General features: G+C 40.7%; 1 protein-coding gene across 3 annotated transcripts; it reads right to left on the reverse strand.

The window, feature by feature from the left end:
* Nucleotides 1-995: 995 nt before the first annotated feature.
* Nucleotides 996-40,647, reverse strand: LOC148360776 (trinucleotide repeat-containing gene 6C protein-like). Of its 3 annotated transcripts, XM_088341687.1 has the most exons (23): nucleotides 40,490-40,647; nucleotides 39,984-40,107; nucleotides 30,902-31,002; nucleotides 30,576-30,597; nucleotides 18,147-18,512; nucleotides 10,680-13,106; nucleotides 9,848-10,051; nucleotides 9,397-9,563; nucleotides 9,209-9,286; nucleotides 9,043-9,100; nucleotides 8,825-8,967; nucleotides 8,550-8,696; nucleotides 7,769-7,906; nucleotides 7,453-7,572; nucleotides 7,252-7,335; nucleotides 6,719-6,998; nucleotides 5,718-5,882; nucleotides 5,450-5,641; nucleotides 5,223-5,372; nucleotides 4,638-4,853; nucleotides 4,336-4,409; nucleotides 3,031-3,170; nucleotides 996-2,943 (listed from the first exon to the last, which is right to left on the reverse strand). In XM_088341687.1, exons 3-23 carry the CDS (start codon nucleotides 30,962-30,964, stop codon nucleotides 2,589-2,591), a joined length of 5,589 nt encoding a protein of 1,862 aa, XP_088197813.1. In that variant the 5' UTR covers nucleotides 30,965-31,002; nucleotides 39,984-40,107; nucleotides 40,490-40,647; the 3' UTR covers nucleotides 996-2,588. The 3 variants fall into 3 exon arrangements, with proteins under 3 accessions (XP_088197813.1, XP_088197811.1, XP_088197814.1); XM_088341685.1 differs by having other exon boundaries at nucleotides 39,984-40,647; XM_088341688.1 differs by lacking the exon at nucleotides 8,550-8,696 and having other exon boundaries at nucleotides 39,984-40,647.
* Nucleotides 40,648-72,089: the final 31,442 nt, after the last annotated feature.

The following is a 72,089-nucleotide window of genomic DNA, read 5'->3' on the forward strand; positions in this document are numbered from 1 at the left end:
AACCAGGGTATGGGGTTCACCAACGAATGTTGTAGAATGGAGAAAACAAGTTATTTTAACAAAATACTATACAATCTCTTTAACATATGTATACATATTAAACTGCAATGTTATTCCCGTCGATGAGAAGTAGAGAGACCGTTTAACCGATCAGAAAGAAAAAAATAGTATTATACTGAGATAAGCGCTAGTGCCTTTTCATATGTCTTCTGTACCATTAGTGGTCACTCTTTAGTAAGAGTCCAATTCCTGTTGCATACAGTGTTTTGCGATTTTTGTCAGTGACATTTATCAACTAATTAATCATTGCATTAATATCTACCGGTAGCTCCTACTGTAGTCTTCATTTAATGCGCCTTACAGTCCAGTGCGACATAAGTATGAAACATATGACAAAAGACTTTTTAGGTGTGCGCCTTATAATCCTGTGCACGTTTAAGCGCGGAAAGTACGGTAAATGGGACGTAAAGAGCCATCAATGGTAGTGTAGGAGTTAAGAAGAAACACAAGTGCTCTGTTCGGCAAACTGAAGTTGGCAAAGTACATTGGCACGTGTGCACGCAAGAACAAGGGTGCTACTGTGTCTTACCCCCCACCCTGAGATCAAGTCTGGACACTTTGATATAGTCATCTCATTCCACTTAAGTGACAGTGTCGATTAAAAGATTGCGGCCGTAGTGAAGTTCACAGTAGGGGTGGGGGCAGTGCTGGAGTGAAGGGGTCGGGGGCCCGCAAAGAGCCCCAGCTTCTCGTTTTTTTGCATAGAAACAGATACAAGGGGCTCTCCGTGGAGGAAAGTCGTGGGGGTGGGTTTGTTTAGTAGGGATGAGGGGAAAGGGTTAGCGTAGCAGCTAGGCAATGGGCACCCAGTGGGCAGGCAGAGCAGCTTGGACCCAAAATACAATTAAAAAAAAACAATTAAATAAATACCCCCAGACCTGGAAGTACTACAGAATACTGTCCAAAAAACAAACAAAAAAGCAATCGACAATCAATAGTATTGATCCTTGTTTTGCATTCATTACACAGGATGAGCACACAGAGGCACCTCTGAGCAAAAAGTCTTTCTGCATATGAACAGTGAGAGGCTCCGACGTGCATTTTATGAAAGTAGACAAGACAAACTATCCAGAAATACGAGCAGTCCGTCTTCCAGCTAAAGTGATCTTTGCGTTTCAACGACTGAGAAGGAAAAGGTGCGGCGTCGGTCCGGTTCCCGCCAGACAGAGCCCGGGGAGGAAGTGCTGCTGCGGGACGCCGCGGGGACGAGATTGGGGTGGGGGGGATTGCGGGCGGTAGGGTCAGAACCACAGCAGAGAGGCACTCAGTGGACGTCCTACCGTTGCACAAATCCCCTCCTCCCATCTCCGTACCCCAGGGATGCATCCACACTTGGTCTCCAGAGCGAGCAAGGCTGGGACATTTTGGAGTAACAGTGATATTCATTTGAGAATCGTTCCCGTTGGCCGGTGGCGTTTTCTCTCCACATTTTTTTCTATTTTTTTTTCTTTATTGAGTCGAAGCAAAGCGCTCCTCTTAAGTGCTATGATAAGAAGCCTTCCCGAGTTGGTCCACGAGGAACGCTCGTAGGTCTACTGCATGGGGAGGACCTGTATGCCTCCCCTTCCTTTTTTTTCCCCCGTTTTTGTTTCATTTGGTATTGTGCCAGACGCTAAGGGGCGTCCAATCTGTTCCAGTCTTTTGTTGGCTGCGGGTGCGGCACGCAGACAGGAAATGTGCATCGAAGTCCGAGCTGCTGCCGCTTCTTTTTGCACTGATTTTCCAACGGCGCTCCAGAGGGAATCCAAAACACACAGAATAAAAAGTTTTCAAGTTCCAAAAACTGAACAGCTCTGATAGGACGGACAGAGTTCTACGGTGTATATTGCACAATGTAAACCGTCACTTTCAAAAAATGGAATAAAGCCGCGTCTTTTGTTCTTTTAGTCCACCGCGGTCACACTTCCAGGAACGTCGTAAAGCACCAGTGGGCGACCGCCAGGATAACGTCAGTGATTGGGCGCCACCGCCCTTGCCGGAGCTTATATATTAGGGGGACGGACATCAGAACAAAGCGAAGATTTTGAAGAGCCGGTCCTCCAGAAGTCGGCGCTGGCTCAAGAGGTCAGAAACTGTGCAAGATTCCGTCTGCTTCTTCAGTTCATCAAAAACAACAAAAGAAAGGCGGGTTGGAAAGGACCTGGTGAGCACTTAAGGCTAATATTAGTGCTGAGAAACAGATAACAAGTAAAGGTCATCCAACCACATCATTGGCCAAGGGCATGCTGGGAATGGTCGCTCGAGTCTTTTTTTTTGTCTGGGATGATTCTTCTTGGAGGGAAAAGGTAGATGGCAGCTTTGATTGCTTCTCCTAAAAAAAATACTTAAAAAGGTTTCTTTGTGTTGGGTTTGAGTTTTTTTTTACATTGCAAAATCAAAGTACTTCAAAGTAACATCAAAAGAACTGAAGGCCTGGTAATCCTTCAGTTTCCCAATTCACAGTTGCAGAAAGTTTTCAAATTGGTCTGATTATCGCCACATGATTTGCTTGGGTTGGCAGAACATCCGTGGAGTGGTGGTGCCGCAGCCTACATGGACTCCCCACTCAGCAGGTCCCCGGGTAGCAGGGTATTAATAGGGGTGGGGCTCCCGATCACACGTGCATCCTCCCCGCTCGGGGGTCCCCACAGGCTGGAGTATTGGGGAACCCCTCCCCACAGCAGGTCGCCACTGCTGGCCTTGCCGCCGCCTCCTCCACCGCCACCGGTGCTCCACTGGCTGTGATTCGCCGTTGCTGCGCCCATTCGATTCTGATTTGTTCCCGGGTTGGCCTGCCAGCTGGTGGTGTTGTTTGAAGCCAGTGATTGGCCTTGTGCAAAGAATCGGTTCACCTCCTCCTCCCCGGCAAACTCCGCCAGGATGGTGGTGTTACCGAGCACACACCTGGCACAAAACACAACATCGGTCAGTTGACAAACAAGCATCCAAGGTTCTGTGTGTGAGATTACGAAAACTGCTTGCGGCATTTACATGTGCAGAGACTTCTGGGCTTTGGCGGCCTCGTCCTTGGAGCTGTAGCGCACCACGGCGTTCCCTTGGGTCAAGTTGAGGTGGAATGTGATTAAGGGGCCGTGCTGCATGCACAAGGTTCGTAGGGTCGAACCGTCAATCTGTTGAGTCAGCAGAACATGGAGAGAGCATGACGGTTAACAAAGACATGCATTGTGAGTTCAATGAGCTGACATACTGTATATTCTTTGGTAAAAGGTTGACAAAAAGACATCAGTGTGTAATATTTCCTCGCCTGATTCCCAAAAAAACACCTAGTCAAAATACAAACAACCCATATGACTGTTTACGTTTCACTTCACCTCCGTTTTAAATACATGGTTGCACGGCAACCTTTTCTGCACCACGGACCGCTTCATTTTCTGACAATATTTTCACGGCCCAGCCCAAAGCATTATTGAACATAATTGTACTTATTCTAAAATAAAAATGATAATAACAATATAAAATAACAATTATAAGATTTATAATAATAACAACATTCACAATTATAATGAGCGTAAATCCAGTGGTTATGTGGAACATTTGATGTCCTCGTAACATCACACCAAAATTATGAGAGGCCCTTTAAAAAGTATTTCTATATCTAAAGCAAAATAACTTTTAACATGAAAACTGTAGCTTACCCCTTTTTAGAATTATACTTTTTTATTACCATTGATAAAAACGAAGTGAACATTGTTTGCAACAAGATTAGACATAGAACTCCATGGATAAACAAAAAATCAAGGACTTAAAAGAGAAAAACAAGATAAACGAATGTCAGGATAAATAACTAGTGCTTGGAGACTGGCCCAAGTTTTAATAATAGTGCAATTAAAAATAGTGTATCATGACAGTAGTGAAAAGTAGTGAAACAACTTACCAACATGATCAAGTTTAACCTGGTTACACACGTTTAATATACCTTTACTGCATGGAGCAGCTGTTTAGCTTATTTGTAAGAAATCAAGTAAGGAAACAATTTGTTTCCAACTTGTTGGATTTTTCCAGCAGACTTATTCATTTCTTTATTAGTTTCTCATTTATTTTGGTCACACGATTATCCAATATTGCCTTTCACTGACCGTGGAATGTTAAAAATGACTATGAAACTGTATTTGCATGAAGGCATCACTACTTTTATATGGTTTACTGACCTATCAAAACAAACATGTAAATCCGAGGAACTTCGCTTGCTCACATGAAAACCAGTTATCCAAAATATTTATTTTCTTTCTAGAACCCAAATAACTCGATTAAAAAACAAAAAACACAGTCCCTTACTTGAGGTGTTAGATTTCTCAACACCAGCCAGCTACTGGTTCTGTTGGAGCTGTCAGTACTCCAAGTGGTACCCTCTGTGAAGATAACAATACAGATTTACAACTCACATTTCATAAAAATTAAATGGAAATGGATGCTCTTTATTGTTCTACATTAAAAAAAAATAAGGAAAAAACAGCCAATCCATGATTCCCACTTAAGAATAAAAAAATAGCTAGTGAAGACTTTATTTTGAGAGAATGGCAATTTGATCCTACAATAAAGTTGTTTTTTTTTTTTAAAAGAAAAATATTTTTACTCACCAGAGGAATAAGAGCCACTCCAACCTTGGGCCAAACCCAGTGAGTTGCCTCCCCAGGTAGAGGCAGATTTGTTGTTGGTAAGACCTGGTGGGGGTCGGGACGGGGCTGCGGAACCTCGGGGCCCCTGAGGGACTTTCCACAGCTCGTGGGTCAAGGAGGCTTGGTTCTGGGTTATGGTGCCCGTGGACCATGTGGACTTCACATCAGACAGTTTGCCTTGAACAAAGAAAGTAATGACCCAAACATGTGAGTGATTGGGTAAAATAGCTTTTTTAATAATGTTCTTTGTGGTGTAACAAGGTACCACTTCTTGGATTGTTAATTCCTTAAAATAACACACACACACACACATGCAGAAACTGCTAAGTGACAAGTGAGGTCCGGTATTCTATTTTCTGGTGCACATTTCGGAGTTACAGAGGAAGTGAGAACAATTTTGTTGTTGAGGCTACAACCAAATGTAAACCTACACTAGTCTATGTCCAGGATTGCTTTTATTTGATTTACCCAAAAAGGGTGACTTTCGGCTTATTAGTCTGATTAATCTGATTGATTAGAGACTAGAAGCATAAGTTCAGTCTGTACCTCCGTTCCTGTCTCGGAGAAGGTATCTATTGACGTCATGGATGTTTGTGTTGATAGTGGGACCACTAGGGACGCTACCAGGGGTCATATTGGGGTCATTCTCAGGATCAATGTTCTGAAGGCCCTTCCATGGAACACCTGGACAAAATTCTGAGGATGGCAAATAAGGAGAATGATCAGAAAAATTATTGCAAATAGCAGTGCTATTTATTTGGTTCACTCCTCACCTGGAGGCCAGTTGATATTGGTCCCATTGGTGATCTTTTCATTGGGGTTTTTGCCTTGGCCCCAGCTGTCTGGGGGTACCAAAGAGCTAGCGGAAGTATCTGAACTCGACATCAAATTGTATGGGCTGTAGGAATCCTCTAGCTGTGAGGGCTTCCCGGGGGGCCCCAAGGTAGAGGCAGCAGATATGGCACCTGGCACAAAGAAAAATACACATTATGACTTCATGCAAATTTTTTTGTCGATCCAAAATAGGAATTCTCGACTCACCGTGTTTGCTGTGGTTGTTTTCCAGGTTGGAGTTGTTGCCACCGAGGCTATCCATGGAGTTGGAATGCGTCCACTGGGACAGGCGTGACTGTGGCTGTGGGGGCTCTTTCAGGGAAAGACCGCCAACCTCGATGCAGTTTACATTCATGTTTGGATTCAGTCCAGCTACATAATGGTAACAAAAGATGAAAAAACACATGAACATGAGTTGGCTATTTCTTTCTGTGTGAAATGAGATCAAAACTTTACCATTTAGGGAGATAATGTTTGAATCATAAGAAACATTCGTTTAAAATTCAATGCATTAATTATATTTATCAATCAAATCTATACTACCCAAAATAGGCCTGCACCAACAAACTATGCTAATGTTTATACTAGAGCAAGTAATCATGACTTACTGACTGATGAAACATCCTAAAAATGATGAATATGATTCAAAAATGTTTTTTTTTGGCTGTGCACAGACTCTTAACAAAGTCTTGAAAATAGGAAAAAGCCAACATTTTCTTTTTAATCCACTTGGCTCGTCCATGTGCAAGGGTGTCATTTTTCAATATTAGTGATCAACAAAAGATGTTGAAAGTTATATTTTCCTTTTTGTGACTTACTGAACAAATAGGATCTTAATGGTTTTTTTTTATGCCTGACATCAGTAAAATCAATCAATTGCATGTGCCACTTCCAGTAATAAAGTACTTTGCCTAAAGTTACTGCTGTGCGTGTTACCGACTTCAACCATGCTTTGCCTCTGAAAACTGGCGCTGGGATTATTGGCAGGCGTCAGTATGGTTGAACTTTATTAGATTTCAGTGAAATTGATCTATAAAAACTATTATCTATTATAAAAAGTCTCCTAAACAATTCCTGATAAAAGTTATCCTGTAAGTAAATAAACTAAGCAACTGTTTACAAATGTTTCAGATTAAATGTGCAGTCACCATGGTAACTCGGGATGTTAGCAGATCTACATCTTAGTGGCTTCCTGCTCAACAACTTACAAAGAGGGTAGGTGCTGTAGGCGTTGAGTGAAGACAGTGGCTCTTTGGTGTGCAGTGTGTCGGCAAGGCCCTGAGCATGATGTGGGCCTGTGAAAGGGTCCAGGGTTGATTTTGTGGCTCCGGGGCCTCCGGTGGGGCCACCGGGGGCATGCAGACCAGCTTGGGAGGACGAGGAGGCGGAATGAGAGGGAAGCTGCTGCTGCTTCATCAACAGCGCCTGGTAGAGCTGACGCTGGTGCTGCTGGATCTGCTGCTGCATGTTGGTGATTGTGCGTGCGACCTAAGTGTGCACAGACACAGAGCCGTAAAAAGGATGACAAAAATTGGACCAAAAATACTAAAGTGGCAAGAAAAAGAAACATTACCCATACAAATGACACTTGTGCAACTATTGACGTAACAATGATACATTATCCACTCATGTAATACTGAATCGATTTGGCAGTTGGGTCATGCAGTATGCTCCAGAGGTGGGTCACATTGATCATCATTGTAGTTTGTGTGTGGGTGAAGCGGTACGCTTGTTGACTCACTTGCTGCTCTTGTTGGCGAATGGGACCGGAAACGTTACGTTGCGCCTGCATCATCTGCTGCTGGATTTGTAAACGCTGGTATGCCTGAACAAAAGAAAAGGAAAAGAGCATTGGAGATCATCTGCATATATCCAAACATGTTATGTAATATTTTTGATTGTTCCAAAAATCTCAATTTATCCAACACAGGGAGCGACTCACCATTTGCAGTTGCTGAAGTTGGTACAACAGGGTCATTTGTTGAGGGTTTATTGGTGAAGTTAAAAGTGCAGGGTTCAGACCAATGTTTTTTGCTGCAAACTGCAAGAGCTGTGCTTGGACCTGCATGGCGGAGAGACAGAATGAAAAATTATTTTGTGGGATGAAGTGTTTCATGCCTATACAATATCAATTTGGAGCAGGAAAAAAACAGACTTGTACTACAGGCTGCTGCTGCCATTTATAGGATGGAGGTTGTTATGAAAGGATATCTAGTTAAAAATGTGACTTTGTTCAAAATATATGTTACATTTTGTACCTGAGGGGAGAGAAACTGAGGCACTTGAGCACGTAGACTAGGCATGGAGGAGCTCAAAGGTGGCACTGGTGGCTGAGGAGGCTGCTGCATGGCCCGGCTTTGTGCTGCTCCACTGCTGCCAAACATTCCACTGGATATCTAGAGAGCAAAAACACTTTACATTTGAAAGGGTTCTAAAATATGTTTGATAATCTTTTTTTTTCAAAATGAAAAGGACATAAATATTTGTATAATTATCCACCAGTTAACTAAATTGATATTCATTTGCAACTTAAGTAACTGATACAATATTTGAAGTAGGAAATATTTGACTAAATAAATATTCATGAAAATGGGACAGGACAGGGGAAGGCCATGCAAACCTTTAAAAACCCAAAAAATGTTCCGGCCAATATTCTAATTGCAGCAGAAAAATAGCTGAATGAACACACTTAAATTGGACTGTTTACAAAGGAGCAATCAAGTGTATTTGCACATTACACTTTATTTAAGGGTAGAGAAACATATAGCAAAAGGAGCTACAATCGGAATGTTTTAGGAGGTAGGTTACTTCCTAAAAGTCAATGAATTTGAGAGCTCTTAAAAGAAAGCTCAAGTACCTTGACATTCCCAGTCAAATAATACGCCTATTTGGAGTGGTAGTGCATTTGTATGGAACGGACACTTGAGTCAAGGTCATTTAAACACAAGTGAACATTCGAGTAGGGAGTATAAAAATAATAGAGCTATGTTTATCTTGCCTCTTGACAAAGCACTGACTTTGAAATGTCATTATTAATACCTGTCTGCTGTTCAAGTTTTGCATGGCCAGCCCCGAGATGCCCGGTCCCAAACCCTGCCCAGGAAGGCTACTGTTGGCAAGGGGGAGCTTCAGGCTGGGGGAAGGCATAAATGGTGATGGGGGGGCATCGTCGGAAAGAACGCTATCCTGGAGAGGAGATACAGGACAGTGACGAAGGTGACAGATTGTGATGAGGTTAAGCAATGAAATTTGCATTTCTGTGCATAAATGAGAAAATTTTGAAAGCTACAAAGGCGGTTCAGATGCATCAATACCTTGTCAAGGAAGACGTTGCGGTCCGAAGGATCTTTAGAGAGAACGGATGGCCGACACATCAGTGGCTTGTTCAGGCCGTTGCTGTAATCAGAGATGCCCATGCCACGCTTGTCTAGGTCAGTTTTCTTCTCCAGCAGAGCACCTGAAAGAGGAAAATGTTAAAAAACTTGACAATATGCATACTGAGCTATTACATTTGCGCAAAAAGTGAACTCACTCATGGCCTGGTCAAGATTCATGTTGTTGCTCTTCAATGCCTCCTCAGCAGGATCTCTCTGTAACAGAGACTATATCAGTTTCTTAAATAGTAAATATAACCTTTGACTTAAAAAGCGCAACTTATTATGTGTGTCAGTTTAACTATTTGAATAAATGATTCATACCGGAAAACCCATGTCAGTTAGCTGTTTGATGAGACGGTTCATAATCCAGGTCTCATCGGGTTTGTTCATCATCTTTCCCTGTAAACGCACGAATATATTAAATGCATTTCATAAACCGCATAACAAATATGTGAAGCTTGAATATGAGAATGAGGGTTTATAAAATGGATGGAAGTGTAGATATTTACCTTGCTTGGGCCTTTCTTTAATCCATTGCCCCAGGAATTACAGGGGGAGCTACTGTCTTGTGAGGTGGGACTGCTCCACATGTCCCCATCCTCGGTGTCCCACTGACCTGTAGACATGCCCATTTCTTCCCCTGCGCTTCCCCAGCTGTCTTGCATAGGTTTGGGACCTGAAAAAAAACAAAACAAATACTCAAATGTGAAAAAAAATCAAACGAAAGCCAAATAAGCAAACTGTGTAGTTTTAAACCTGACCACTTGGTGGCACTGTTTACACTTTTACACATCGTCCAAGCTTTACCATCATGCACAGCTTTGCACACTGTCTCAATAATCTGCTTTCCAAGAGTAAGCATGCTTTTCATTGCTTCATTTTCAAAACGCATTAGAGACCGCCTGTGGGCAAGACTCCCATAAACGTAGAGTAGTCACAAATATAAAGGTCGACATTTACCAGGCTTGCAAGGTGCAGAACAGGAGGGCCCGTTGGACCTGGCATAAGGTCCAGAAGACTCATGGATACCATCTCCCCACCTTTCGACACCCCCGGGCGGTTTTCCCCAAGCAGAGGTGCCGTTGTCCACAGCTGATGTCGGGGCTGCGGGCTCTCCCCAAGCAGGCTCTGATTTAGGCTGAACACTGGGAAGCTCTCCCCAGCCTGGAAAAATAGAGGGGTTGGAGGGTCCTTAAAAGCTTATTCATATGACTCTTACCCTTGAATGTCATCAGAATCAAGGATACTGATCAAGACATTTTTTTTTGGTCTGTGCGATCAAATTTACCATTGCTAATGATATATTGATAAATAAAAGCTATTTTATACAACTAATTAAAAACAAGACCAATTGTGTTAACCATCCATCCATAGATCAATGTTCCATCTTTAAATAAAAAAGACAGGAGTTCTAATTGCTTAATGAAAGTATTGACATGTCTTTAATTTGTATGCAGTCTTTGTTCTTAATGAGACCGATTTGGAACATGCCAGATAAAATAAAATCAATGGAAAAACTTAATTATGCATGCTTGGTCATTAAAGTGTCTCAATACCTAGAAGATTAACAATTTACAATCCACACAAAAGAATTACTTGGAGAAATAATGCCTGGAATTGCTAACAATCATTTTTCTTAATAGTTTTAGGAATAACTTAGTCACGACATTTGATGATGAATAAAGTAAATTCTGTACTTTATTTCTCTGGTGCAAATGAGCTTATTAAGAATTTTGATCATAAAAGGAAAAAAATGAAGAAAGTACAAAAAAATGGAAATAATCTTTTTTACCTGGGTTAGCAGGATGTGGTCGATTTTGGGGGCCAGCACCTGGGTGTGGGGCACAAGGGTTGCCTGACCCGTAGTTGTTTCCATGATGTTGATGTTGAAGATGGCTTGCCACATTGCCATGGTGAGGATGGTGGTTCATAGAATGGCCATGGTGGTGGTGATTGTTATTTCCAGGGCCAATAGAGTGATTGTTATTGTTGTGGGTGATCATACCACCATTCTTCATGGGGGGTTGTCCACTGTTGCCTGGATTGTTATGGGGATTATTGCGATCCCACATGTTGACAGTCTTGCTGTAGGTGCCAGGGTCACCCCAAGTGGACGTTCCATCATCAATTTCCATTTTCCTGCGGATAGAGGGAGGGGAAGGCTCCTGCCACCCGGTAGATTCAAATCCTGTATCCTGTTTGTTAGCATTGCTCCAGCCGCAGGTGTTCTGTTTGACAGAACTGGGACCTCCCCAAGAACCGATGCTTCCCCCTCCTCCGCTACCAGTACTGCTACCGCTGCTTTCAGTGGGCTTGGAGGTTCCCCAGGTGCCCTGCACTTGGCCACTAGTATTGGGGGTTTCTCCCCAAGTACCACTACTTGCGGAAGACGTAAGCTTAACACCTCCTCTGATTCCGCCTCTCTGATTTTCCTTCCATCCTCCATTACCTCCAGTTCCTCCATCCCCTTCCCACATGTTGCTGGGGGACACATTGTTCTTGCTCTGTGGTTCTCCCCATTCCCTGGTGGTAGAACTGTTGGCTCCCCCGTTATTAGTGCCCCAACCACGAGAGCCAAGCTGGCCTTCCCCCCAATTATTAGACGGGCTTTTTGTCATGTCATTGTCCCAGCTAGGTGACTTCTCCTGAGAGTCCCAAGATGTCATGCCTACGTTTTTTGGTCCTTTACTAGGCAAAGGGTCTCCCCAGCCACTGATAGTGCCATTTGTGGCCTCTTTCTGTGAATGTGAGGGATCCCAACCTGATGTAGTCTCAGGTGGTGGAGGCAAAGGTGCTCCCCATCCTGACGATCCTTCGCTTTCATGTTTTCCATCTGATCCATGCCTCGGATTGGAACTCATGTTAGGGTTGTTTTTACCTCCATTAGTGCAAGTGGATCCACTATTGGAGTTGTTACTTTCAAAAGTGTCTGAGCTGCTGTTGCTTTTCCCATCATCGGAGTTGGCTTCCTCCATCTCCCAGACCGTGTGCTGTCGGATTGGAGTCTGTCCCCAACCTGTGTTACTCAGCACCCGCGGGTCCAAATCCTGCCGGGGTAACACAGGGGTATAATCCATGCTTGAGGATCTATCTCTGTGGTGAGAATGGCCATCTCTGCTATCACCACTACCCTCACTTGCTGGAGCAGTTCCAGGCTTCATGCCCCAGGAGCCAAGTTGTTGCTCTTGAGATGAACCTGGCATGACAGAATCAACTGAGTCCCAGCCTTTTGTTGCATCTCCACCTCCTGAAGATTTTCCCCAGTCGCCCCAGCCACCACTTCCATTACTCCCGCTACCGCTGCTACTTTGACGGCCCCAAGCAGAGAGTCCTGCAGGGGGAGCTGCATCCCAGCCAGAGTCCTTGTGGGATTCAGCTGCCTTTGTTTCACCACTACCCCATACCGAGCTGCCTGTAGTGTCTCCATTGAGTTGGGATGATTCAGTGGGCGACTGACCTCCCCAGCCAGTTAACCCATGGATAGGGCTCATTGGCTCCTGAGCGTGTTGCTTGTTTTGATTTGGTCCATCAGTGTTAAGATTAGTTTCCATGTTGAAGGACAAGCCTGTGTTGGTTGAAGGGCGCTGCTGTTCATTTTCATTTGTACCCATGCTCACCCAACCTCCACCACAACTGTTTGTGCCTCCACTTCCAAGGGTCCCATTCCCAACATTGCTATTCCCAATGCCTGGTGGGTGAGAAGAAGAAACCCCGTTTGGGCCAATAATGCCACCGCCCTCGTGACCGAGGACAGGCCATGCAGAAGGGTTGGCACTGGGATTAAGATTCAAGTTAAAACTGGGTGAGCCCCAGTGGTTAGCCGTCCCGACTCGCCCACCGTTCATTCCATCTTGTTTGGCATCAGAGCCCCAACTTCTGTTACTGGACAATGCGTTGGCTGACACAGGTCCTGTCATCATGTTATTGTTAGATTTGAGAGATGCGTAGTGGGCTGGCTGGCCTGTGGCACCTGTGGCCATTCTCAGGCAAGTACTACTGACAGTGGTGACAGGGTTGACGTTTGTGCTGAAGCTAGATGAGCCCAAGGGGCATTCTGGTGATACAGGTTGGCGGGGGTCACCGCTGTTGCTAATGGTCAAAAAATCACTGTCACGTCTGTCAATATTTTCTTTGTTCCAGCTGTTGGCACAAGAAATGTTGCACAAGGAGGATCTCCAAGGTTGAATCTTCCCAGTAGGGCCACTTTTGGGTGATATATCTACAGAAATAGCAAACAAAAGTAGAGATTCTTTAAAAACTGTGACAGGTAAAAACAATAGAATAAATAGTAAAAACAATGGCACAACCCAAAAATGGGGGAAATAAACCAGGAAGTGAACGAAAAATCTTGCATTTAAGATTTCATCACAAAATTATGATGTTGATTACAATGCCGTTTTATTCAAATATTTTCTCTGAATAGTAAATAATAAGTAGTCTCGGAAACAATTGTAAAGTCAATGAACCATGCTACCATTTACAGATATTTTTCGGATTAAATATGGATTATATTAGGAATTGGTTGATGCAACTGAGGTAGTTGTACCCACAAGAATTATCTGAATGTATTCTACCATTCCGTTGGCAGCGAGAGCCAAGTTACAGCTGCTGGAAAAAATCCAGACTTTTCTGTCACCATGGAAACTCAGGATGTTAGCAAATCTACATCTTTATTGCTTCCTGCTCAACAACTCACAGAGAGTGTAGGTGCTATATGCGTTGGGTGAAACCAGTAGCTGTTATATCCCTGCCCGAAGTCAGCCAAAACCGAAGAGATTTGCTCTTTTTCTCACTTTAAAACATATTCCTTCCTGACTCTTGAGCCGCCCTAATCTGTTGTTATATTGTGACCATCACTCCCTGTCTATACCTTTTATCTTGCTCTGTGTCCCCTACCTCTTTCCATATACCGTTAAATTTTCTCCCTCCAATGCCTAGCACAGTACAGGCACATCTGTCTCCATCTTGGCTTTGTTAGCTGGGGCACTAGAAGAAAGCCCAAGTGGAACGATGCTCATTTATCGGAATGAAACCTAGTTGGCTTCTCATCCATCACACCCAACACTCCTGCTCCACCCCCTACACAATATAAAACTAAAGGAAACACTTTTTCCCAAGTGTCTGCTCATGTAAGCCTTACTAACTGCATGCAGCAGAGAATGTATAGGTACTTATTTAGTAGATGCAGTCGAATCATAGTGAACGAGGACAATTCCTAAAAACATTTATATTAATCCTGCAGTACACAAGAAATCTCATTTGCCTCAATGGCACCCCATCAGCGATGGGGAGTACTAATTGATCCAATCAGTGCTATAAGAGGGACATTAATCAATCTGAGACAGGTAATCAATGATCTTGTTAATTCAAGAGGCAAAGAAAGAAAAGTTATTGATCCAGCAAGCTTGCAAGCAAGCCACCAGGCAGCCAAAACAATGGTTCATGTGTTCTTCAAACAATACAAATTCCTATCATTAATCTAATGCATATGCCAACCAAGCATATAAAAATAATTTTACCGTGAAGAGAGAGGAAAGGATATCAGCACTACATGGAAAAGAGCAGCAGGGATTGCATTGTTTATTTTTTGCCCTCAAACGTTTTATCTCTATTTTTCAGGCAGCTTAATCGCACAAGGTCATCAGGCTGATAGACTATGTTTATTTCGGTGTGCTGGCACGCAGTCACCACAAAGTCGAACAAAGGCAAAAAAGAAATCCTGGCATGACTGTAAAAGCAATCCATTGTTTCATTAGTAAAAACATTTCTCTGCCTTTTGACTCAACGTTTTTTCTCAGAGAAAGTCATGAATATTTAAGAAAACAGCAAAAGTAACCAACATGTGCAAATCGACTTCAATCACTGATTAGTTGTTTAGCTTCTCATTCAGGCTGATCAGTGAGCAACCAGACATAACTAAATATGAAATGGTTTTTTTAATACCAACAGAAAGCTTTTGAAAAAGATCTGTCAACACTATCTTACGTCATTTATATTTCGTTTAACTAAAACCATTAATCTTCTTGCCCCAGGGAAGCATATTTTTGTATCAGCCCTAAACCATGCATATTTTTTCCCCCGGATATTTTATTTCCTGAAATCTATGAACGTGTGACACAAAACGATCATAGTCTGATGTTTTATAATAGCATATCAAATTTTTTTCCTGCACAGCAGCAGCTCTGTTTAAGCGTATTCATCATAGATTGGCATGTTACACAATCCTGAGAGTCCCAAGATGTTTACCAGAGGATTAGTGCAACAATGTAGTGACGGAGAATGACAAAGAAATTAACAATTGCAATTATTCTTGTCCATCACTTATTATAGTACAGGCTCATCAGATACTCAGGCTCTTTCATCATTATGCCTTTTTGAGAAGTGGCCCAATACACTATGATGAAAAAACAAAAATGCTACTATTGTCTATATGACAATATTAGTTTGCATAATACTACATGTTACTCTATTTTTTCCTCACATTATGAGTTTAAATACATGGGGTTATAAAGGCGACAGCAATTTATGTTTCCTTCACAATAGGTTTCCAAATTCATTTCCTCTAACTCTGTCCCCAGAAATAGCAATCAAAGGTCTGGTGGAGTGTTAAATTATTTCCACTTATAAGATGTTAGTAACGTGACAATAATTCAGGATTGGTACATTCTCAGAGCAGCTAAGAGGCTATTCAAAGATTAGGAATTCAAAAAACAAAGGTGCTCATTTGATTTCTGCTTATGCTCCAAAGTGGGAACATAGCTGCCTGTCTGCATGCATGAATGTGCAAGTCCGTGCATGCATCTTCGTGCCTGCTCCCGACTAACAATCTGCACCAAAGCTTAGTTAGTGATCACTAAATGTGCTCAGATAATTAGAGGATTGTTGGCGCATTACAACAGCATACACGCAATGAATGTCAGCGTTTGTGCTGTAATCTGGATGGCAACAGCCTTTTGAGTTTGAAGAAAAAACTAAGGAAGAGATTAATTTTGATAAAACAAGCTGTGTGCAAAAAAATGGCAGGTAGCCAAGAAATAAATGCCTCTCAAATGAAATGGAAGGAGGGGTGACAGTGATGGGGAGACTGGCGTGGTGTGGCAAGAACATTGAGAGGGGGAGGGTCTGCACTTGCAGCATCAAAGAAAAACGAAGGAAGCATTTATTGAGGAAACATAAGTTATTATGAGGAAGGTTGACATTTTGTAAGCTGATCCATTTCTCTTTATGGAGTGCTTCGGGCCCCCAAAGACAAAAAGAAGAATCCACTTGTTTCTGTATTTTTTTTTTTTCCAGAAGCAGCGGTGGAGGGGAATATTCATACAATGTCCGTTTAATTCTTCTGGGCAAAAATAGGGTTAAAAAAAGAAAAAGAAAATAGGAAGGGTAAGTTATCTGGTTTCCCTGAAGGTGGCTGGATTAATAAACCATCTGGGAGCTTCACTCATATGCCTCGGGTGTTAGAGAGTAAACCAGGCTATTAAAAAAAAATCCTTAGCTTTTTGGTCAGGGTACATTTGCAATAATTGTATGTGTTTTTGTTGTTGTGAAGTCCGTACAGCCATTCATTGTCGGAACTGATTACCCACAGTATGTTTGTACATCAAATAAAAAAAATAATATAAAAGCCATGTAAGGGATGGCTTGTTTACTCGCTTTCGCCCCCTCAATCTGAAAGAGTATGGCAGTGTTTACTGCGTTTGTGGCTTTAAAAAAAACTAGGAATGATTTGGGAAAGGCTAAGTAAACTTGCGGTTTCAATACATGCCAATTCTGAGATTCGCAGTTAGTGGTGTAGCATGTTCTTTCCATAATAGTTGGTCTTTGCTACTGTTTCCACCTTTTGATTTTCCCTGTGATTGACTGAAAAACTGTTTAAGTTGCATTTGGGCTGTGATTAGAATTTAAATGGGATATGCCCTCACACTCAAACCATTAAAAAAAAAAAACTAAATAAATACTTATCGGGAAAAAAAGAGTAAGGTTGGGAGATCCAGGGATGCATAGATTGGCCAAACATTCAAACAGAAATTCCAAAAATCAGAAAACCCTATTCCAACCACAACAATTCTCCCTTTAACATAAGCTGCATAAACAATGGGGGCAAGGGTCCTTAAAGCGCCTTATGGCTACATGCGCCGTCTGGGCTCCCACTAAACAGCTGTTGGGCTGAAGTTCCCACAAGTCTTAAAAGACCCCCACGTTAGCACCTGCCAATGGACAAGCCAGTCTGGCCTGGACTACTTAATGATCCCAGGTCAGCTGTAGACACCAGGGTGAAGAAGAGTGGGGGTTGTGTCTCTGGTACAAAGGTTGCATGGGGGCGCGGAAATACCCTGGAATATAAATGGAGCTTCCCTTTCTTTAACCCTTGTGTTTTGATAGTCTGTTGGAATATTCACACGGATTTTGGTGGGTCTATTTTGTCTTGAAGAAAAAAAGCACAAGTGCTTCATACAAAATGAATGGTGTATGTGTGCATCAGCTGGCCTGCAAGGCAGACACAGAGCTGAGGGGACACAACTAGGTCAGGTTAGTTTTCCTACAGCTGCACAACCATAATATTGATGTATTCACTTGTGTGAGCGCATAAGTCAAAGTCTCGGAGGAATTAGGGCTGCTGCCTTCTAAAGCTTTAGAGTCATCATAACCTCACACGGGCAGGTCAATAAAAGCCTTTTCCCAACAAACCAGACCTCGGTCCTGACATGCTGCAGAAACACAGCATAAAACCACTCACACACAAACAACAGCAGAAAAATACAAAGGTTTTTAAAATCAAGTTGAATTTTAGAATTGCTCCTCCTGAGTCAATAACCTCCATATCCCCGTTTAGCTAAAGGAAGCCTTTTATATGAGGCTGATCTCAGACAGGATATACGCAAGGATGTGTATGATTTGATAGTTTAAAAGAAAATCCTTCGTTAAAAAAAGACAAATCTCCGAGCAGTTTACTGCACACAGGAGTGCTGACTACAACTTACTGACAAGCTAGCTGTAAAGAACAACCAATGAAATGTTTATCGCTGCACATGTTTTGTTGTAGGTACATGGTAAAGAATGCGGGGGCTCAACAATGCAAATAAATTGCTAATGTGTCAGAAGTACCCCATCTATAAACATCAAACGGAGGTTGAAAAAGTGTTAAAACATACATGCACAGTAAGTGAGCAATTTGCTGTTATTTCTCCAAACAACAATCACATTTCAATATACACAAATACGGTGAAAAGGTGCAGGACTTCAAAAAAAAGGCCCAAACCTGAGCGTAGATTGTCTGCAGTGAATTCTGCAGAATTTTGGGTGGTGACGCTGGTACTTGTACTTGACAAGGAGGAAGAGGAAGGTGTTAGAGCAATGAATGCTCCTTCAGGCAGCGGTTGGCCTCTCTTCAATAGCTGCTTGTGTTCCTGCTGCCGGAAGCGTGGGGGCACCTCCCTGGGTGTGTAGCGAGTGCCGGCAGAGGATGACGGGCACTGTGGCTGAGGGGCAATCGGACTCTGGAGCTGGCTACCGCAGGAGGAAGGCTTGTCATTTCCACCAGAATAGGAGAAGGAGATTGGGAGCGTAGGGCTGGCAGGCTGGCAATTGTGGGGTGTACAGGGATTGGGCTTAGTGGGAATAGGCTCTGAATGGAACAGAAAAACAGAGAGACGACGGACAGGAAGCAAGGTATTAATTAAAGGGTCAGCTCACATACTGCAGATAAATAATGTTCAGTGCTGCAAGTTGCCATTAACTTCGTTTGATCGGCAGATGTAAAAATGTCTGTCCCTTTATATGACTGTAATCCATGTCATCAAAATCAATGTCACAGTATGACAAACCTGGGTAACGGGGGTGAGAGGGCCGAAACCTAAGCAGTAGACCATTAGTGATACATATGACCTATGAGCGCTAGGGACAAATGTTGAAGAAAGGAGAATATAGAAATTCCTGAAACACATAAATAAATGTAAAAAAGCAGGTCAAGGGAAACAACTCTTTGGGGTATCTGATGATGAATTGGACTTTGCGTTTATATCTTTCAGGAAGACTTTGTTTTCGAATGGCTTTTCGTTTGTCATCTGTATCACTAGTGGTCAGGTTTTGGCGTTCTCACTACCGCGTCCCAAGTTGGATTCCTGATGCATAAAAGCAATTTTGGTTCGTGATGTTTAAAAATCGATCAACCATTGCACCAATATTGCAATATACCGTAAAATCTCGAGTAGTTACACACACAAATAAACTATATGCATTTCCAATGTGATCCACAAGTAATTTACTGAATATAAGGTGCTCCAGGTTATAGGGCGCACTTTCAATTTCTGGCTAATTGGCGTGAGCCTGATAGACCATAAATGTTAGTTCGTCATCTATGTGAATAATTTTTCTGATGAATTAATTTGGAACTCAATATGACGATAACATTAAACATATTCTTATTTCCAACATGGCGCCTTAAACATAAACATGCTCAAAATCCTTAGGCCACCCATCAACAATTCCAACTGTGATGATGGCCATTGTGAAAAGGACCTGACTAAATAATGCCAAAAATGTAGAATAGACAACTTATTTGAGTAATCGTTACAATATTCAACATTGTATTGAATGAAAAAAACCAACGGCCTTCTCCCGAAACAGAGAGTGTTTTGTGCAATCATAATAACTCTGCTTTACGTGCGGCCAGCAAAGAAGATTAGACTAAGCCACTTTGTAGCAGTACTATCAGCTTGTGTAAACCAGCCCTTTAAGTAAAGTGTCTTATGGAGCTTTTTTGTTGATTGTGTAAGACCTCCCTAACCATGCACATGAGGAAGCCAATATGTGAAATTGCTATTTAACACCCTGCCAGTGCAACAACAGACAATAAAACTGAGGAAGCTGAAGATGATTACGATTTTGAGTAGCTAGGGATACCTGCACCGAAAAATCCATATATTAGGTGAGCCAATTCACAACCTCCAAGCAGCTGTTTGTTTATATGAGGGTTAACACTCAATGAATCGTTTCTGTTTTGTGTAGTCTCTAACAGAAAAGGCCGCTTGAATTAAGAGACTGCTTTCACTCATGGGAGGTAGAAGAAGGTGCTTGTAATTGAAAGAAGACTGCTTTCGAAAACCAGAGAAGTGGAAACTATTCTTTAAGCCTCTTTCAACTTCAAAGAGTAGACGTAATTTCAGAGCAGTCAACATAGCGCGGAGAGTTCAGGAGCTATTTACAATGCCTGCAATCTTATTTTAAAAAATAGACATTCCCTGCAAACACAATACCAGTTAAGACTGAACGAATGAATAGAAAACGAGCAATGATGAGGATAGTATTATCAAATAAAAATATTTAACGCTTCATGAGTTGAGGTTTCCCTTTTTCTAACACAAACATATTCAGTGGGCACACATCTAGTGCGTCCCCTCTGCATCTCTGAGATTTTAAACACACACACACACAGAAAGTGAGCAGCCTCCAGCAGTACCGGGCTGGCTGTTGGCCTGGAACTGCAGTCGCTGACGCACATCTCTGATTAAATTCTACTCAGCTCGCCTGACAGCCAATCAGGCAGCAGCATGGGAACACATGCCACCCTGCCCCCAGTCTTTTACTTCCCTTGCATTTGCAACCACCTCGTCTTCTGTTTTTCCATCACAGCTACTCGGTAATCCACCTGCTCTCCCCCTTTCTCGTTCTTGTTCTCTCCCCATCACCATTATTTCTGCCTTACATCCGCCTCAGCCTGGCGCTCCCTGTGTTACTTTTTCACAGCACCTTCATCAATCTTGATCCCGTCTACTTGGCTCGGTGGTGCGGCAGACTGTAGTGATGAAACAAGAAACTATGCAATGTTTTCAGAAGTGGAAAAACATGGATGCCTTGTTGTCATGCAAGCTGTTTGACTCAAGTGTGATCATGGATCCAGTCTAAATTGTACCTAAGAATGTTGTTTCTCTGGTTGCAGTCCTTTTCAAACCAGTTTGAAAGTAATGAATGTGAAATAATTTGCTTTGAGAAAGATATGGCGTTACTTGACTTCTTTTAAATGGGTCACAATCATCTGAATCAACTTTGCAAAGTTTTTGCCCATTTTAAAATACTAATTCCTCATTTCAAACACAATATGTTGTTTTGTTCCAACCTCATCTGTGAGAATACCATCTCACTCTTGCTTTCCAAACAGTGTCCCTGTGGGGATTCTTCACTGTTTGTATTTGTATCCTAGCTCGTGATAGTGATACAATTAGTCTTTATGAAGCTTACTTGAGAAACGTAATCGCAAGGAAGTACTTAGACATCAAAAATCTGGAAGATACTCATTAAACTCCGGAGCATTGCCATTGAATATTTCAAAGTTACAACAATGTGCATGTAATTTTAACGCAAGCATGCAGCTTTGCCTGTCAACCGAGCGTCATATTTCAGGGTGAGAATAGTCTCCACTAAAATCATTTATAAGAAGAGACATCTCCCTGCACCAAATCTATTGTCAAAGGGTTTAAAAAGAGTTATCTTTCACAAGTTAGAGTGCGTTTTCTATCGAATATATACATATAAGTTCTGAACATGTTTAAAACTCCCATCAACTCCCTCCAGAGCAAACCCTACTCTCATGAATTACGCAACCAGAACATGTAAAATGAAAAAATAGTACCTGCGGGAGTAAGGACTCCCCTCTGTTTTGTATATTAAGTAAGGCGTGTCTTTAATTTTGAGGCAGACAGATATTTTCGTAATTCATGAGGGCTGTGCAAGTGCTTGGTAAAGGGTGAGCATCAAATAAAAGGCCACAAAGGAAAAAAATGAAGGGTACGGAAATCTCTCAGATAAGAGCAGGTCTATGAAAGATTAAACGAGGAATGCAAAGAGTATGCTCATTACACTTCCTGCCAGTGAACGGGATGAGATTCCACACTGTAAATTAAAAAGGCTACAAACGCATTGCATCTGAAGCAGACTAAATGGATACAATTCTCTAGTGGAGTCACTAACAGCGCGGTGAAAATATAATACAAGTGTGTTTTTCTACATCCCTTTGTTGATCCAGGTCATTCGCTTGTTTATCTTACTGTAGACTTGTGGTAATATTCATGTGCTGTGGGGGGCCCGTGGCCCAAATCATAAATTAAGCTTTAATAAATCATGAAGGCGCAGCAGCCTTCGACTGGTGCCATGGAGTGCAACTAAACTACCAATATCAGCCTTTATTATCACAGACATCTCACATACAAATTACAGACACTTGCAGCCTAGCAATTTCATGGGCGCTTTAATGATTAAAACATTCTGTCTAAAGAACGAATGTGATTAGCGTTTGCTGTAGAAATAAATAAGGCTACAGACGCATCTGAAATCCTAATAACTTCTGATTGTGAAATTCCCTGGATTAAGAATTAAGCATTTTACAGAAAGGCCAAGTGAGATTATTAATTGTTTTTTTTCCTCTTGTGATTGGTCAATACTGTATGCATTTTTCCATGGGTTCTGTGTTGTTGACTTTACATTTGAGTATATAAAAGGTTAAAATTGTTTTGTTGTTGTTTTTTTTTTCTAGATCTGGAAATATTTTAATATACGTTTCCAAGGATGTGTTTCACAATTAGCTTTTTTTTCTTTCTTTCTTTCTTTAAACTGTTTAGTTTGTTCATGTACTTTGTAGTTTATTTGCTGCTGCACTGAAAAGTCAATCCATGTTTTAAATTGTGTTTCATGTAGGACTTAAGTTCTGAGATTAGGACTTAAGTTGCCTGACTTTAAAGTTTCTTATTATAAAAAGGTTAGAAGTTTTAATTCGTAATTTATCTTGTGCATAATATTACAGATTACAATGTTTCATGAATGAAGTTAAACCATTTAACATGTGTACTATTTATAAGAATCTATACAGAGCATATGACCATGTACTGTGATGAGTTTTTCTGACACACGGTGGAATGGGAGTCTCTGAGGTCCCATCTGTCTGTATTAATAAGGCTAAGAACTCTCTAACACACTCACACCAAATAAAATCCAAAAGCATTCCCACCCCTCACCCTTCCTATAAAAAGGGAGTTGCCATGGATACTTATAGTGTTGCCTTTTGCAGCCTCATGTGACCTTCTCCCATGCTATGTAATTAGTGCTCTGCACCCCCATCTCCATGGTAGATCCCTATCTTTTCATCATGATTGTTTTTGTGTATAATATACATACATACATTATATATATATATATATATATATATATATATATATATTGGTGTGCACTTAATTAGATTAGTGAGGCAACAATGCAGGATTTTGACACTGCATAAATAATTGCATTGGAGAGGATATTTTAGGCTTATGAAACAAATTACACATCTAAAAACACCTTGAAATCAGTGTGCCTTATAGTGCAGAGTATACAGTAAAAAACTAAATTAAACTAAATATAACACTGGTATGAATGCCCTTTGTCCTTTGTTACATCACATTAGCTTTTGGGTTTTACTTTATATCTACTTAGTTTACTGTTACTGTAAGGGTGGGATTTTGAAGCTCTAAACAAGTCTAAAAAACAATGCTTATTTTGATTTTTTAGAGATCTACGATATTAGAAAATGTTAGACCGTTTAAATAGACATTTGGAGATACTATACATAAGGTCATTGTCAAGCAGCAGAGCTTTCAGCAGCAAGCCTCCACAAATAAAGAAACAGTAAATATAATTTATAAAAGAAAATAGTTGACAACAAATGACTACCAAATATGGGGGAACAAATATCAAATGGATATGATGGCGCAGGGTAGAAATGAGAAGAATTTCATAGTTCTTGTAACACCGGCTATGCTGCCTAAAGCCTGTCACTCACCGTTGATGCAAACCATCAACAAAAAGCCTTTGAACCTTTTAAACTTGCATACAAACATCTCAGCCTCCAAGCACGGGCAGAGCCGTCATTCATAGTAGCTAAGTCACATCTTGTTAACAATATGCCAGGTTTTTGCCAATGCGCTCTCACCAGGCACGGGAGGGGGAGCGAGTATAGTTGATGGGGGAGGGAGAGTCCAGAGGCATTGAATGGCCTTTCTTTTAGACTGTATGAATAGACAAAGAGCTATGCATTGTTTAGGTATGTGTGGACCTTTTGTTTCATGTCGCTGTAACCCTAGGCTTCCCCTTCATCTCTGGCTTTCTTCCGACACTCTCCATGCATGCGGAGATGAGTACACAGGAGAAGGAGGGAGGGGAAGCGGAAAAACAATTATGCTTGGCAGTCATAAATCCATGGGACGTAATTCGCGAGCAATTCACGATTAATTCTTTTGAGTGTTTGTAAATGTGGCTAAGTGAAGAGAAGAGCGCCATCGATGCTTAAATAAATTAGCTTCTAATTGGATTGTGATTCATGAAATTCCCTTGTTGTGTTGACACAATTAATAGCATATGAAATTGCAAATTAATCCAAAACGGAAACATACACTTAACTTGTGTTGACGCAGGTCTCTCACTTTATCATTAATGGCGATATCACTTCATTAATTTTTTTCTCCCAGGACGACATGAAATAACTGGTAGTAATGGGGAGTGTGTGTGAATGGGACAGGTCAATGTGGCAAACAATGCTGACAACAGTACAATCCATCGAATCCTCAAAGGCTAATTGTCCTGGAAGACTGTATAAAAAAGCAATACTTGAGCTTCATATGAAAACTTCCATCATATATTGCTTCATATGAAAACTTCCATCATATTGCTATGTTTCTCGGGTGATCAAGTCTTCCTAACAGACTTCTTTATACTCTCCATACAATGATTTTAGGGTTTGCTAGCATTCGTTGTGATACAACTAAAAATAAATATATAAGGAAAAATAAATATGATGATCACAGAATAGGAACAACACTTGATATGTTTGGTTGCTGTGTAAAATATAACGGGCTTTACAATAGCTATGTAAAAGTGTAAGGTGAAAAAGTTTTTCTTTCGGCATTATTGTGTGTTTAGGAATAAAGGATTTACACGGTTGGATTATACGGTTTGTCCTTGATTCAACGAAGCCATTTTTGCGGACATCTCATGAAGTTGAAGACGACCAGGGGAGGTAAAGGTGAGTTACGCCAGCTGATGGGTAGATTTTGAAATGATTATCATATCTTTAGTCCCAAGAGTTTAAGCCTCCCAGTGATATGTGTCATGACGTATTTCAGTGACTGGTGACATCATACCGGCGGGCTGTCGAATCGTTAAGGGATTAAGGTACCATATATTATTAAAACTCTTTTTGTGTACAGTCTTTCTTTGTACATATCTCATGTTTCAATGTGGAAACATACAGCTTCATAGTCAATGTATGTACAAAATGGTCTTTAAAAATGTACTGGGTGCATCTTATCAGGTGCGCCATATAGTCAGAATTTTACGGTAAGCGGTAAAGTGAATCATTTTTGAAAAGTTTCATATGTGTAACTTTTAAACAGTTGATTAAATTACTATCTGCGGCTTACACAGGGTGAGTTTAACCAACAGTAAGAATATCTAATCATTCAAGATCTGTTCCTTTAATCTTTCAGGAAGCGGCACTTACAGCAGATGCAAATTTTCCGAGTATACATTTTCGAAAAGTGACATATTACATCAAAGGTTCTTCGCTAACTTCTACTCAAATAGTGCTTTACTTAAGTGATGCATCTGCATAAAATGCTGGCAAGGTTACGAGTACGCAATATGCACGGGCATCTCAAAAATGTCTGGTTTTGCAAATCCCCAACGTAAGCATTTGCTTTAAACCACTCAGTATGGAAAGGAAGCGGGAGATAGCATATCTTTTAATACGTGACACAAGGTCTGCCAAAGCTCAGGTGCGCCTGATTCTTATTCCCTATCTGTGCCAGTTGCTTTTGTCCAGGTTGGGGGCAATGTGAAACAGACTGACTTGATTGTGATTGCTGTGGTGGAATTGAGAGATTGCGATGGAGCCGAGTGTGTGCATGGGCTGAATAATCAGTTGAGGTAATGGGAGGAGGACAAAGGAGGATGGGGGCCTGTACCAGCCTTCTATCTGCATATGCGTGCTTGTGTGTGTCTGCGTGTCCGTGCCCACGTGAATGGGGGTTTGAGACGGACAGTATGAGGCCGTCTGCTGGATGCAGCCCTATGCTGTGGCGAAGCTCTAAGCCTAATAGGGGGCAGAGAAGTTAATTCCACTGTGCTGGAGCTTTATCTCATTTTCATACATATGAACGCGTTGGGCCGAGATCGATTACCACAAACAAATTGAAATGCTTCGAGACCAAAAAGCCCTGCAGAGCGATGAGCAAGAAAGACAGGATAGGGGAGGTGTCTGTGACTATGAATTTCTGAATTTACAGATATGGATGGAAAGACACAAATAACACTTGCATAATGATCTCTACCTTCCTACAGGCTCACACACACATTTCAAAACACCTATTCTCATTATAAGCCAAATCAAAGGCAGCATATTGAGTCAAAAGCCTTCACAACAATTATAAGTTATTTACTTTTTAATAAACAAATAAGTATCATCCTGTGTGCTTTATAGCTCTAACAAAATGCAAACAAACAAACGAGCTGCACAATTAAGACAATTTCTACAAATTCTGATAGAAAGGAATCTATTCAATACACAGTTTTCTGACTTTTCCATTCAGGATTTATTTTAGCAAATCTTGAAAATTCAATAAAAAGTTGTGGATGGAAACCAGACTTGAAAAATGTGTGTGTATTTGAATAGTTTATTTTTCATTGTTTTCTCAACACTTAAAGATGGGGTGTGTCATTTGAAGTGACCTTAAAATTTTGAAATGTAAATATTTTCTCAATTAAAGTCCTAGTGTGTAATAGTTGACCACTAGATGGCACTGTTGTCTAATGCAGACGAAAACCAGTGCCACAACAAGCAACACAGCAGACAAACATGTCGGAGACTTAGTTTTCTCGAGCTATTCTCGACATTGGTATGAAAGTTCATGTTTTTTGCCTGATTTTCTAATCAATGATTTTTTTTCCATTACCGAATTAAGTTTTTTTGTAACACTAAGAGGAATAAAATATCACACCCTGTCCCTGAGTTATCAATGCCCAACAGAGTTCAAAGAGCCATTACGTTTTATTTTACACTGCACTTATCTGGTTTTATCTTACTTTTGTCTGGGGAGAGTTTTAGAGAGAAACGTTATGCTCGTCCCTGCAATTTAAAAAAAAAAAATTGTCAGTGGAGCATATAAATTGTAAAATTAAGACATGCTTCTAGTAAAGTCCAAACGCTAACCCAAACCCCAAAAACGAAGTTTATTCGAGTGTGTCTAACAAATGCATGTAATTGCACACAAATCAAGTGTTACTCTGCCGCCATCTCTTGACCTAAAGTCACGAATGCATCACTAAGATTTCAAATCCCGCACCCCACCTTTGATGCTGCAGTGTGTTGTATTTGACCACTAGATGGCTCCGTATTGTCTAATGCCAACCAAAACCAGTGCCAAAGAGCGCAGCGTAGCAGCAAGAAGCCGGGATTCCAATATGTAAAAGAAATACAAATTTCTCTACTCATTATTGTTTTATAAAAGTTAACATCGGCATAATAAGTCATGTATTTTTGCTTTGTATTAAAATCAACGTTTTTTTTTTAATTGAATGGAACTTTTTTGGGAACACTAGGAGACATTAAATATTACAAACTGTTCCTTTAACAAGAAGGATTATATCAATTTCTGAAATCCATGCTCAGGAATAAGGACATGGTAAACTTTCTTCTTGTACGCTTTGAGTAAATAATTCATTTTTTAATGAGCCGTGTCATGTCGAAGGATTTACATTACCCTATCTTCTGGACTACAAGTCTTAGCGTAGTATATATTGCAGCAGATTATAATTTGCACCACCCAAAAATGCATAATTGAGAAGAAAAAAACATATATAGGTCGCACCAGGAGTACAGGTTGCATTTTGGAAGAAATTTGACAAAATCCAACACCCGAAAATCATACAAAATAAAAAATAAAATACAGAAAAACAGGCTAGATAAGTTTGTATGGTATGCGAACATAACGTTTCATGATTGTCATGCCTGTTGATATCAGTAACGACGTAACAGGCAAGTCTAGCATATAGAACATTCTTAGCAAATCACTTTAACTCCAAATCCCGAAATTTTCATCCTTAGTGTCTTCTTTCCGCCGATACAATGCTTACATCAGACGTCATTTGCGCTTTTAGCCAGTAGCTTACAGGCTTTACAAACTTTCTTTCTGCTTTTCGACTGCATGTTTCAAGATTTGCATCTTGTAATGTGCAGATTATAATTTTTTTGATGGTGATATTTGTTTTTATAAGTTACCGGGGTGTGCCAAAAACTGTCCCCCACCTTAAATTCGCCGTCCACCCCCACCATACGTCTCTCACGCAAACGTCACAAAAATGGCTTTGTATCTCGTTTTTGGGGACAACAAAGGCTTAGGGTGCCCTTTTGCCGTTTAATGTGAAAATGACATGTGAAATTATCCAATAATGATGTGTGAATAATTTCACAGATAACTCACATCCGGAGTATAAGTCAATGAGTCAAACTATGAAAAAAACTTTGACTTAACGCCCTTCAAATGCAGCATATGATTGTTCTGTTTATTCAGTGTATTGAGATATTACAACTATGGATCGGGTTAAGGATTAAGTTCTGCCTATTGAGGTCATAGAATAAGCAAAAGGAGTCATTTCCAACATAAAAAAAGCCTTTCATATACTGTAACTTAAGTGCTAAAAAATATGAAATATTTTTGTTGATTCCACCAAGCTTAATAATTATCTTAAGAATAAATATTCCATTTTTAAATATAAACGCACCGTGGACCACAAGAGATTCCCCCAAAACAGGTTTTAACTGTTGATAACCATGTTAAGTCTGTAGTGAATATTATGTATTAGTTTGTTTGAATTTTCCCTTTAAAAATTATAAATCTGTTTCCTATTGTGTAATCTGATAGTTAAAAATGTAAAAATATAAACCTCTCATCAAAATCCAGAGACAATCCACATTCTAATTCAAAAGAGCATACACTCACTGAGTCTGTTTGCCTTTAAAAATAAACTCCAAGGGTAAGGCGAGGACACTGTTGTTTCAACCTCTGTCCTGAGGCATTACACATAGTTGAACGCCTTTATTTCCCCATGATTCTCCCCTTTGCCTTGACGACTTCTCTCTACCGCCCTTTGTAGCCACGACACACTGTGCTCTGTCAGGATGCCCTCACGCTCCACTGCCTACTGCTGCAGGGGCACCACACGTCACTCTGCATTTCACTTGACTGCTCTGTGTATGTGTGCGTTGTTGTCTATGGGTCATTCATGTTATTCGGGGCCATTTGAGTCCCAGTGACATAAAATTGGATATTTTGTGTAAAAAGGAGCTTATACTTGTTTTTAAAACATCTTCTTGTATGCTTCACTGCCCCCTACCATGGGACAAAGTGATATGTATGCAGGATAAATTACTTACAAGTACACTAAAATGCTATGTCCCCGTTTATGTTTGATTGTTTTCTGTTACAAATGCAAGTGAGAAAAATCAAAAACATTCATGGTTTTTCATCATTTCTGTATTGCCTTAATGATAATATTCCTCACCTAATGTCAATTTCAGTTTTAACTGCATTTTTCATGTGTGATAGATCTTAAATATGTTGTTCCAGTGTAAACTGTCTCCCCCGTAACTGTGATGAAAGTGCTGTAGAAAACATCTGCTGGCTATCATTTTTCTCACATGACTCTCTGATGGAACAATATTTTGGCAGGGAAAACATTTAAGGAGAAGAAGAGTAAGTACCACTTTTTAATCAACTTAAAAAAAAAAGTTGTTTATGGTTTACTGATAAGTATAACTAGTCTACCCGTTACGCTTATTCATAGTGGGAACCAATATTCTGGGGTAATTTTGATCATATTGTTAATAAACATGTTCAAAATCTTTCACTGTAATCATCCTGTACTAGCTTATTTTTAATCACATTAGTAGTAATGGGAAACAAGGATAAAATGTCCCCCTATTACTGTCCTCACTGTTACTGCTATGCACTGTAACAGGGGACACACAAAGTGACAGGGTCAATGTGAGTTTTAAATTTTTGTTTTTTTACAGGAGCACTGGTATTTATTACCAAACTATCAATTTGCTGTATACATCCGAAAATATATTTTGAAATTGTATTCATGTATTTGTCAGGGAATGGCTGAAAATCAGTGGCGCTACAGGGCACGCCGTTATGCTGAGAGAAGAAAAGCTTATCTCACTAAAGAGAGAGGCAGAGGAAGGACAGAGAGGAGGAAAGAAACTAGAAAGTGGCAGATTTCAATGAAAGAAGTAAAAAAGCACAGAGAAAGAAATGGGCATTAGCCCTATGTTATAAGTGAAGTAATTGGTAAAAAAATATGTTACAGAATTTATCCTGAGCTGGACCAAAACATTTCTCTTAGTTTGAAAGTCCCTCGTTCAGATTTAATGTTGAAAACAGAGAGGTTATCACGCTGTAATGGCACTGAATAGTAAGAATGACCCTGCATGTCTTTTTGGGACATTCAGAGCACAATATCACAAACGTGTATGCATACTGTATACTTCCGACAGGGTTGGGTAAGGATAGCAAATGTTCCACGCATTTGGTTGTGTAGCTTTATATAGAAAAATCAAAGCTGGTTCATAATTGTCAGAAATACAGTGCAGATTACTGGTACTCACCTTTGGGTTTATGTTCAGCAACCTGCAGGACATAGAGAAGTAAACTTAGTACTTGCAGGAAGATTTTTTTAAAGGACATCAAATTGATTCTAAGTTGTCACACCCTTTACAGCTAATGGCGTAAATTCCACAACAACAAAACTTTGTAAAAGTTCTAACAAGCTCAGAAAAACAAATCTACATCCTATTAAAAACTATTTCTCAACTCAAACATAAACTGATTGTGTGTCATTACCATTATGTTTTAACTCAATGGCTCAGTGTTCATGACACAAACCCATTAGATTTATCCACGCATAACTTCAAATGACGTGCAATTGCATCACCTTCTTCTGAGCGATGTCTTTCTTGATCTTTTCTTCTTGTTTTTTCTTTTTCTTTTCTTCCATCAAACGGTTCACGTTCCTGTTTTGCTTGATTCTCTCAGCTGTAACACAAAAGGAAAAAAGGTTTTAAAGACCAAGGGTAGCTTTGATTAGCTTTGTTGTTTATTGTAATTACAAGATATACAGATTTGGCATGTCAGTAATGCAGTCTCTGCATCAGTTTATGTATTCCAAGCATATTTATATGAACTGGAATTCCGTTTCCGTTTGATTTACTTCAAGTCATTTCTAGAGAGCACGCCGTGACTGGGAAAAGCTTTCCATCAACAACATCCCCTTCATATGTAAATCATGCTTGACAGGTCCAAGGAACATTTTTCGTCTTTGTCAGAAAGTAAAATACAGTCTTTTTTTAAAGAATTGCAAATGAAGGGGGGAAAGTGACAATACAACAAGGATTTGGAAGACAGATGAAGACCATGTATAGCAAAATTGAAAGTCACAGTGGAAGAATTGATATAACAAGTGAGATGGTCCAGCTTTGAGAAGTATGCAAACAAAGTGACAGAATACCAAAAAATACTTGGTGTGAGTCAAACTTGCACCATTGCTTCGCCTAAGGTCAGAATGTTTAATATTTTGTTAGTGACAGCTACAAAAACATTTGGATGTCTGAGGTCTTGAGGATAGTCCATGTAGGCGTTTGTGTACTGGTGCTACACAGGCATATTTACATATTTGAACTTAGTGAATCATGGCTTAAATTAAATGCACTTTTACATACACGAGCATAGTGCTTCTTGTCCATAAATGATCATTCCGAAAGATTAATATTATACCTTCAGGAGTGTTTATAAATTATTCCTCTCAAATAGCGACAATAAATTATTAGGTGAACCATCCCTCAAAAATTTAAACTTGTACTGATTTTGCAAACGCAACAACAGCAAAAAACACTAATGATTTATAAAATCAGCTTATTCAATTTCAAATTATGCACGGCACTTGTGTGAATCCCACAAGAGGCAGCAAAAGATGCAGAAAACCCCACAGCCAAGTTCAGAGGTCATAGGAATCTCCAGAAGCATAGTGAATAGCAAATTAGCAATGCAAATGTTGGCAGATGTGGCATTGAACACAGTTTAAGCTTTGGCGGGCAAACAAGGTCACCTTTACAATAGCTGAAGTAATAGAACATTGCTGTAGCAACATTTTTTTCTGGAGAATTCCTAAGAAAATACATAGACAAATATTTTAGGAACCCAAAACAAAACAACTTTACTACAAGTAGCCCAAATACGGGAAGAATAGCAAATTGGTAAAAATTGATTGCTCCTGCCAATTTGAATCTGTAGGGAATTCCTGCCACATCCTGTTTGGCCTATTCCATCACATTATCACAACCATCCTGTCTTTCAGTCTCTCTCTCGCCCTCATCATCAGTTCAATCGCCACATCTTAATTGAAATCCGACTTGAGCTACAGCTTCTCAATCTGCTGTTTGTGCAAAACAAATTTTAGTGTACAAGCGAGGGGGAAACTGCTGGACTTTATTGCAGATGTTTTTCTTTTAAATGTGACAGCAGGGACGGAGTAGGTTTTTAGCTGACTAAGTAAATGCCAGGCAAAGCTACCTCACATATTCTTACTTGTCTCTCTGCCTCTCTTTTAGAACTGCTGGCACAAGCATCTAATCAGTGGTGACTGAGTACTGCATACTTCAACTCCCACAAATTAAACCAAGAGAGAGTGCAACCATAAACACTGAACACAATGGTCAACCTCTGATGTATATTTATTTTGAAAAAAAAGGTGAATGGAACTAATAACAATTTATTTCAAGGTGAAAACTAGTTTAGAGAAAATCATGGTCTATATTCTGTTTTTTATTCCACGCGTGTGTTTATAGTTTTACTCCTGGTTATGGACTGTTCTTTTTAACTGGCACAAACAAATAAATACAAAATACTTAATCATTCATATGCCTGTATAACTAGACCAAACCCGCCCCACATTCCCCATGACCCAAACAATTTCACTCTACCCTTGACTATTAATTCACATTATTATTATTATTATTATTATTACATAGCTAAATATGTAACAAACTTGAGATGAACAAAGAACGGCAGGGAACATTGTCTGTATAGAATGAAGAGGCCACAGAAATACAAAGTGAAAGTCAGACAGAGGGAAAGGAACTCTCACATAAAAAATGGTAGGGTGCAGTGTGTCTGGTGTCTGTCAGAGATTCTGGGGGAATGAAGGGGGTGGGGGTCCGAGAAGTAGAGGTGGGCGGATGAGAGTAGAGGGGAAAAAACTGGGCGGTAGATAAAAGCAGACACAGAACAACACCAATTAGAACAGCCGCCGCCGGAAAACCAGACAGGGCACAAAAGAGAAGCTGAAGCTGGAAGTGTGGAGAGACAGAAAATAGAATCCTCACTGGATATAGTAAAGAGGGGGGAAAAGTGAACTAGGTTTGATGAAGGTTGGCAGACAACGAGAGAGAAAGCAAGAAGCAGTGGGGGCGGAAAGCACAGAAATAACTGTGTGCCTTGTATACTAATATCCATAGACAGTGGTAAAAAACTGAGTGTGCACATGCAGACAAATCTAAAAACCTGCAATACTCCAGACAAAGAACTTAAAAAGACAAAGGGGTGGACACAAAAACTTGACACGTTTTGAGTGGCAACAAACAAAACGCAATATATGAGGAAGATATGAACCATCACAGCAAGATTCATGTGGTTGATCTGACTAGCCACTACTCATGAATGAGCCAAGCCAGACATTCCTGTGGTTTCCCCCCAAAAAATGCATGCCTTTTATGATGGAATGAAGCCAGGACCAGTACTTACCTAAGGGAATAGTATACAATATGAATCTCTTAAGTTAAACTTTAAACAGTTTAGGATCTGGGTTGAGTTTAAAGCTTTTTTTCAGTACAAAAAATGTTTTGGTTTGCTTTGTTCTGTCCAGGTTTGGGACACTATCATTTTGCAAAGTTCGACTACCTTGACATTCCAAAGTAATGTAATATTGTGAGGTTTCAACTCAGCATAAAAATCCATATGAAAAAAATATACCCTGAAATGTATCAAGCAAGATGTTTGTGAGCATTCTACAAATATCAGCTTTACTATAACAAGATGTGTCAAAGTATGCAACCACAAGACTGACGTTGATCAATGAAAGCTGGGGTATGTTGACGTGGCTGAAGGTGGGTGGATTGTTGTGATGAGAGAAAAGATAAAGTCCAACACCGCGAGGCAGAGTGAGAGTTAGCGCTATAAATAGCAGCTTTGAGGTGTGCACTGCGAATATTTGCTGGGGAAGCAGCCAAGCTGATGTGAAATTTTGTTCACAGCGACAGCTCATTAACTAAGAAAACAGAATGAGACTGAGCATGGTTGTCGTTTTTGCTAAAGAAGACCAATCCCAAGACAGCGTCAAGAATAGGTTTATGATGTCTCTTGGTACTTTATTTGATCGAACAGTAAAATTGACTCATAATCAGTGTCACCAAATATTTGCCCTTAATTGGTTCACATTGCTTCATGTACATTAAAAATTTCCACTTACATTAAATACATACTTCGGTACAGTAGTTGCATTGCATTCAAAGTAAAAAAGTAGAAATTGTTAACAATATTTAGATGTGCCTTCAAATATGGGCTACATGTAGAACAAAACCGTCATAAAAACCTAAATCCAAATGTGACTACGGGTAAGACAAAAAGGCTTTCTGCCAAGATAAATGGGACACTCAGCTGAGAGACTTCTTGAGGTTATTTTGACTCAGCAGCAACCAAACACTGCTTACACCAAATTGTCAGCTGTCTGAATATTCACAAATAGATATGGTTACAAGCACTAATCAAGAGTTTCAAGAAATACACAGAATATGTTCACTTAATTGATCTGACCGTATTGTTGTCACAGCTCATTTTTTCATGTTTAAAAATGATTCTAAAAATGCTTTTCACTTATTTCTTTGAGATTTCAATACACTGTCAAACATAGACAAAATGTAGGAATACTTGCTAGCTACAAGTTTGAGTAGTAGACGTTAAAAAAACACACACACGCACACAGACACACACACACGCACATACACATTATGGTGCTGTTTCTGTACATTCAATTGATATCAGACAATTAAAAAAACAGACCAATAACCTACTGTTTAGTCTCAACTCTAATCCCAGCGTAAAAGCAGGTGGCATATGCTGTTGCTATTTACAAGGCTTCAGCAAAAGGGCTTGGGATGTGCTATGGGAATCAAGCCTCGTTACATAAGGAGCAAGCCCGTCAAATGCTAGTTTGCAAGACAGTAACATTTCAATTGAACGTCGTTCTTATTCCCAATCGGACTTCTTCTATGTGATGCCATGCCCCTTCCTACCGTGTTTCCAATTAGCCAACAAGAAAGCGAGGGAGGAAACAGGGCCCCAAATAACGCTCAGCACACTGAACATTCCCCTGGAGCCTTGCCAAGACTTACAAGCATCAGCTCGCCAGGTCCCCGCTAACCCCCACCCAACCCTGCACAGTGCACCTCCCTGTTTCTATGCTGACCTGGCTTACCCCTGTTGGGCCCCTTTAAACTCTGCCCATAACATTGGCACATATGCTGAGGGAGAAGAAGGCATTTAACAGTTGGGCTGCAAAGATTAGTAAAAGAAATAGTCGACAATGAAATTCATTGTCGACTATTGTCGCCCTACATGTTTTTCCAACAAAGAGAGAAAACTGAATATAATCTCTGCTGAGAGTCGCGCATGTGTAGTAGCCATTAGCGCCTCTGTCTCGAGCGTTAACATAAACACACAGAAATGGCATCATCGATATCAAGCACGCATAACCAAAAGTTTGCAAAGCAGACCTTGCAAATCATGGCGGTAGATCGGTGACAAACAGTTCAACGAGATGAAGTCTGACTCGCCTCGGTCGGATTCGGGTAACAGTCAAGCCAATACGGTTTCGATGACATGCATTGTACATTTTATTCGTGTATGTGTCATTAGGGAGAGCTTGAGCGTTATGCCAGACTGTGCCTGACCAACATATATGAAATTAAATGTATGCAGTCCAAAGGACAAATGTCAGTAGGTTAATGCGTTTAATATCAAACTGTAGAGAATAGTTAAGTACTTTGGTTACAGACTATGAGGTTAACCACTGAGTGTACTTCACAAAATTGGACTTATCCTTGTGTTATTTACTGTTCTACTACTGCTAATGTGCCAATCCCCTGTTTACAGAGATAAAAAATGTTTACTTGATTTTAATTTATTATTTGTTTGTCCTTCCCAAAAAACACGAGTTTATTTAATTGATTTATGTCTCTATTAACAGACCACTTTGGCGAATTTGTTTTAAATATGGCTTTTTTTTTTTTCAAATCCGCAGGGGGTTTAATAAAACATGCATTTTTCATAGAACCCTTTTTTCTTGTGTTTATTATTATTTGCTACATTATAAAACATACTCCATCCTAAATTTAGGAGAAAAAAAGAATAATTATTTGATTAATCGTTTCAAAAGTCGGTGACTAATCGACTTTTGAAATAGTCGTTAGTTCCAACCGTTGGCACTTATTTGATGACAAATAGAAATACGAAAAAAAAAAAAAAAAATGCTTGTGTCCAAATCAAATTTGACTGACAGGCATATACTTATTCTGCACCCCTACACTTGAAAATAGCCATTCACAGTGTAGAGAACGAGGTTAATGGCTTCTGACAGCCACAAATTGAATCCAGCTGATTCTGCTGTCAATGACCCCCCCCAGACTGGAGCAGCACCCTGCGGTGGTGTTAAGCGTGTTATCTATCAGTTCTGTGCCAGTTGTTTGAAAGGCTCCATAATAACGGGCTCGGTAACCACCTCGGTCAAGCCTGGGATAAGGTCAACGACGGGGGAAAAGGGTTAGAAGACATAAGCCACTTTTCTGAAGCAGCACTAAGTGGGACTTAGTCGGAGGCAACACAAATGTTTGAAAGCACTTTTTGTTCATTGGAACTTGGAACCACTTGGGAAACTGGTGGAGTACTTTGCCCAAAAATTTACAATGTAGGAGTTGTGGGACAGCACGGCACAAAGAAAAAAAAAACACTTCTCGGGCTTCCAAGTTGCCGTTGTGATAGGTACAAGGAGAGCAACCAGTGGACTACACAGTGCGGAGTGTATTATCAGTAAAGGTCAGACAACAGAAAACAAACCTTGTGTATTATTTGCAACAAATAACAGAGATTTTCAGTGATAAGATAAGACACAGCATATTGAATGTGTTTGTTCCTGAGGTAAGAAAATGTCCAAACAGCCTTCAGCAATAGTATGCAGCCAAGAAAAAAAACAACAAACACAACTGTGACTGATCTCGGTTTTAACTCAAACATCATACTCCCTGCGCGGTAACATGTTGCTGGGATTATAACATTATCTTTTGCTGTATGGTTCTAAAACTCAAAAAAAAAAAAAAAACTACCAAACATGCTGGCATCTTCTCTGATTCAAAGCAGCAAGGCAGGTGATCGAAACTGTGCCTCTTTTGAGCACAGGGTTCCTATTGGTGGGAATACACCACACTTCATTTTCATGTTTACTGTAACCAACTTAAGGTACTAATATTTCAGCTTTTGCTAGTTTGCTTTTTAAAGATGGGTGAAATGTTTGCTTTTACTTTGAAAAAAAATCACAAACATGTTTGCCTTTTCTTACAAAGTGTTAAAACCCTAACTAGAAATTATATTTTAAACAGATTATGGAAAGACACACCATTTAAATCCATGAAATATACATATTTTTGCAGCTATGGTATACCGGTAAACATATTTCATGTAACTTACATGTACATTGCCTGTAGTAGCCTTGGATCTGAATCAAACTAAAAAAGGATGAAATTACATTTATTAGTCAGTGCACAAGCTCTAAGTTTCAAAGAGGGTATTAAGAACATTACGTGCTCATCTTTATTCATTAAAAAACTAAAAACAAGAATAAAGTGATTAAAATAATGAAAACTAGTATTATGTTATGAATTGAATTACTAAACTGTTGAAATAATCAAAGATTCTAAATTTGGCAAATGTGATATATATAGATATATCTATATACATCCATCCATCCATTATCTGCACCGCTTATCCTCAGTAGGGTCGCGGGGGTGCTGGAGCCCATTCCAAGCTATCTTCGGGCAGTGGGCAGGGGACACGCTGAACCGGTTGCCAGCCAGTTGCAGGGCACACAGAGACAGACAACTCACTCGCTCATTCACAATTAGGACCAGCAAATTCACCTAACATGCATGTCATTTGGAATGTGGGAGGATAACGGAGTGCCCAGAAGAAACCCACGCAAGCACGGGGGAGAACTCCACACAGGAGGTTTGATCTCATGACCTCAGAACTTTGCTGCACAGGCGCTAACCACTGCGCCGCTGTGCTGCCTATATTATATATATATATATATATATATATCAATCATATATATTTGTACTAAGATTGCATGCAACAGTCTTTTCCAGCATGAACTGTTATGAACCTAATACTTGCAGTGGAGGTCAGATCCTTTACTGAAACTCCAACCTAATTAATTCACAATTGTGTCCTTAATTGATTCAATATTCAAATGTCTAATTCCATTAACAAGGAAAAAAAGTAAAAAGGGAAAAAACACTGCATTAAAGTAATGCAGATTTTACAAGACAATGGTGTTCTGTACAGACATACGGAATGTCACGTTTTGCACCAGTAAATCTCATCAAGAATGTCATAAAAAGGGGACTTCCACACTATAATAATTATATGGCAACCCCAGCAACTGAATTTGTAATGCAATCAATCATAAAGGTAAGAACGATTTTATCTACCGGGGCGACTTGCTCAAGTGAACAAAAACGCAAGTCCAATTGTGAGGGACTTACAGCAGACTCCTACTTTTTAACAGACATAAGCACCATCTTCTCCCCCCATTCCCCAGTTTTTTGGTAGAAGAGGGCCCCCGCAACATCTTTTCACAGCCACCCTTTTATTCGCTACACGTTACCCTATGGGAGAGATGGGTGGGTGTCCAGAAGGGAGGACACTTGACCCCATGGAAGAAAAAAGAAATGTGTGTATGTGCGTGCATCTGTGAGCCAGCTGGGTGTTTAGGGGCAAGCGGGAGGCACCTCATGACCTGATTAGCAACCGCAGAGCATTAACCAACTGCCAGGACCTTGATGTTGGTCCAAAAAATGCTTGCGCATACCAGTGAAAAAAAAGCATTGAGTTTAGAGAAACAATTTCCAGTTGGACAAATGAATGCGTGTTCCTGCTTCTTGCACTGGTTTTCCCCTATCAACACGGCACTGATGCGTTACAATTGAGAAAAGACAGTTCTGACAGAAAATGACACAGGGGTGTTAAAATTGAACAGGAAATGATGTACTTCAATTAAGACACGCCAGAGACATTAAAAACTGTACTTTCGTGCCTGGGGATGTAGGGAAAGGGGGGTTGCAATGCAATGAAAGGTGACAGTTCATCAGTGACAAGCGTGTCGAGGAGGAAGAACAGAGAATGGGCGTCTGGATGGTTATGTTTAATAATGTACTTGGAATTTGTGTAGGGGAATGTACAAGACATGATGTGTGACTGGAGATATCACTATTTTAAAAGACCAATTGCACGAAACAAGGGTATTGCTCAGAAAATGATCCGGGGAGTAAAGAGAAGTTGAGCCTTTTACAAATGCCACGCATTGCAAAGCCTCTAGAATCTGAAAGAAAGTCTTCACATGTGCAGAGCGTTCTAAAATCCAGCTCAACCAATCACAAAAGAGCTGTGATATAACACTAAAGTTACACGTTGAATTCCACGTTATTTTTTGATGTTTTGAAAAAGTGAGGCTGCATTTAAAAATAATAATAGTATGGTATTCAACATCATGTTGATTGCCATTTTTACTGGAATCCCGATTTAAATGGAAATACGATTAAATTGACAAATTTAACGTAATGCATAACAATATCATCATGGAAGGACTTTAAAAAGTGAAAGCATTTGTGAAAAGCAAACAACAAACAACTTACCTTGCTGTAAACACGGCTTTGGCAGCTTGTGATCAATCACCGGCGTCCTCTCCAAAGTTACCCGTAATGCGATGGAGAAGATTCAGTCAAGACGTGGCACCTTCACCGGCAACCACCGTAGCAGCTTGGTGACAGAATAGCGAGGTAAAAAAACACCCCTTCCCTCAGCTACATATAAAAAATGACAATTTTGTACTGTGTATCTTGATTTAACTCTAAAAATTTCATAAACATAATCTCTAAAGCACCGTTCGAGAAAAAGGGGGCGGGGAGGGGGAGGAAACGTAGTCAACAAAAACAAACCGTACGAAGAAATTGACCTTGTAAACGCAACAAAATTGTTGATAGAAGTTGAAACGTCGTTTGAAAATAACGAAAAATAAAAAAAAATGGCGGAGTTGTTTAATCCGAGTAAACCAACCGGCCAACTTCGTTTAAAGTGCAAAAAAAAAACAATAACAAAATATTTTGTTTTTAGGTCACCAGCGGGACGACTTGCGACGCACCGGTTACCGCGAATGTAAAGCGAGAAGCGACTCCGTAAAAAGACATTCTGCGAGGGTCCAGACGGCGCAGAGCACGGTCATGGCAGGCGTATCAGTGAGCTCTCGGCGTCAGTGGTCTCGCAGCCATTTTGTTGAGACTAGCGAACGCCGCAGTGTCGCTTCACTCCTCCTCCCCCGGAGAGCAGCCAGACCAGGAAGCGACTTCACATACGTCACACCCAGACAGCCAATTGGGAGAGGCAACGAAACTCCGCCTCCCGTCTACAAAATGTGCAATATTTGGATGTGGTTGGTTTCTGAGGTAATGACAAATACCGGGGCACACCACAGTACAAGAAGGCTGTCTGATGTGCTCTTTCTCGCGTTTTTTTCTCATTGCTTGCTACTGATACAAAAAGTATTGTTCTATTGGGAATTTTAGCATCGATCTGATCCAAGTGATACATGGTAGATCAATTGATACTGATACATGTTGCTTGGAAATGCCATGATCGCATACCTGTCAACCTCCACGGCTCCATGCCCGTACAAACTCGTATTTTCCCGTACAAAGTACCGTATTTTCTTCACTATAAGGCGCACCGGGTTATAGGGTGCACCCCCAAATAATAGTTTTTGGTCCTATATTTTCCATACATAAGGCGCACCGGATTATAAGGCGCTACAATGGGAACGTCGACAAAACAGTCAGATAGTTCAGTCAAACTTATTACCCCCTTAACATTCCCAAAGCTTGCAAAGAAGCAAATACGTGTCTGTACGATGTCACCAATCACTCAAATGCATCGTTCCAAATATCATTCGGAAGGTTAAAGTCTTGGGATTCAAGAAATGCCAAACATTTCTTAGTTTCCATTTTATTTTTTGCTGGCAACTGTGTGGACAGCAAAGTAAGAATTTTATTGTGCAGGGAAACAGGGTTCTTTACTGTGCATATGACAATAAACACTTTGAATTGAATTTAGTTTAAAAATAGACTCATCACAGAAACATCAAGATCGTTCTAGAACAAGATACCGGGAAAATATAAATCCGCATAGCTCACCTAAGTTCTCTTGCAGCCTTCACATAATCATGGTCTTCTTACAACCGTGAGTGTAGTAAATCCAGGAGGGTAAAATATTTACAAATACAGAATAGTAAAAAATGTTTTCTCTATGCCGTAGTGCAACCCAACGTGTGATTCACATTCATTTTTTTCGGCCAATTGCAGGCTTTGTTTCGCCCCTTTAGCCTATGCGAGCCTGTAAATGATAAAAAGGATCTGCCCCCTTTACCTCCGAATAACTTTAGCCAATAGTGACTGATTCAAATGATGATTGACACATTGGTTAGGAAATGAAACGCCGGTATATAAATCCCAGCATACACCGCAGACGACTTCGCCTACGGGGGAAAATCTAGTCGGCCCTGCTTGCCTTAGTTGCAAGACTTTGCGACTTAATATTGATCCATATATAAGGCGCACTGTATTATAAGGCGCATGGTCAGCTTTTGAAAAAAATAAAGGCTTTTAGGTAATCGTAGACCATATTTTTTTTTTTCCAGAATGATGCATGATGGGAAATCCCCAGGCAGCAGACGCATGCGCACATTAGCATCAAACCGCTCACTTCGTTTGCAACGGAAAAAAACGATACCGAGATAGAGGCTTCCGCAACGAACTCCTTCGACTTGATTGATTTACCATTTCGTGATAGTCGGTGTATACTGGATGGTACCCATCATTGACAAATTTGCCTTTTTCGGCACAGATTTCCTTGTACGTCGTACTTGTCTTAAAATGCATAAAAAAAACATGATCGTCTAATAATTGAACCTTTCCCCTCGAGTTAGTTTATATCTTCGCAACATTGCTGAAATTCGCCCTATGCTGTCTCAGTCGGATGTGAAGATTATAATTCATGCGTTTGTTACCTCCCGTCTCGATTACTGTTATGCACTTCTACTTTCCGGTCTCCCGAAATCCAAAATCAAGAGCCTTCAGCTGGTACAAAATGCTGCAGTGGGGCTTTTAACTAAGACAAGAAAGTTTGATCACATTACTCCGATCTTATCTAACTTGCATTGGCTCCCTGTTGGCTTAAGATGTGATTTTAAGGTTGTGTTGGTAGTATACAAAATCATGCCTGGACTTCATATCTTTCAGATTTAATTTCGCCCTATGTTCCGGTCCAGAGCCTTCGCTCTGAAAATGCTGGTCTACTCGTGATCCCAAGAGCCAAGAAGAGATCCGCCGGTTCGAGAGCGTTCTCCATGCGGGCCCCGGTGCTGTGGAATGCTCTTCCCCCTTACATTCGATCTGCAACCTCAGTGGAACAGTTTGAATCTAGGTTTAAAACACACTTTTATTCTATAGCATATGAATAACGTATATTTTATGTTGACAATATCTGTTTATTATTTGTTATTGCAACATCCATTGCAGCCTGGTCATCCTGGAAGGGGGATTACCTCATGTGCAGTCCCTTCTCAACGTTTCTTCATTTTCCTCATGTTGACGTTTTTGAGTTTTTCCTTGCCCTCATGTAGGTTTTAGATCAGGTGATGGTGTCATAATTCTGTGGTTTGCAATAAGCAGTGGTCTGTGCAGCCCTTTGAGACTCTTTGTGATTAAGGGCTATACAAATAAACATGACTTGACTTGACTTATGTCGTACACGGAATGGTATTTTTTACGCACTATGCACTGTAGAAGAATTTCCCAAAAAATCAAAGAACATTACAATGTAGTCGCTTAAATGAGGATAAACAATTCACTAAAATAAATAGATTAATGGCTTCATACCCTTGGTTGTAAGATTAAGGTAGTGAATCTTATAAATGCGTTGACAAATTTAAGTAGAAAAAGTAATTTTTTTTGTGAAAAGTGTTGCCCCAAACCATCTACAAAAGACATTTGTCCATGACCCTCACAAAGACAAATCCTTTAAAAAAAATAATAAATACATACCACTTTTCATGCTTATAGTTCACACTTGGCAACAACCGACGTGTTTTATCAAAGTGACACACTTTTTAATTAAATTTGCTCTTATTGTTTACCGCTATAAAGCAAGAAGGTATTTTATGGCTCAAATAATATTTTAAGAATATTTTATGACAGAGGTAGAGGACATCAGTGCAGAAAATCTCACCTTCAATTTCATTTGCATGAAACTGAGGCAAGGCGTCATAGCATAGATAAGAAATCATATCAATGTAATATTGGTTTGTATTTTACCAGATACAGTCAAAACTGTAATATTTTTGAGATACATATCACGCAGTGAAAATATCCATATAATGGCTTCGCTATCGCGAACGCTGTTCTTACATCTAGCGCCTCTGTTGTCATGATTAAACCACATTTATCATAGCAACAAGAAGCTGTTAATGTGAGAAAAATGAATACAGTGCACTCAGATTTGTCAGATGTCCTAAAACACACCCTTGATAATGAATGCTAATGGCTCTTAGTGTTAATATTATGTGGTAAACACTCGCTAAAATAACATCACCTTTTGATGTGGAATATTTTTTGGCAAAATGTACTAATAGCTGCATTTTTAAGAGTCAAAATATTTTCAGAGTTTTATTTACCAAATAAGTTCTTCACACAGCAAAGGCTATTTCTAGTGACCTATACAACTGATAAAATTTTAAATGGACACGAGTAATATTTGACCACCAGAGAAAATGGGTGCTAAAAAGCACAGCAAGAATACAATATAGAGACTTACCGCACCATTTTTCTTCTGATGTGTAATGTCACCTCATACAATTTCTAGTATTCCTTCAAGTGACAAAGTAAATCATTTCATATACTATTGAAATGAAATGATCTGCATTTATATAGCGCTTTTCAAGTCAATGACTTCCCAAAGCGCTTTACATTGTGCTTCACATTTCCCAATAGCGGCCGTGATCTGTGCAGCCATGTAAGGCGCTAACCTGCTTATTGGGGGTATTGGGGGTTCAGTGTCTTACCCAAGGACACTTCGACATGTAACACGGACAAGCCGGGATTCGAACTGGGATCCCTTAATCCTAAAACGATCGCTTTACCTCCTGAGCTACTACCGCCCTATTCATTTCTTCCTGGAGATAACAGGAGTTGTGCTGCAATTTTTTTCAACATTAAAATGAAAATTGTGACATTTGAAAGGTTTTGAGTCTTTGGATACCCGTAGCAGCAGGGCATTTTTTTTGAGGAAATAGCCGTAACACCAGTGGCGTTGAGTATCAAACATGTTTGATCATTTTGGTGCTCGGTCGGCAAATTCCTCAAGTGTGCGTGGCACGGATGGAAAACGTCGGAATACTCTTTCCTCTATGCAAGCCCTTTAAATACAATAGCCCGCGGTGATGTTTGAAAACATTTAAGAAACCTTGAGAAGGGACCTTTTTTTGTGAATATTAGTCATATAATAGATAACAGGAGCAAAATAGGAAGTCTGATAGTGCTTTGTTCAATATTTACTACATACAATATTTTAACAAATTCACCCACAAATCAAGTCCCCAATTTATACAAATTGAACCACAGTGAAACTTATTGATCAGAAACGCTAAAGTTGTCTTTCTGTACCGTCAAAGTCATTGTCAGGTTGCAGGAGTTTCCTTTAATCCTCAAGGAATGATGACAAGCTAATGCAATTTTGTCCATCACCACGGCAACCAACAATGACCACATCACAAAAAGGCGACTTTCACATCTGTGTTGCAATCTGGCACTATTCACCACAACATGGTTGCCCTGTAATCTAGAAATATAGGGCTCACAATTTACGCAACACAGACCTCAATCACATTTTCTTGTTGCTCAGTACTAATATGTACTAGTCTTGGTAATCACAATCTGATTCTCCTGTAGTCGCCATCCTTAATGGTCACATGATCCGAAAACACGTGACTAAAACAACTAGGAGTAGAGCTGGAAAGCTCTTAGATGATAACAGTTTCAGGTGGGCGGGGGCATGGCGCTGTTGGCGTTAGTCAAGTCACATTTATTTGTATAGCTCTTAATCACAAAATGTCTCAATGGACGGCACAGGCCACAGTAACACCATTTCCTGGTCTGTAACCGACATGCGGGCAAGGAAAAAAAAAACTCAACATGAGGAAAATAAGAAACCAGGCTGGAATAGGAGATGCATTGAGTAACAATACACAAAACAGTCAAAGTCAATAAAAAAACCCAAACAATATATAAAATTGTTGAAGGAGTCTATGACAGCATCGACGCAGATTCCCATCCCAGCCGGCTGGTCGATGCAGATAATGACATGCTGCAAGTCTAGGTGCTGGTCCGCTATATCATCCCGATTTGTCCTTCTCCTTCATTTTGACACCATCCAGGCAGCCAAAAGGGACAGGAAGAGAATGAGGTCTGCATCAATAATAACCTATAGAATAGAAGTGTGTTTTTAGTGTAAATTTAGAAACTTCAACTGAGGTTGCATATCTTATCTCAGGAGGCAGAGCATTCTACAACATCAAGGCCCGGATGGAGAACGCTCTCCAGCCTGCAGATTTCTTCTTGGCTCTGGGAGTCCCAAGAAGACCAGCATTTTCCGAGCAGAGGCTCCCTACAGGAGCATGGGGTGAAATCAAATCAGAGGGATAAGATGGGGCAAATCTATGCAACAGCTAAATTCACCACACGGTTGCCGCGAGTTGTGCGTCGGAATTTAGCAAAATTGTACTCAGCCATTAATATACAAACAATTGTCACTTTGTTCTTTTTTGAGAGGGCAGTGGGTACCTTTTTATGAGTTGAACACTCTTGTGATGTTTCATGTTAATCCTTCCCAAATCCAGAAGTCAATTGAACCAACTGTTCATCAAGCTTCTCTACTCAAAATGACCTCTGTCTAAAATTTCTTGATCAGGTGCTGCACAGAGACACAATACCATAATTCCTGCCTATTCACCCCATGATGGATGAGGTCAACCTCCTGCCCCCCCACGATGGCGTCTGCATACATCCCTAAGAAAGAAAACGTGGCCCCTGCCTATTATCTACGCTCCTTTCTCATGGAAATGAATGCTCAGCTTGCAGACTACATGCACACTCACAGATTCACAGAGTGCATTGGGAACAGGTCAAGACTGGGCATTACAAAAGCAGGATGGCTGACCAGTGATAAATTGCTCATAAATGCTGAGGGCTCCTACACATCACTCTTACCGACTACTAATGAGAAAGCCATTTTTTTTCTTCTTTATTTTGAGGCAAGACGCCCATAGCTTTTGGGAAAGCCATTGCCGATAGAATGGAAGAAGCAGATGTTCCTTACTTGGGGTTAAGAAGGGTGAGAGCAGAGAGGAATGTCATCAAAACAAGAAGGAAAAAAAATGCCCTCAGGCACATGTAGCTCAACGTGGATCGTGAACTATGTCAGTAAGTGCAAGAGTTTTTCTAGGGCTTTTACAAACCACTTTAAGACAGTGTGGTGTGAGTAAGCTTCAGAAGCACTTGAAAGTTGCAAGCGTCATTGAGCAATGCTTTGCATGCTGAGGGCATTTGTATCTCCTTTAATTGTCATTTGTATCACGTTGCTATGACTCACATTCTGCGTTTCCATGAAAATTCTTTTGCAGAATCGAAGTAACCTTTGCGGTGAAGTAGAATTTCAGCCTCTAGGTTTTTCCATACAAGAGTGATTTATCAGCTGCCTAACATAAAAATATGAAAATGTAGGAGAGGAATGTAGGCATGAAGAAAAAAAACTTAAAAGGTTCCATTCAGAAACAATTGAACAGAACAGAAGGTGGTGGCCACCACCAAAACAACAGACCTTGCGCATGTTTCGTATTTAATTCCGTTTACATATTGCCACATTTTTGGTGTTATAATTATTCTATCCGTTCATTTAAAATTTGAAAAACATTCCCTGGCCTATCTGATATCCAAATTCATAGTTTTTCCCCATTTTTGAAAAACACTTTGAATTTGAAGTGTCTTTCTTCCCAAAACCACACAAATGAATCGCAATCTAAGGTATGTCAAACACAGTTTGGGTCGGGGGCGAGACCCAGATTTGTTGTTCTCAGCTGGGCTGGATCAATAGAAACGCGTCAACGCAAAATATTTAGCTTTGTTTTTCAATGCTATGCATTATCATTCAGGCTATATTTGTAGCCTACCCTCCAAATTATAATCCAGGATGATAAGTGATCCTTTCTAAGCACAACACATTCACAAATAATACAAAAAAGACTGTTTTATTTGTCTCATCTCATCTCTCATCCCATTAGCTGCACCGCTTATCCTCAGTAGGGTCGCAGGGGTGCTGGAGCCCATCCCAGCAATCATTGGGCAGAGGGCAGGGGACACCCTGAACTGGTTCCCAGCCAATCGCAGGGCACACAGGGACAGACAACTCGCTCGCTCATTCACACCTAGGGACAATTTGGACCGGCCAATCTAACTGAAATGCATGTCTCTGGAATGTGGGAGGAAACCGGAGTGCCCGGAGGAAACCCACGCAAGCACGGGGAGAACATACAAACTCTGCACAGGAAGTCCGGTAGCTGGATTTGAACCCACACAGGAGGTTCCCAAGACCTTAGAACTGTGCCTGCACACGCGCTATCCACTGCGCCGCCGTGCTGCCAGTATTTTATTTGGATTCATTCAAAATAATAATATCTTTTGATAGAAATGAGCTAGATCGTTTTTTTTTTTTACAACCTCAGAAATTTACAGCAGGCCGGATTAAATCATCCAACAAACTGGATATTCGACATGCTTAATTCTTATAGGTGACTCCCCAAAATCGAGTTCATGCCTCCAGTTTGCATATTATCTTTCATATTTAAGGATGTTACTGTTTTAATTTACATTAAAATCTAAATGATCTGTATTTATATAGCGCTTTTCAAGTTAATGAAGACCTCCCAAACAATGTGCTTCACACTTAACCAATCACACACACTCACATACTCACACACGGATAGCAGTGTCAGCAAGGGAACTATCTGCTTATCAGTAGCATTAGGGATTTTGTGTCTTGCCCAAGGACACTTCCACATATAACACAGTGGAGCCAGGAATCGAACCTGCGGCCAGCTGATCGCAAGAAGAGCGCTTTACCTCCTGAGATACTGCCGCCCCTATTATTTGACAGGTTCCAATGACTAAAAAATTCTATTTCATGTAGGCAGGTTGCAGACGGAGGAAAGTCATTGGGAAAAGATCTGCCAAAGAGTTCTGATAAGCAGAAAAAGACACAAGTTGCACAAGTTTCAACCGTTCCCGTCTTTCCCTCTCAAAGACGTTGCTTGGTTTTCATCTAGAATCCTCTCCGTTTTTTTCTCTTCATTTCTATTCAGTCTTTTATAAGAATGCACGGGTGACCATGAAACCACAACACACACATTTTCCCTTGCAGATGTAGAGTATATAGTGTCTATCTATCATTTTGGTCTCATATTGCAGATGCAAACTCATAGCTATGTCTTATGCTGTTACATACATATTTAATGTATATGCTCTGTGGCTACATTTTGTCATTTAAACGCATTTCCCACAGGAGGAAGTTTCCATACCCGGAAACATTAATAATCACTCGTGTCCATAAAACATTAGGAGGAAAATTGCACAAAAAGGATCCCGGGAGCCTTCGCTTTTGTTTGTGCCAAAGAATATTTCACAGAAGGCCAGCAAATGTTTTGAACCATGGAAACAAAGATAAAACACTTGGGGTGCAAATAGATAGATAGATAGATAGATAGATAGATAGATAGATAGATAGATAGATAGATAGATAGATAGATAGATAGATAGATAGATACTTTATTCATCCCCGAAGGGAAATTCATATTTCCAGCAGCATCCCTGAGCTGAGAACAGTACAATAATAAAGCCAAAAGAATGCAATATACAAATACCCAGTGTGACGTGCAAATGCCCACTGTAGCGTGTTATATAGAGTAACTAAATAGTGCTACACAGAATACATATTGCAGTAAGATTCGGTAATATCCAATGTAGGTGGTGTGGTTTAATGTGGGCCTTTACTCTGCCGGGTGGAGTTAAAGAGCCTCATGGCATGAAAAGATCTCTTCAGATAGAAGCTTTGTAAAATATTTCTTAATTGTACATCCTAGTTGATACAGTATTCGTTTGATTTCCATGTTTGCATATATATATATATATATATATATATATATATATATATATATATATATATATATATATATATATATATATATATATATGCTAACCTATATCATATAACAATAAAAACGGTTACCCTCAATCAAGATGTTTCGATCGCAAAGAATTGTGGGACTTGTAGTTAAGAGACAAAGGATCAACGCAAACTATGGCTTACTCACTAAAAAATGTAATGTGTATTGGTTGATTTTCCAGGATTATTCCACTTTTTTTTCCTTGCCCCACGGCTGAAATGGGGACAAGACCAAGATAAGGTCGAGCTTTTTCTGGTCGGACTTCTTTTCTTTGTTTTCTCATTTGTTTCAAATGTTTTAAGTTTTTGACAATGAATTCATCTTACCCTTGTGTTTGAAAAATAAAAGGGAAAACAAATAAAATATGTTAATCAAAATGCTACAGTCCATAGACAGGGGATATCACAGTTGTATCCATCCATATACAGCGTAAATCTATGGTCTTGTCCAACCCAGTATGAGCACAACTTATAAACACACGGGAAGCAGCAACGGAGAACACTTTTGAAGCCTGAACGAACAAGCACATGACTTTTTGATTTTGTTTAGTGACATAAATCAAAACATCCTTTATTAAATGTCAAAAGTTAAATGCAGAAACAAAGTGTATTAGCTTAATGCTGTCGCTCATGCTTGCCCTATGATTGGATTGCTCGCAAACAGCAGGTATTAGTTATTGGTTTGTCACAAGACATGAAAATTCAGATTGGTCCAATCATCATCTAAGGAAAAGAAAGCAGTTCTCCATTTGGTTTGCCTGTAAAAGCACATGTGGAATGGAAGTGAAGTGTAACCCATCAATACAATGCACCGATGACGCAAATTGGTGAGGGAATACTGCATGACAGATTTATTTAATGCTAACAAAAAAATAACGGATAATGAAGGTGTTTGACAACTTAATATCGTCTCTTAACGTGACCTGAAAGGTTGACATGCCCAAATGCGGGCCTTTGAAATCCTCCCTCCTACGCTGAAGTTCCGCAGATACGTGTTTTGTCGTATTGATTATGAGTACACAGTCTTCCTTGGGACTCTTTCGTTAATGCATGTGAGCGATCAAAATTCAGACGGTGAGCTACTGCCGCTTGGCTCAAAGTGACATTTCCACAGGGTGGACTTGACATATGCAAAGAGATGAGGAAGAGGAAGCGGGTAAAAGCTTTTCTGTTGTCAAAATGGGTGAAGCTGAGTGTTAGCAATGAACTGGAAGTACCCTTTGTGAAGGAACCAGATTCAAATAAAAAGTACAAATGCTTAGTATAAATATAATATTTCTTATTATATGAGAAGAGATTTATGGAATGACCTTGGATCCAGCTGAGATTCAAACGTCAATCTTATTGACAATACGGTAGTTGTGCTAACCACTAGTCTATGGTGCCACTGTTTATTAGGTCTTGAGAAGAAATATTTTGCCTGTACTTTGAATGGAGCTTCACCCGAAAACGCACCGTTTGGCCACTAAAAAATAGCAACAATTGCTAATTCGAGTGCTGACTACTCGCCGATAGTTCCATTCTGTCAATTAAGTCTTGAAATATTTAGCCTGTCCTTTGCATTGGGCTTTACCCGAAAACGCACCAGGTGGTGACCAAATAATACCAACAATTGTTAATTTGAACCCTTGCCCTCCAAAACAAAAAGTCTTGCACCATTTTTTCGTCTCTAATGGGAATAAGACGGCATATAGGGAAGAAGTGGAGATGCTTAAGACATGATGTTTGAAAAATCCAAGGAAGTCATACTTGACTTTAGGAGAGCAAGCACACACCTAGCTCCACTCCTCATCAATGGTGTGATAGGGTGTGAGAGAGTAGTGTTAGTGCCTGGGTATGACTGTGTTTGTATGAGTATAGTTGTGCATGTGTGAGAATATAATGCTATATTTAAGAGCAAGTATGATTTCCTTCTCAAACATTCTCTCATACTGATCTGTGTGTATATGTTGCACAATTCGATGTTAAACTGGAGTTACTCCCAGTCTACTCGCTCATGTGAGAGAGTATAGTAGACTTTGTAAGAGAATACAGTAGTAACTGTGATAGCACAGTCGTGTGTATATGAGAGTATAGTAATATGTATAAGAGAGTATAGTCATGTGTGTGTTTGAGGAGTTTTCCTCATGCAGAATAAATATTACATCACCCCCACAACACAGAACCTCCAAATGCTTGTCTCCAGAAACACGGCGATACGTATACACAATGCAAGCAATAACTGTTGTGTTGTTCATCAAAACGCAATACATTTTGATTAGATTATGACCTTCACACAAATGCAGTATAAATGTTTCTAATCCCTGGGTGTTATGCCGTGTCTGTGCAGATGCTGCATTATATCATATGTGGGTGGCGGGTGGGGGGAAATATATACAGTAGACAGCACTGGGTAATACACAGTAGTTGTGTGTGTGCGTTTGTATGAATGCATACAATGTCAACGTCTGTGTGTGTTTACTTGTTCATACGATTGTGTGCAGCGTAGTATAGGACAGCGATTTGGAGCTGTGGTAATTTCCCCTGAGACAAGCGAGTAGGTAAAGGCCAGCGAGGGAGAGCAGGGAGGATGGAGGGAGGGTGCCAGAGAATAATGAGGGATGATACAGTGGCGTCTTCACCAAAGAGTCAGTCGCTATGAGAGGGCCTTTGAGAAGTAAAAAATTCATACTTGCTCTCACATACAACATTATACTCTCACATATGAACAACTATACTCTCATACAGACACAGTCATACCCATACATAAACACTACTAGACTCTCTAATACATACTATTATACACTCATACACACTCAATTATTCGGTTGGCATTAGCTCAGGAGGAAGAGCGCTCGTCTTGGGATCAAGAGATCGCAGGTTCGATTCCCGGTTCCTCCGTGTTATATGTCGAAGTGTCCTTGGGCAAGACACTGAATCCCTAATGCCCCCAATAAGCAGGTAGGCGCCTTGCATGGCTGACTGCCTATTGGTGTGTGAGTGTGTGTGTGAATGGGAAAGTGTGAAGCACATTGTAAAGCGCTTTGGGAGGTCTTCATTGACCTGAAAAGCGCTATATAAATGCAGACCATTTACCATTATACTCTCACACGTACCATTTCACTCTTATATACGTTACAATGCTTTCACACACATACTACTATAATCTCATACACACACTTATATACTCCCTTCAAACATATTACTATAGACACTCACACGCACTATTATACTCCCTCAAATAAACTACTATTCCTCTCACACACCATTAAAATTGCCATTACTATAGGGGGTTTACACACCGTGTAATGATCTCCTCACCTCTCAGTGTTTTTTTTACTTTGAGTACTTTTGGTAACCACAGCGATGCACACTGATATGCAGTTCAACGTCAAACTGGAGTTGCTCTCAGGATAGTAGTATGTGGGAAAATATATAGCAGTACATGTGAGAGCGTATGGTAGTGTGTATGAAATTGTAGTACTATGTGTGAGAGATTAGAGCAATGTGTGTATGAGAGTATAGTAATATAAATGTGAGACTATAGTATTGTGTGTATGCGAGTATAGTGGTATGTTTAAGGGAATACAAGTCTGTGTATGAGAGTATAGTGGTATGCGTGAGAGAGTATAAAGGTGTTTATAATTGTGCATGTGTGAGATTATGATGTTATAAGTGAGAACAAGTATAAATTAATGAGAGGCTGTTTGAGAAATAAATCCTACTTGCTCTCACGTATAACGTAATCTCACACAACTATACTCTCATAGAGGCACAGTCATACACATGCACAAACACAACAATACACCTTTACACACACTACCATCCTCTCTTCCACAAATTGTTATACCCTCGTACACACACTACTTTACTCTCTCAAACATTGTATAGCAGGGCACGTGCCTGGGTATGACTATGTATGAGAGAATAGTTGTGCATGTGTGAGAGTATAATAATATATGTGAAAGCAAGTATGATATACTTCTCAAATAGACCTTTCATATGATCTATTTCTCAAATGGACTCTCTAAAGTCACTAAATCTCGTGCATTGTTTGTTTGGATCCCTTAACTACTTTGGATTATCGGGGCACCACTTCCTTTGGTGTGTCTCGGGCAAGTACAGCCTGGTGGCACCCGCAAAAATAAAAGCTCAGCATTCATGTACCAATTTTTTCTTGGATTCTAAGTTCCTCAGCTGGATAGTTTGCATTTTCTAACACACTTATTGTTTCTATAATGAGGTCATCTATTAATTACAAGGCTGCAGCTTAGTGATGTCCTGGCTTTATTTTGTTACAATTCCCCTAACTTGTTATTAGCATACATTATGCCCCACTTATCCTTTTGCCCAGTAGCTAAAATGGGGATTTAGCACTCAAAGAATGTAAAAAAACAAATCTGGTTTTTGCATGTTTGCGGTTGAACACCGTGACTTATTAACCCTTGCCTCTCCTCTCCCACATTCATTTACAAACTCATTATAAGACTTGCATGGATTTGACGGCGTTTTGGGAACAGACTGCATAATCAGATTTATTGCGCACTTAAGCTTAATTGATTGCCTTTATGGATTCAAATAGATAATTAAGAGCTAACAAGTCCACTTTCTGTTTCATCTCAATGTTAATAAACTACGGAGGTGGTGCAGCTGTCAATCACAAAAAGACTCTTTCACAAGATTTTTTTTCCTTCCAAAATGAGTGTGTGAAATGTGCTTAAGGGGGAAATTAATCACAAAAACTAATGTCACAGGTTTTTAGTTTAGTAGACTCTCAAAATAAGGAGAGAAGATTGCAATGGATTTTGAACTCGCAAGGAGAACAGGAAAGGACTTTGTAATAAAAACACATCACAATACGAAATCCGAATACCACGGTACCTCTACTTACAAATTATATTCACTCTGCGTGTCACGACCAGAACGGAATCAGGACCCACTTGCGTAACGTTTACCACAAGTTTTATTGAAAGAAAGAGGAAGGGCTGCGCCCACGATCCGGTGATCGCTGGACGCGGGAGGCAAGTCGCTCTCGCAATCGGATTGTTATCCGAATACGGAAGTGGATCTTCCGTAACGGGCGATGGCGGTGTCAGGGACGGAAAACAGGTCGATAGCCTGGACAGTAGAGCAAAAACGTATATGTCACATTTTTGGCAATTTTTTTTTGGATAAACCCCAACACTAAAAACATAGAGCAAAATAGAGCAAAAAGCTGAATATGTTCGTACGGTATACGAACGTTACATGATGGATATAACTGTTCATTTTATTAACGATGTAACATATTAAGAGTTATTAAGATAAATCTAGCATTGATAAAATGCTTACTAAACTATCATCTTCACTCCAAATCACTGAATCTAATTTAATTTTCAACCTCTGTGTAACTGACACGGTAAACAATCCACAGCTTTCATCTTCTCGTTCCACGTCGCTTATGTCAGACCCATCGTCCTCTACGCTTTCCGCTTTTCACTATTTTCAGCTTGTAATCAGCAGAATATGATTTGTTCTTTGGCACCATTTTTGTTCAGTCGTTTTTATAAATAAGAAATCCCTTTTGGGCAAGTTGAAAATATTCACTTTGGCGAAATGACACCTTATCTCCTGAACGTTCGTGGCCAGATCATCGTAGCAAGAAGAGTGAATATTTTTAACATGCTCAAAAGTGATTTCCATACAAGGTGCAAATGCTCTGTGCTTTACTGTCTCATCTCATCTCATTAGCTGCACCGCTTATCCTCAGTAGGGTCGCGGGGGTGCTGGAGCCCATCCCAGCAATCATCGGGCAGTGGGCAGGGGACACCCTGAACTGGTTGCTAGCCAATCGCAGGGCACACGGGGACAGACAACTCACTCGCTCAGTCACACCTAGGGACAATTTGGACCGGCCAATTCACCTGAAATGCATGTCTTTAGAATGTGGGAGGAAACCGGAGTGCCCGGAGGAAACCCACACAAGCACAGGGAAAACATACAAACTCCGCACAGTAAGGCCGGGAGCTGGATTTGAACCCACGCAGGAGGTTCCCACAACCTCAGAACTGTGCCGCACACGCGCTAACCACTGCGCCGCCGTGCTGCCACGTGCTTTACTGTTTTTCCCCAAAATGAAATACAATGTTATTTTAGTGACGTTTGCTCAAATGCCATATGCTAGGGGGGCATTTGTCAACACAACACGACAAGTTTGAAACGATCAACACTGGCCTAGAGCGCCCTCTTTGGGTTTATTGTGAAAATAACATGTGAAATTGTCATGATTACCGATTAGTATCACCTGTGCCCGCTGATTTGGCGCCAGCCGCTGCGGGCTACCTGATTGGTTCCCCTTCCCTTTTTAAGCCCAGTCTTGTCACTCTCCGGTTGTCAGTCTGTCAGCAAACCTCTGTTGTTACAAGGCAAGCATTTTGATTCCCGCCTGTCCCGTTTTTCCACCCGTTTTTCCACCCGTCCATTCCTAATGGTAAATGGTAAATGGTCTGCATATAGCGCTTTTCAAGTCAATGAAGACTTCTCAAAGCACTTTACAATGTGCTTCACACTTACCCATTCACACACACTCACACACTAATAGCGGCCATGCAGCCATGCACACCGCCAACCTGCTTATTGGGGGCATTAGGGATTCAGTGTCTTGCCCAAGGACACTTCGATATCTCCCAGTTTGTCTCCGGCTCCGGCCTGTTTTTGATTCCGACCATGTTTGCTCTCCCGTCCCGGCTTACGACCCGTTTTTGATCCCAACCACGTTTTTGCTCCCAACCACGTTTTTGCTCTCCTGTCCCGGCTATCGACCTGTTTTTCCGTCCTTGACACCGCCATCTCCAGCTATGGAAGACCCACTTCGGTATTCGGATCACGATCCGATTGCATGAGCGGCTTTCTTCCCGTATCCAGCAAGCACCTGATCGTGGGCGCTGCCCTTCCTCTTTCTATCAATAAACTTGGTTAACGCTACGCATTTGGGTCCTGATTCCGTTCTGGTCGTGACAGAAATGGTATAACCGGTAATAACGTGTCAATAATTCCACAAATAAGTCTCACGGGAGTATAAGTCGCACCTCTGGCCAAACTATGAAAAAAACAGACAATTTAGAGTCCGTAAAATACGGTATATGTTTTCCCCTTCTTCATTATGCACTTTTTTGCCGGTGCGATTTATAATCCGAAAAACACATACAGCAGATTCAAACAGAAACAACAAAGCTCAACCTTCAGGTGATCTTCACCAGATCAATTCCATCATCCACAGGGACAAGAGATCACATTTCACTCTGCCTCCTATAACTGCCGGTAGACCGCCGCTACCAGGCAACAAAGACACACATTTCTATCTTCCATTCTTTATCACACGGGCAATAAAACACAAACACACACCGAGCAAGCGTCCGCTACTCGTATCGATTGCTCGGTATTGACCCACTCCTGCACGCACGAACATCACCACGTGGACTATCGCTTGTTGACTGCCAGGCTGTGATTGGATGTTGTCATCAGACTGTTGTAAAAGAAGGAATTGCAACAGCCTTAGAAATGACATGTAAATGTTTAAAGATGCTGCCCCAATGCCAAATAAAAAAGTAATAGAGCGCAATAAGGGTGACTGATGCGGTATATCACACCGAACATCATATCAGGACCAGCAACCTTGCTTTTGTGACCTCGGTAGGGGTTGGGAGCAGAGCAGGGAATTAAAATGGAGCCGTATGATTAAACGTAAAAAAAAACAACACTTTGATAATTCAGTCACGCTATGGCATGAAATTTGCATGGTTATTATTTCCTTGTTGTTATTTTCACACCAGATTTCCCCAAAAATGAGAAAATGTTGCTCACTATAAGCCAGGGGCCAAATTTATGGCCTGGGGGCCAATAGTCCATACCTGTCAACCTCCACGGCTCCATGCCCTTACAAAATGTTGTATTTTCTCTTACAAAAGACAAAATAATATTACACCATATTTTTTTTCTTCAAACGTGTTTATTTATGTAGTTTAACATGTTATAGTCTACATGTGTTTCGTTATATCATACATAATGTTAAATAACATTTTGTTGTGAGATACTGAGTTGCTCGTCATGAATGAGGTTTATTATAAAAAAAAGTTCAAAAATTAAGTAGCTTAGGCGTTCACTGTAGAAAGAAAAAAAATACATGCAAATATAATTAAGTAGAAGAATACATTTTCTTATTCAAATTATTAATTCATTTTCTGGATTAAATCATTGTTGGTAATATACTGATAAAACAAACCTGTCTTTTTTCATTTTCTCCTTTTATACTTCCTTTTTTTCTTAACTTCTTTATACAACATAATAATTCGTAATATAATGCATCAAAGCAAGTGAGCCGTTTGAGAGCCGGCTCTCTTTAATGAGTTGAGCCAAAAAAGCCGGTTCTCTAAAAAGAGACGGATTTCCTTTCACTACATAACTACCACATGAAATCCGAGGCGGCAGATGGATGCGCACAGTAGCATCAAACCACTCGCTTCGTTTGCAACGAAAAAAAACCCGATACCGATATAGAGGCTACTGCGGCGAACTTGTTTGAGTTGTTCGATTTGCCGTTTCGTCATAGTCGGTGTATACCGGATGGTACACATAATTGACAAATTAGTGTTTTTCCGTACAGATTTTCTTGTACGTCGTACACGTCTTAAAATGCATAATAAACGTACTTTGTATGGCAAAAACGTACAGGTTGACAGGTATGATAGTGGCACACAGGAAGATGATATACAAGTCCAACAAAATCAAATGTCAGGACCAGAACAGAGACAGGACCCACTTAAGTTTCTCTCAGTTTTATTGGAAGAAAGGAAAGGGTTGCACCCACGATCCGGTGATCGCTGGGCGCGGGAAGCAGGTCGCTCTGAACGCGGAAGTGGGACTTCCGTGGCGAGCGATGGCGGTGTTGGGAACGGAAAAACGGGTCAGTAGCTGGAACGGGAGAGCAAAGACTTGGTCGGAAACGAGTCATAAGCCAAGGGAGGAGAGTAGACGGGGTCAGGATCAAAAACAGGTTGAAGCCGGGGAACAGCATTTTCAAGCACTTCACCTAACCCTGAAAACACAACTTTAAAATTCAAGCATTTTCCAGGATTTCAAGCACCCGGTTTGAACCCTGGAGATATTTACTACCCATCCTAAAGGATAAATTAACATCGATGTTCCTCAGTAATATCGTTAGCACGCAATGCATTGTTTTTGTTGAAATATCTGCTGCTTAAATTGTCATATAACTGAATGCGGATAACATATTTTACATTGTCGATTGTTTTCGTCTGTTAGCTCTAAGCTAGCCACTAACGCAATGACATATAGGCTAAAAATCACAATTTTCCCCTTGCAAATTGAAACATAAAATCGAAAATTGTGAGTTTGAATGCCAAAAAAGCTTCGGTTACTGGTACAACCTCCTTTAAACTCCTTAGGAAAACCCAATTCTCTTAACCGCCATTCTCTGAGTAAAATGCAAATTTCCAATTGTCCGTATGTTCTAACAGCAATGTGAATCGAAATATTTAGCTTTTAGCGTCCCACAAGAGTACCATTGGCATGAACGCCTTAAGAAATAATCACTGTTTATCCACTTGCCTACACATCCGTATACTGTATTTATTTTTTCCATCAAGGGAAAAGGCCACAGCACAGGAAAAAACAGAAAGGCCAATATCAGTTACCCAAGCGCATGTCAGTTTTCATATCCCTTGGCGGATGCATTACGTACATACCGCACCCCCCAACCTACAAAGCACACACTAACAAACAAATCGATATCCAACTATCTATGCCTGGCCTGAAGGCAACGCTTTCAATTCTATGCAAATGTAGGTGGCATACCCAGAGGCAAGAGTTGATATTTAGAAGTCCATTAAGAGGCTGCTGTGATGGGATAATGCACATAAACACATAAAAGCAATGAAAGAGAAGGAAAATGGAGGACATCAAATAACAGGAGGCAGGATTAGAAATGTTCTTGGAGTTTTGGAAACCTGCAGGATGTCAGCATGTATCACTAGAAAATTAAAGTAATCCTGAAAATTAACAAAATTAGAAAGTAATTTATACCTAATTTCACCTTTTTTCTTTTTTGATAAATTTGAATTTCTCCATACAGCAACATGAACAAAAAATATGTACAATTGGCATTCCCATAAAAAACAAAAGAAACAACAAAAAATGATAATAAAATTTAAAAAATTAAAAGGTGAGCTTTAGACATCAAGTGCAAATTGTGTAATAGGCTTCCATCTTTTCTCAAATGGATCTAGTTTAAATTGAAGTCTTGCAGTGATTTTTTCCATAATTTACATTTGACCCCAATCTGTCCTTCTAAACACACATTAAGAATATTACTAGAACAGCTTTTTTTCCATCTTCGCAATATTGCTAAAATTCGCCCTATGCTGTCTCAGACGGATATGGAGATTATATTTCATCCCGTCTCGATTACTGTAATTTACTACTCTCCGGTCTCCCGAAGTCCAAAATCAAGCGCCATTCACCCATTTGCTCCCTCATATCTTTCAGTATTAATTTTCCCCTATTTTGCGGTCCGGAATCTTCGCTCTGAAAATGCTGGTCTACTAGTGATCCCAAGAGCCAAGAAGAGATCCGCAGGTTCGAGAGAGTTCTCCATTCGGGCCCCGGTGCTGTGGAATGCTCTAACTCCTGAGATTCGATCTGAAACCTCAGTGGAAATGTTTAAATCTAAGCTTAAAACACACTTCTACTCTATAGTATATGAATAACCTACATTGATAATATCTGTGTATTATTTGTTATTGCAACATCCATTGCAACCTGGTCATCCTGGAAAGGGGATTACTTCATGTGCAGTCCCTTCTCAAGGTTTCTTTATTTTCCTCATGTGGAAGTTTCTGAGTTTTCCCTTGCCCCCATGTAGGTTTTAGATCAGGGGATGGTGTAATCATAGTCTGTGGTTTGCAATAATCTGTGGTCTGCATAGCCCTTTGAGACTCCTTGTGATTAAGTGCGTCACAAATAAACAAGACTGTTTGCAATGTGTAAGGTCAGGGGGTATTTTGTAACAAAATATTATGTGTCACCTGGATTGTTAAATAAATATAAGTTTATAAATTCTAAAAAGGTTTAAATGTTTGTCTTAAACGAGAACTACGTGCATGTTTTTCCTAATCATTACATTTACATGAAAGGGACATGGCAATATTAGACCACTAAATGTCGCTGCAACCAAAAACGTGTGCTATAAAGCACAAGGGAGAATACAACCTACTGAGACACAAAGTGACCAAAAAGTACTGTTTCTCTTCTAATTTGTTTGCCTAACTGTTTTAGAGGTTTTTAGTACCTGTAGCAAGATGGCGGACAATAGTGTCAGCTCCTTCTTGGCGAGCCTCATGTTATGTTACTGCTTACAGCTATATTACCCTAAGAACGCCTGATATCGAAGGCTAAGCAGGGTCGGGCATGATTAGTACTTGGATAGGAGACCACCTGGAAATGACAGGTGCTGTAGGCTTTCATGTTTGCATGGATTTGCCCCAGAATTGTTCTCTAGTTTGATCTCCCCTTATGTTCCTGTTTGGAAAATGCTGGTCTACTTGTGACTCCAAGAGCCAAGAAGAAATCTGCAGGCCCGATACTGTGGATTGTCCGTGCCTCCTGAGAAAAATAAATAAAAAAAATTGGTCCATGTGTATTTTAAAAAGAAATGCAGGCTTGTGTGGTATTTCATGTATTTTTGCATACTATTCAAATCAATATTGTTTCTTGAACAAATAATGTATTTTTTTGACCAAAATAACACACAATGTCCCGTTGAAATTGTTATATGATTTGGATCAACTGCAAATCACCTGCACAGCCAACAAAGCTTCTATTTTCACAAACCAGGAATGGAGACGGGACCCAATGGCGTTTGTTTTACTCAGTTTTTATTAAGGAAGAGAACAGTGCTTGCATCCATGATCCGATGATCGTTGGTGACGGGTAGCAGATAGCAGGAACGCGGAAGTGGCACTTCCGTGTCGAGCGAGGGTAGTCCTTGGCAGCGAGGAAAACAGGTCGATGGCCGGGGTGGAGGAGCAAAGACGGAAACGGATCCAGAAAAGAGGTCGGCAACAGGTATCAGGTAGGAAACAGGGCAAAAACAGGTCAATGGCCGGCACGGAGGAGCAAAGCAGAAACAGGTCCAGAAAAGAGGTCGGCAACAGGTATCGGGCAGGAAACACGGCAGGATAGTGTCGGAGAGTACAAAAGCTTACCTAGCTGAGAGCATAGGTTCGCAGACGGTCTGACGGGTTCCTTTCGGGAGACGGGAGTTTAAAAAAAGAGTCCAACAGCCAATCAGGTCCCGTGGCTGTTGGCGCAGGTTCCCCAAATCAGTAATCATGACATTCTATGATGGGGATTGTTTGCATCAGGTGGTAGGAACAGAAGTGTTCATAAATATACGATGGTGTGTTTTTGTGTGTGCGTTTGTAGTATCATTGTATGTGTCGCTATCGGACCGAACGTCACTTTGATTAATGTTGCCTTCCTGCAGCTGACCTGCAAGGTCATCGCAATAGTGAGTACTCGGCCTCTCCTATCCGCCAAAAAGGAGCGAGAGGTTTAGGAAGTAGGGGGTGGGCATCCAAATAATATGCTTCCCTAGAGGCTCTTTTTCTTGCACCACCCCTTTTTTTCCCCTTCATATTTTTTTCATTTAAAAGCTCAGTCTGCCCGTCCTTGAGCTGCCCTTGCACACTTCCGGCGTGACGCGTCGCTCATTCTCATCCATCTCTTTCAGTCTTGTGTCGGTTCGGGCTAGCCATCCGCCTCACTAATCTGAAATGCAATCGGAGGCAACCGAAATAAAAAGGAGTTGCGGGATGCTGGAAAAAGCGGGGAGGGGGGAGGGGGACCAGCCTGCTAGGTACTATTTGTGCAGAGGTCTCAAACTCAATTTATGTGGGGGGAGCACCAATGCTAGGGTCTGGGTCAAGATTTTCACAAAAAAATATACAGTATATATCTCTCATCTCATCACATCTCATTAGCTGCACCGCTTATCCTCAGTAGGGTCGCGGGGGTGCTGGAGCCCATCCCAGCAATCATCAGGCAGTGGGCAGGGGACACCCTGAACTGGTTGCCAGCCAATCGCAGGGTACACAGGGACAGACAATTCGCTCGCTCATTCACACCTAGGGACAATTTGGACCGGCCAACCCACATGAAATGCATGTCTTTGGAATGTGGGAGGAAACCGGAGTGCCCGGAGGAAACCCACGCAAGCACGGGGAGAACATACAAACTCTGCACAGGAAGTCTGGTAGCTGGATTTGACCCCACACAGGAGGTTCCCAAGACCTAAGAACTGTGCCGCACACGCGCTAACCACTGCGCCGCCGTGCTGCCCAGTATATATGTATATGAATAAATACGTCCCCCAACATATTATACAATTTTCAACACAAAATATAATGTACTATAAATAAATATAAAAAATAATAGCAATATAAGTAAAATAAAAGTAATATGAAAGCCTAAAGTGACAGCATGTATTATTAGGCGCCTCTGGGTTCGAAAAATATGATTCATTATTAAAAAAAAATACTGATTTAAAAAGTAAGCTGAATTACATGACTATGAAATCGCGTAATGTTTTCTCAAAATTGTATTGAGAGAGAAGGGGCAGTGCCCGCGATCCGCAAGTCGCTCTCTAGCTGGGACAGGAGAGCAAAAACGTGGTCGAGGTCAGAAACAGGTTGTAAGCCAGGACGGGAGAGCAGACGTGGTCGGGATCAAAAACGGGTCGTAAGTCAGGACGGGAGAGCAGACGTGGTCGGGATCAAAACGGGTCATAGCCAGAGACAAACGGAAGCAAAAACAGGACAGGCGGGAGTCAGGGTTTAAAAAGGCTTGCCTTCTATAAAAAACGGTTCGCAGATGGACTGGCAACAGGGGATTGACAGGATTGGGTTTAATTAGGGACAGGGAGCCAATCAAAGCCCGCAGGGGTTGGCGCCAAACGAGCGGGCACAGGTGGTTCGCATCGGTAATCATGTCATCTGTAGTTTGTCGTTTTTCTTTTGGGCACTCGTTTTCGGTTGCACGGCACAATAAAGCAACATTATCAGTCAAATAATACAGACTTTCTCTTTGATGTAAGTGCTGCTCATGCCAATTATGGAATCATTGATTACTGATTAATCCATTTTCACATTACTTGACTGCTAGATGATGCTGTCTTGTGTCGTGCAGCCCGAAAACAAATGCTACAAAGCACAAGGAAGAAGACAAACTATGTAAACTCACAGTAGCCAAACCAAACTTTTTTTGTTATCTTTTTTTTTTGCCAAACCTTTTGTAAAAAAGAAAATAAAGAAAGAAAGTACATAAATGAGAAAGGAAAAAATAGATAATTATAGGAAAAAGGAAAGGAGAAATAAAAAAGAGAACAAAGAAATGAAGTAGTACAAAATAAAGGACAATGGAAAATTTAAAAAAAGAAAGAATAAAAGAAAAAAGTTGAAAAAGAAGGAAATAAGCAAGAAAAGAATGAAAGAAAAGAAGAAAAAAGATTGAACAAAATAAAGAAGCAAAGTAAAATTTAAAAACCAAGAAAAAGAAAAAGGTATAAAGATGTAGAAAAGAAAACCAAAAAAAAAGAAAAGAAAAAAGCCTTTTTTTTTGCTCTTGTGGGTTCACTTAGCAGCAAGATGTCACAGACCAAGGACTCAATTGCATGCGTTTCTCAGATTTTATTGAAAGAGAGTGAGAGTAAGGCTTGCTTGATTGCTTGCTAGATCCGACGACTGGCGGAGAGCAGGAACGAGCAAGGCGGGAGTGACACTTCCGTGTCGGAAGAAGACAGGCTGGAATGGCAAGTCGTTTGACCAGGGCTGGAAATCAGAGGCAATGTCAAGTTCGTAATAGTGGTCGTAGGCAGGCGGCACGCAAAACAGGCGTAGTCAGGTTCAGAAACGGGTCGAAAAACGGGAATCAGGCAGGAGACAGGTTTTAACAGGGACGGAGTCGGACGGGAACGCTCACTGAGTGAAACACAACAGCTTGTAACGATCTGACAAAGTTTGAACTGAAGTCGGGGGTTTAAGAAGGGTGTGGCCACCAATCAGCTTGTCCGGGCTGTTGGTGCCAATCAAGCCGCCACAGGGTTTCCAAATAGGGCACCCAAGATGGCTCCACAGAGAATCTAGATGAGCCCTGTGTTATATAAAATATACAGTATAAAAATTTCTCCACCTACAGTATTTAAAAAATACACTTATACATCGTTGTTTTATATATGTATATGTATATATATATATATATATATATATATATATATATATATATTAATTTCAATGCATTCTTTCATGTTTTTTTACTACATGGAGGTGTTTAATTATACACAAAACAATTTTAAACTCTCCCTTGAAACATTGCTCGCTGCAATTGGCCCCTGGGCAATGAGTTTGGGACTCCTGTATTAGGGTCACCCGCTGAAGATTCCGATACACGCACACACACTTTAACAACATCATGGCCGCTCTCCTCCATCTGTTTGCCGCCGTGTGAATACAGTTGTCTAGGAGCAGGAACAGATTTTTGGCACAATGGCTTACCTTCTCCTTTTTTTCCAGACAGAGGATCTTGGCACGCCTCCGGGAGAGAAAGCCAGGGCGGGTCATGGGAGAATGGATTGTTTATGAATGCCAACTGTTAATAGAGTCTGGCGAAACACTTAACCGCTTCCTTAATGCACCGGTTTCATTTGCCCCTATAAAACTGGTTCTAAGATTTAGTGAACAGCATGGCATGAAGATCGGGGAAGGAGGAAACTGATTGCGATTTAATATGTAATTGTGGCCATAGTGTTAAAAATAGACTGTGAAATTGGGCTATGAGAGATTTTGCAAAGAATTTAAAAAGAAACATTCACAATAAAACAATTGAACGGACGTTGACGTCTGAAGTTTTTTAAAGGGACACTGCAATATCTGACCACCAGATGTCGATGTATTGTGTTGTGCAGGGGTGGCCAAGCTTTTTCAAGATGTTGTTACTAAATAGCGAAAAGGCACCCAGTTTAATATGCATTTCTAAAATAAGAACTCATCAAAAGCTGCTGGTTTCCTTTAGCAAAGACACAGTGGAGAGAATTATGGCATATGGCATCACCGTGTAGTATGCTGGGAGCGAAAAGAGAAAAAAAAAAATCACACACAGAGTAGTCAACACCGCTCAAAAGATCATCGGCTGCTCTCTGCCTAGTCTGGGGACCCCCAAGCAGAACCATCAACATTATAAAAGACGCGTCCCACCTCGGCCACCACCTGTTGCCCTCTGGAAGGTGCAGATCCCTGAGCACAATTGAAGGAAAGCCAATCCGAGAATGCCCATTCTCAGCTTCTTCCCCAGGGCACGTTAATATAATGACAATAAATCCAACTCACTATGCTTTGTTGTTACTATGTTATTACCAGGTTTAATATTGGAAGTAAGGTTAAATAGACTCAGTCACTCAACAAAAGCATAATGTTAATAGAAAATCACAATGACCCTGCACTGGTGAGCGTTTTTTAGAACAGGTCACTACAGCGGTCCCCAGGAGGCACCCTGCACCACGTGCGAGACCCTTTTGATGATTCCTTATAAACGACTGCCCTTGGTTGGTTTGTTGGTTGCCTTAACCGCTAGGGTTGTAGGGGCACCATTACCTGTGGTGTGTCTTGGGCAAGTACAGCCTGACTGTGCCCATCCCTCTCTAGGCCAGGATAAGTGTACGTTTTGCCAATTTCACTCAATTCACTGCAGCAGTATGCAAGTTAGACACAATACAACAAACCTCTGCATTGTTATCTCGAGCTGCACCCTCCCTCAAAGAAGAGAGACCGTAATTCTAATGGGGGTCCTGCTTCACACCTCCAATTTGTTTTTTTTCTGCTGATACCCCCAACGCCCACCCCCAGCTTCATTTATTTCTTATCCATCCCGACTACCACTGTCGCCTTTCCCCCTCTGCAACCGTGATGCAAGGTGATGGAGGTACACACACAGGGGGAGGGGGGACAACACGCCTCAGGGATTATACAGCCCTCTTGCATGAAAGATTCATGATGCACAAAAGGGTGTGTGCACGTGCGTTTGTGTGCACGGCTGGAAAGGTGAACGGAGAATGTGGGGGAAATGTGAAGAAAGTGGGGGTGCAGAAGGTACAGAGTCTGAGACAAATGGGTTGAGCGCAGCAGGGTTCACTCTCTGCATTGTGATTATACTTCTGAGCACACACAAGCACACACACAATGTATCTTGTTTTTTATGGTTTTATATGTACAGGCTTAATGAAGATGACGAAACATACTTTTCTATCTGTACATAACATTTTCTTTATCTCAAAATTTACTCTACTACCCCTGTGTAGAACAGGGGTCTCCACTGTGGTGCCTTTGGGCACCGGGGTGCACCCTAAGGACAGCTGAAGTGCCCACGAACTCGTTACGCTGTTATTCTTGATTGCCGTTTTCTTTCATACTAGGATACAAAAATGGTAAAAGTAAAAAAGTACTGTTTCAAATACATTCCAAAAGCCAACCCAAACCCCCAAGAGGATGACAATGCTATAGTCTGTGTGCCTGTTTCCACCAGGTGGCGCCCAGAACTCCGCACAGGTATTTCCACTATCCACACACCTGACCCTAATTATTCTCATCCCTGTATGAGGATATCAGCACACGTCTTTTGGTCATTTTCATTTCCCCCACCATGTCAGGTTTGTTTGTTTCTGTCTCATTTGTTACTCTGACCCTTGCATTTTTCAGTTCCAGTTTAGGTCTTTTCGGATTTTCTGATTTGGACATTGTCAGCTTTGTTTTTTTTGTTCCTGGGTTCTTGTTTGGGCATTTTGTTAGTTGCTTTGTGCCCACTAGTTTGTTACTTTAGTCCTGGGTTTGCAAATAAATATCCTAGTTATTTTGAGCACCCCTGCCTCAGTTTATGCTTATCCCACACAGAAACTTCTGTCAATCTATATCTATATACCTCACCATATCCCTCTAATGGGAGGGGGCTAGAGTCAAGAACACATTCTCACATTCACCAAACATTTATTCCACTTAGCTCTTTCTAACCTGACACCAGACATGAAGCAGCACAACAAGGGGTAGGTTGCTGTGCCATGCAACCCTTCATCAGCAGAGAGGCCCGACAGCATACACTGGTTTACCCCTACCGCATTATATGGTTCGATCCAAACTCTCATGCCATGCTGTTCTCAAAGTTTATATATATATAAACATGTTTTTAAAATTATTAGCCCATTTATTAGATGGTGAATACACTTTCTTTCATTTTGGGGTTCCTACTGGTATTTCTGGTATTGTCTACCATTTTGAGAACAGATACTTTTAAAAAAAATGGGATCAGCACAGACACCCATACACTGTAGTGATACTTGCCCATCCCCAGTTTATCTACAAATTACTATGTTAAGACTGGAAGCTATAAATGTTCCTGGAGTGAAGGAAATTCTGTTTACTCTCATTTATCAAATGATGACTGACAATCGATAAGTAATTTTGCATAAAAGGTCAATATTTGCAATCTAACCCGTCGATTATATCTGTATTAATTATGCTCTTTGGTCTATTTGATGTTTTTTTTTTTTTTTTCAAATTAATCTCACAGTAATCTGCACTCTCTGATCTTTTAAAAGGTTATCTTTTATTTTATTGCACAAAAAATGTGTGAGGACCACGTATGTAAGTAAACACTTCTAAAATTTGGAACAGGTTATAATTCATTTGGACAGGTAACTTAAAATTAGTTTTACCTGGTTATATCAGTATCAGAAATTATTTTCCCCCCATTTTATTAACACTCCACTTATTGAAACATAAATATTTTGTTTGTTTGTTGTACATGATTCAATTGTTTGTTTGTTTGTACATGATTCAGATTGAATCGTTTCTTGTACATGATTCAATTGTTTGTTTGTTTGTACATGATTCAAATTGAATCGTTTCTCCGGCGCCGTCACGAATGGCAGCCACTCCAGCAGCTCCCGTGTTATTTTCGATTGTTCTCAGTTATTTTCGATTGTTCTCAGCTTAGGGATGCTGCTGGAAAAGTGAATTTCCCTTCGGGGATGAATAAAGTATCTATCTATCTATCTATCTATCTATCTAATTCCAGGTGGTTCACGTAACTTATATTGTACTACAATAAAGTGTAATTGTTCATCCAGTGCAGTAGGGGGCAGTGGTGTTGTCATTGTCGGACATTAATTGATGTTGGTTATAGTCACAGAGGAGAATTTGATCTGCATGTATTTTCTTCCTCCAGGGGTCTTAAAGGGACGCTGTATAAGATATGACCATTAAATATTGCTGTATTGTGTCAATACAATAAAAAACAAGTGCTACAAAGCACAAGGAAGAGAACCATTTTTCTTCTCTTTTTCTTTGAGCCTTTCCCGAACTTTTGTGTTTTGGGGTAGATATTGAAGCATTTGTTTCAGCTCCCTCTATGTGAGGCTGTCATGATGACTGAACTTCACCTGTGCCCGTTCGTTTGGGGCCAGCCGCTGTGGGCTTCCTGATTCGTTCCCCGTCCTATTTAAGCCCAGTCCTTTCATTCGCCTGTTGTCAGTCCATCAGCGAACCTCTGTTTCTACAAGGCAAGCACATTGACCCTGACTATCGTCGGTCCCGCTTTTTGCATCCGTTTTCCACCCGTCCGTTCCTGATTTCCCAGTTTGTCTCCGGCTACGACCTGTTTTTTGACCCCGACCACGTTTTTCTATCCTGTCCCGGCTCACGACCCGTTTTTGATCCTGACCATGTTTTGCTCTCCTGTACCAGCTATCGACTTGTTTTTTCCGTCTTCAACACCATGATATCCCACTCCGGAAGATCCACTTGCGCATTCAGATCACGATCCGATTCTGTGAGCGGCTTGCTTCTCGCGTCCAGCGAGCACTGGATCGTGGCGCTGCCCTCACGTTATTCAAAATTTATACAAATTTCTTGACCTATGAGTATTGAAAAAAAACCCACAATTTTATGATAGTTCATGTTTTTTTGTTTGCTTTTACCCAAATCAATATATATTTATCGAAATGAACGAGGTTTTTATTTCACAATTAGAAGTCAAGTCAAGTCATTTTTATTTGTATAGCCCTTAATCACAAAGAGTCTAAAAGGGCTTCACAGGTTATTACAAAGACTATTATTTTCAGACTATTATTACATCATCCCCTGATCTGGAACCAGCATAAGGGCAAAGAAAAACTCCAAAAACCTCAACATGAGGAAAATGAAGCGCTTAATAATACACGCTGTCCCTTTAACAAAGTGATGAGCCTTAATGTTCATGTAATAAGAATCACCTGCTGCTGAAGTGATCTTTGTATAGGCATTCTCGGATTGGCCTTCATTCAAATGTGCTGAAGCGCCTAATGAGTGAGCTGATGAATGTACAGCCTCGCTGTTAATACCACCTTTGCTCCTCACGCGCATGTACTGTATAATAATGATTTCCGACTCCTTCACAAATATAGGCATATGCCTGTACATGCGTGTGTGTTTCTCCCAGGAAAGCCTTTGTTAATCAGTGTCATAGTGAATCAGGGGGCCAGGGGTGCAGTAGTGGGTGGCATAATAAGCTGCCGCGGCCGCTAAAAATGTTTGCGTGCCGACGATTGACTAGACTGGATGTCGATAATTAGAGAAAGAACGGTCGCTATGCTTGACCTTGGGAATCTTCCTGATTTGGTGCAGGCTAAATTTGTGTTTTCAAAGCATAGGTAAGAAATATACAAAATATATAATTTTCCCTCGTTAAAGTGAGGTGATGAACACAGTTCTTCACCAATGGTTTGGGTAAATCCTGGGAATAATAAAAATGAGATGTGTTGATATTAAAGCCGCCAGAATTACAGTAAATCCCAGAGAAACAACAAAAAATATTTTCTGGAGTGGGAATCGCAAAGTGAATTTGACATACTGTGGGGACAGAAACCTGTTAGAACCCGAACAGACGGAGGACCCAGACGCGTAACGTTTTCACACAAGCTTTATTTTACGGGAATGGGGCAGTCATGCACGTGAACACAAACGCCAGTGATTCGGCGATTGCTGGGCAGATTAAGTGAGACAGAGAAGTCAGGCGTGGAAAAACAGGAAGCCAGAGGCAGACGAGATCGGAACCGGACAGGACAGACGGGACCAATACTTAATACCGGATACCGGAGGAAGATACCGGACAGGGCAGGACAGACTGAATCGATACCGTATACTGGAGCAAGATACAGCGACAGGGCAGGACAGAAAGAATTGATACCGGATACTGGATACACGAGCAAGATACCGGACAGGACAGGACAGACGGGATCGATACCGGATACTGGAGACTGGAGCATGATACCGGACAGGACAAGACAGGGGGATCGATACCGGATACTGGAGCATGATACCGGACAGGACAAGACAGACGGGATCGATACCGAATACTAGAGAATGGAGCAAGATACCAGACAGGACGAGACAGACGGAATCTACATCGGATACTGGAGACTGGAGCAAGATACCAGACAGAGTCAAATTACAAGTCTTGCAAGTGCAGAGGTTTGTTGACGGACTGACAAGGAGTGAATGAGAGCACTGAGTTTAAATAGGAGGGAAGCCAATCAGGCATCGAGCAGCAGCTGGCGCCAAACGGGCGGGTCCAAGTGAGTGCAGCGGGCAACCGTGACGGAAACGTGTGATAATTATTTCCAAACCTTCGACACGCCGAGTAAAAGAACTAAAATTGTGCATACACATTAAACATTAGCAACAAATTATATAGTAAATCACGTATGTGCAATATACGTTTAATTTGTTAAATATCATATATTTAAAGGCTAAAAATTCCCAACTGAGTCCAAGAAGCCTCTAGACTTTGTTTGCGCCTATCTGCTTTTATCTTACTTTTAGTAGAGATGTTCGGGGTGGGACACATTAGGTTTGAGGAATAGGGATTGGGGAAGTGCTGAATAGTGACATCATGCTAGTCCCCGCAGGTTTTTATTTTATTTGTATTTATCAGTGTAGCATGAAAATGGTCAAAATAAGGAAAGGCCTGCTTCTCACAATGTCCAAACGGCAACCCAAACCCCAAGATAAATGGAAAAAGAAGAGTTCATTGGAGCGCGTTAAAGTTGCGCACATGCTTGCACACGCATCATGAATAAGCTGACTGAGACTGCAATGATGAAGCCAGGAGATGGTGCCATGGAGTAACAAGGTTCAAAATTGTATCCAGCTATTTTTACAAATAAACTCATCAAGGAAAAATGAAATTCATTTTAGTACCTTTAGTATGAAGTGTCTTGAGCTGGTACAGTGGAGTTGTAGGTGGATGCAGAGGGGAGGGAGGGACAGCAGACTGAAATTACAACTGATTAAAAAACTTCCACTTGC

Source organism: Urocampus carinirostris, chromosome 8, assembly GCF_059441175.1.
Source record: "Urocampus carinirostris isolate Australia breed hairy pipefish chromosome 8, RoL_Ucar_1.0, whole genome shotgun sequence".
Lineage (NCBI taxonomy): Eukaryota > Metazoa > Chordata > Actinopteri > Syngnathiformes > Syngnathidae > Urocampus > Urocampus carinirostris.

What these genes read in the sequence shown, in the direction of transcription:
- LOC148360776 (XM_088341687.1), bottom strand. Translation starts at nt 30,964, where the DNA reads ATGGAAGAAAAGAAAAAGAAAAAACAAGAAGAAAAGATCAAGAAAGAC. An exon ending in AAGACATCGCTCAGAAGAAG is followed by an intron (nt 30,598 to 30,901) that starts GTGATGCAATTG and finishes TATGTCCTGCAG; the next exon opens with GTTGCTGAACATAAACCCAA. An exon ending in TTCTGCACCTTGCAAGCCTG is followed by an intron (nt 9,564 to 9,847) that starts GTAAATGTCGAC and finishes GTTTTTTTTCAG; the next exon opens with GTCCCAAACCTATGCAAGAC.